At 33.7% G+C, this 60,948-nt stretch overlaps 2 protein-coding genes across 2 annotated transcripts in view; both read right to left on the bottom strand.

The window, feature by feature from the left end:
* Positions 1 to 7,033: 7,033 nt before the first annotated feature.
* Positions 7,034 to 38,114, bottom strand: LOC144443691 (neuronal acetylcholine receptor subunit alpha-10-like). The gene is made up of 6 exons (XM_078133229.1): positions 38,037 to 38,114; positions 13,470 to 13,615; positions 11,941 to 11,985; positions 10,996 to 11,105; positions 9,374 to 9,909; positions 7,034 to 8,979 (listed from the first exon to the last, which is right to left on the bottom strand). The coding sequence occupies exons 1-6, from the start codon at positions 38,095 to 38,097 to the stop codon at positions 8,438 to 8,440; spliced, it is 1,440 nt and encodes a 479-aa protein (XP_077989355.1). The 5' UTR covers positions 38,098 to 38,114; the 3' UTR covers positions 7,034 to 8,437.
* Positions 38,115 to 45,391: 7,277 nt separating this feature from the next.
* The window catches only part of LOC144443090 (neuronal acetylcholine receptor subunit alpha-10-like), a 15,783-nt gene continuing 226 nt past the window's right edge, over positions 45,392 to 60,948 (bottom strand). Inside the window, exons 2-6 of the mRNA XM_078132463.1 lie at positions 53,355 to 53,500; positions 51,693 to 51,737; positions 47,093 to 47,202; positions 46,168 to 46,703; positions 45,392 to 45,939 (exon numbers count right to left, since the gene is read on the bottom strand). Coding sequence (XP_077988589.1) covers positions 45,392 to 45,939; positions 46,168 to 46,703; positions 47,093 to 47,202; positions 51,693 to 51,737; positions 53,355 to 53,500 — 1,385 coding nt within the window. The remainder of the gene's footprint in view (positions 45,940 to 46,167; positions 46,704 to 47,092; positions 47,203 to 51,692; positions 51,738 to 53,354; positions 53,501 to 60,948) is intronic.

The raw sequence follows: 60,948 nt of genomic DNA, 5'->3' as shown, positions 1-60,948 counted from the left end.
ATTTCAGACGTTATCTGAAATTTGAATTAGTTCTTGATCAAATCGAATAACAAAACGATAATTGTAGACCTACATATGTTTCACGTTCAAGTGTGTATTCAATCTCCTTGCAGTTCTTTAACTTGTATCAATTTAGTAATCGAAGTTTCATAAGATCCCTAAATTCCAAACGATCTTGGTATTAAAAGAACCTACATAAAGACAATACTATGGCCTCTCAATAACAAGTACACCATACTGTAAGAAATGATATGCTTGTATGCGAGATTGAGTGTCGAGTTTGGAATTAGATTTATATGTAGTTGAACAAGATCAAACTCCTGCGTAATATATGTGCTTCGCTTTCATCACGTTTATTCACAATATGCCTTGCAGCAAGATTACTTCCACTTTTCTAACCAACTGGAAAGAGATTGGAGGTCTCGGTGAGATCAAATGAAAGTTTATGAAAGGATCGGAATTTGCGACGGTTTAAGCTGCACATGACAACATGAAGTGAAAACATAAAAGTGTTAAACAGGTGTTTTATTTGAACCACTTATTGTTCACCATAATTTAGTGATACTTCTGGGAGGCCATGCGATTCGCAAAGGTGAGAAGCGTAGTCAGTTTGCATTTGAAATATCTATGTTTTCACCTTAAACCTTTTAAACAGCATATACCACAATAACATTAAGTGATACATTGCCACAGCGTTGAATGCGTGGACACGATAAAACATAACGAATGGCGATGTGGGACCTACAAATAATAAAGTAATTTTATACAGTGCGAGTGATGACTTATATCAGCCGATTTATTTAGTTATCGATCGAACTAAAGATAATATGATCTGTTACCAGTGAATACCAAATTTTACATTTACGGCACCCGGCTTGCGATAAATATATTTGACTATTTGATGTTTCATTGGATCTAAATGAACACGAGGGCATGGATGATTTGCATATTACGAGTCTTCAAGGTCAGACTATGCTTGACAGTAAGCTCCACTTATATGACTTGGTTTAATCGGAACGCATATTTCAGCAATATTTTGACACGTGTTGAGGTTATATACATGTATGTCAAAGCGAAATTGTAATGGTCGGGTGCCAAATATATCGTCATGTTTGGTATTGTCAGAAATTATACCGTTTGATGACAAATAATCTACGTTTGTGCAGCTCCTAGAAACAATCATGTGCTTATGCTATTAATTCTTTGAGTAGGGGGACAATATTTCAATAATACATTACTACAAAGAGGGAATTGCTGTGTTTATATTCAAACCTCACAGTATGTCATATAACACATACACGTAAAGATTTGCCAAAAATGTTTAGTATGAAGCAACCGGTTATACTTTATACTATTTGTTCTGTTGAATGATGTCATTCGGTATTGAATTATTAACTGAAAAAATTAACATATCTAATCAACATGTGTGATAATATAATGAAATAATTGCTTTAGAAACAATTTATTATTCATTAAATATCACTTATCTATGTAAACAATGAAGTGTGTCTTTGCAATACTAATTTCATATTATTGTTTGCTATTATTGATTTTTTGTTTGAAGAACCGTATAAATCAAGGAAATTCTGGTTGATCTGTAGCCGTTTTTCATACAGGCGTTGCTTTCACTATATACAAATATTTTATCTCCTCGTCCATACTTTCACCGCACAGAAGAGGGTTTGTCGGCCCGAATAAAATTACTAACCCAAGAAAATGTTTACACATTTGACCTCCATTTCAAAATGAAAGAATGTGACCTAATTACCCTTTGTCTTCAAAAGTGTTCTCCGAGTATAATCCTATGTGTGTCATCGTTCACAGTCAAATTGTTGTCTGGTAAAATAAATAATTAATGAATATCGGTATGCAGTGTTTATGACCATTGGCAAAAAGTTCTCTTTTCAATACTTTGATAAATGGGTACATAATACAAATTGCAATATTTTGTTTTGAGTTTTGAGTAATTGATTACTGCAGAAACACATGGCAATCATAACACTCAGTTTAGAAATGTGGCACTTACTTCGTCAATATATGATGATTCGCGTCCAATGAACACTTTAATACGGATGTTTTGAAGCTATGCACTTTGATCTTAAACAATAACCTCTGTGACAGATATGCATTGTACAAGAATGTCACCAAATGTGTAAAAATTTATTATAGTTATTTGAAAATATCACAATAAAACTGCCAATATCTTTAGAGAACTGAATGTGGAAATCATGTCAAGCATATATTTACGACGAATTATATTAATAGATACATTTCATGTATGTAACTATATATTCAAATATTCAGTGCTCACAGCATTAAGGGATGATATTGTACCTGGTGGCACAATTCCTTTCTGGATGAAATAAAAAATATAATATAATAATTTTCTCACTCAGATATTACATTTAGTACTCCTCAAGGCAATTTTTCTAGTTTCATTAAACAGGAACAGTGATTTACGAATTAAAGCCACAGAGTTGTACTCAGTGAGGCTTTCAGTCGCAGGAAACACATCATCTACAATTGAAACATGTGACAACTATAATTTAGTTATTTTAATATCAATATTGATTGATTTGTCTATTACAGCCCAGTAGGGCTGTATGTGGCCATTTTCTTCTATGTACACTAAGCACTATAATATCTATTTTTGATAAGTCCACATAGGACATGACAGAGATGGGTGGGTACTTGGCTGGGTGGGTACAAGTGTATTCTGGCGGATTCAAATCACTAGAAATTTGAAAATTTGCAACTTGAAAACTACTTGTCCAAAATATGGGGTCAACGATCGTACATGGGGTCAAAGAGGGGGGGGGGGTCAAAACTCTACATTTAATGCTTAAAATTCCTGACTCAAAACTTGACTTATTAATAAGTCGAAAAAAGGGTCAAAACCACGGTACGTATGTAAATACTGGTCATTCATTTATGTATACGTTCTGAGTATTTCGTGGTCGTTCAACTTAAGCATATTTTCTTTACAGTCATAACCCGTATTTTTCAGCTTCGTGTGCAGTGTCATATTAAATATACTGTATTCATTGACTTATTGGCAAACCGCTGGTGTATAGGGCTTTACAGATACTCGTAAATTTTTAATAAATGAAAGTTTGCCATTAAAGCCAGTAAAATTGCAGTAAAATATGTTCCCTTGCACGCCATATATCATGTTGAATGGATTATCATTCTCGATATCATATTACTTTATAAACAGTTCCACATTAGGCACACAAGTACAAAGCACACGCCTTCTTAAAATGTGACAATTAACTTTGATAGATTCAATTCGCAAGCCATTCTCATTGTACTGTATTATACGTGGTAGTGTCATACTTTCTTTTTTATAGTGTGGAATGCTAATATATAAATTTTACTGGTACCAATTTACAGTTATGAAGTCTTCCTTGAAAAGGATATTGTCTTTTATTGTGGCTAAAGATCACGCACATACTATCGTGATCTGTTAAGGACACTTTCCATTGATATGTTCACCCAAAAATCATCTGTCTTTTATTGTGGCTAAAGATCACGCACATACTATCGCGATCTGTTAAGGACACTTTCCATTGATATTGTTCACCCAAAAATCATCTGTCTTTTATTGTGGCTAAAGATCACGCACATACTATCGCGATCTGTTATAAGGACACTTTCCATTGACATCGTTCACCAACAAATCAGCTGTCAATCATACCACAGTTTTAATTATAAAGATCAAGGTACAAGGTCGGGGAAAAATAAACTGGTACTGTGATCACCAATAACCAATTAGCTGACGAGTAACTTTACTGGTAGGCTTCCTGATATAGCATATAATGTTTAGTCAAATGTACAAGTGTAGTTATTAGCTCTAAATGAGCAATGCCCGGGGGATGTTTCCCATCTAGGCCCACCTGTATCTCAAACTTGTAAAGCCCCATTTCAATGAAACGTTTAACAAATGTCATATTGAGCATATGTCTATCACTTTGTTTCATGACCTTCCTGATACAGCTAAATGGCAGTCATTTTTGTCGAAAAGATTCGCGATTTGCATAACACCGGAAGCTTAATATATAGAGCTCGCATTTGGGTGTACATTTGAGCGTCTACACCCAGGTGATTCTTGTAATGGGACCTTGAGCTTTGACTTTGACCTCTATATTCAAGGTCAAATGACCCGTATTGTTCAAAGTATATCTCTAAAATGCATGGACTGGTTTCAACCAAACCAGGCACAAATGTCAGATACTGTAGTCCAATATTGCACATCTGGTTTCGTGACCTTCATGATAATGACCAAATGGCGGCCATATTTGTCGCAAAAATTACAGAATATTTATGAGGAAGTTGAAAAGTTGGGATTATGTCTTCGAGAAAGACTTATTTAGCTTGTCATGAATAATTGTTGCATGAAACGCTTTTGATATAACATCAGCCTTTGTAAGTGTCAAATTAGAAAGAACTTACACTGTCTCTTATTTATGTTACCTATATTCTTTAATTTTATTTATGAAACGGAGAGTTATTTCAATTTCAATAATTACTTTTTTTATTTCGCTCGTGGCTGTCTTCCCTATAATTAATCTAATTATATCTCTCTTGGCCATGTGACCTTTTGGTTCAACAATGCATTAAATCTGTAAATCCGAGACTTTCTTCTGGCTTCTCGTGTATTCGAAGTGACAAGTATTTTAGTACACACAATGTGAACTAACATGTAATCCCTTACATAAAAGTGTGCAAATAATGGTTATTACCTTCGATCAAAGTTGGTGAATTTTTACTATAAAGGCAAATATGCTTGTAATTCACTTAAATAAAAGTGTATACATTCTCGTAGGGACAAGCATTATGTACGAAAAATGAAAATATTTTGGTCAAAACAGTTTTCGACACCCCTCCCCACAATAGTTTTTTTTAAATTTAATTCTTATAAGTTTAATATAAGGCCCTGGTCCCCGGTAGGATATCTACTTTGTTTTGTTTTACCTTGCATGGTCCGTTTATATGTTATCAGGTTATCTAAGGGACGTTTGGTCCAACATTCACATTGCTTTACCCATATCTGTTTCCAAAGACAAGACTTGTAAAATGACGAAAATCATGTTATTGAGCATTTAGGATAGAAATATAGGATCAAGTTTGTAGAAAGATTGTTCAAGGTTAGCTTCGTCTAGTGTAAAGCTATCATTAGTTGGAATGTTAGGACCAATGACATAAATATGTACCCTGTGTCTGAAATACCGCATTTGTCAGAAACTTCTTTTAAGATATTATATTTGTTATATAATTCGAGCACGTACAATTCATGTTTCCCTATAAAGCCTCCGAGACACATAAGGATCAATGAAGGCGTTGCATGCATATGGAGTAAATAACACGAACGTTGAAAGTAGAATGTAATCATGCAACAGATGCTCGTGAAATGATATCATCTCTTCCCCTTATCCGTATTCCACATGAGCCTAATTCAGTAAAGCCTCTCGTATCTCGAATAATCTAGGACATGTCCAGATAACGGTCGTGGGAATACTTTCCATTTGGAAAGCGGACAAATACATCGAAAGGTTCTTTGAATGTTGTTTTGTATTAGTTTCCATTGTGGTTACACCATATCGACAGACAAAATTATCTGTCATTAGTTGATCATTTAAAAGTTGTGTCATATTACCTTCTATCATGGTATGTTGTGTTGTGCTATGTTATGTTGTGTTGTAACAAACCATAACACCACATTGCATCTAAGTCTTATCCTATCGTATGTCATTACATTGCTGTACTGTTCTGTTCTGTACTGTACTGCACTGCACTGCACTGCACTGTACTGTACTGTACTGTACTGTTCTGTTCTGTACTGTACTGTCACTACACTGCACTGTACTGTACTGTACTGTACTGTACTTCACTGTACTGTTCTGTATTGTACTGTACTGTACTGCACTGTACTGCACTGCACTGGACTGTATTGTAATGTACTGGACTGGACTGGACTTAGGATGGGTCAGCTACTTAAGCTAAAAGAAGGTGACACAATGCATCATTACAGTGTGGCAACTGTTGACGGATATGTAACTACGTCACAAACCACTTCGTCTCCAAATGTTGGATATTATGAAATGTTTTTTTTTATATATATGCATACATTTTCGGTATATGATTGAAGATGAATTTCTAAGATGAATTCTAATTTTATATTTATAGATAAAGAATAGATTAATTATCGTTGCAAACATGCAGTATAGTGTATATTCTAATTGGAATGTAGAATCATAGTAGTATTACGTGCAATTTCACTTCAATCTGAAATTCATCAAAGTGAACAGAAAATATACGCAATGATGTACGTGAGAGATCAACTTAGATTGAAATCATCCATTTATTCTGCTGCAGAACAGTTAATGATTAAAGCATGATACGAGATATCTGTAATAATTAAGACCCGCTTTGTCTCGACAGAAGTAGTTCCCCGGTAATATGTGAGAGGAAGTGTGATTCTCTTGTATTTATCAGACACAAATGATCGGAATTCAGTACTGTGTATGAGTATGAATGCATCAAAGGCGATACACTTATTTGTATTCATATCACTTCTTTACCTTTTTGTCAGAGTAGAATAACTGGTGCATGACTTAAGCTTTCCTGAGGTGATATCGTTTTACTGTTAAAATTGATGAGAATGTCTTGAATAGTTTCCTTCATAAAACATATCAGGGCGTAGGAAAATTACTGAATATATTATAAATACCATATGATCATGTAACATGAATACAAGCAGGCCCACAAGAACACTAGCCTAATTAACCGTTATTGAGTGGACCCCACCGTAGTATGTTGTTCAAACACTATTATCAATCAGCTAATACATGAATTGTGACATTAATGATAACAGTACTATGCATAGCCTGATTATTTCATCACTTATTTGTAGTTTTTTTTCTGATTCATACCGTGATGTTATAAGTGAGAAAGCCATAAACAACAACATCAACAACAACAACAACGACATTGCTTTTACAGTATATTTATTAACGCCTCGAGCAACCTTCTCTGAAAAGCTGTAGATGTATTCTCTTGTTGACATGAATATTCTTTTAATAAATACGCTGAGCACATTGAAGTCACACATTATTCAGATGTCATACAAATTGGTTTCAGTGTTAATAATAGCAGAGAGGATAATATCACTACAATCTATGCATTGGGTATGATACCCATGTCCCGGTCCCATGTCCTCTGGAGTTAACGATCCTTCATTTACAAAGCTATTTTTCGACATTTTGCAAAGTGCTGTTATCGACGGGTACAAACATCAACATCGGTAATACATACATGACATGATACATGTCATGGTTTTTCATTTTGTACTGGTAGTATTTTTCTATTACAAGCCATAGCAATGAATTAAAATAATACATATGTGTAACAAAATGCATATACATGCATGTGCAGAAGCAAATTTACAATACGTTAACATAACATAACGTCTTTGAATTCATATTCCTTTATTATGATGTGCCATTTGTCAGAGCAAGTGTTTTTGTTTGTGGTGAAGATTCTGCTATTGTTATCTCATGTACTCTGCAGACTCTTTATGACAGACAATTAACGGTTTCCAGTAGAGGACAGTATTACGATAATACAATCTTTCTTGTGTTCACAACTGGTGCTAATTCTTTTTTTTGACGTCAATATGAAACCTTATTGTGTTCATCAATGTCTTCTCGCTCTGTTAGATTCGATATATCTTGTATTGAGGTATTTAAGTCTTACACAGTAGTCACATATATACTATACGTGGAAAGTATCCAGCATAACATTTTCAAATCAACAGAAACGAATCCTAGAATGCTTAAAGTGGTAAAATAATAGCCAAATACTAGTATATCAAAACTATATTATCAAGACAGATTGTTGTGTAAGATGTAAACAAAGTTATAAATAAAAGGTTCGAAAATGAATAATGTGGGACGGATGGTAAATTGAATTAATCCTTATCGTTAAACTTTTTATGCATTTGAATATTTTCTTTTTATTGATAGCATATTTGACCTAGTACGTTAAACTTACACATATAAAACGTGGGTTAGCCATATACAAATACCAAGTATGCTGTATCGTGAGTCGGTTATACTAGTATATATTCGGAATAAATCCAACTAGATTGAACTAACAACTAGAAAAACACACTGTAAAATAGCGGTAACATCAATATTGTTGTGATTCGAAGATATACATTTCAAACAAACCAGCTTATACTAGGTACAGATCATACACTTGTGTGAAACATCTACTTCATTATATCAATATAAACCTAAATTCCCTAGCCTGTTATAGATGGAACTCTTGTTTTAGAAAGTGAGTTAGTTCGTAGCTAGCTACATGGTTTAAGATATCTTTGTTATAAAGATAACATGAATACGGGTATTACTTTTTTACTTATTTTGGGATCGAGTTAATGTTGGGCAGACATATGTGTGTCGTGGTCTTCCTCTTCATGTGAGTATTTACCTTTCATTGCGATAAATGTAAGGTAACTACCAATTAGAATAACTTGTAACAAGGTGTAGACAACAAAATATGACCTATCAAATATACGCGAAATTTCTCGCCATTCGCGCAGTCGTCGTTCTTGGGTTTCCGGGTCTTTGTCATAGAACTCTCCTTGTCTTCCTTCCATGTCGTTGGTACAAGCTCCCTTTTGGCCATCGTTATAATCGTTACTGAGCTGCCTCATTATCTGTGTACCATTACGATAAGGGCCCAGTGGTACTTCTTCACTTCGTGAATTTTCAACACGTTGCCTATGTATTCTTATTCTGTATTTGCGAATACGTACTCTTGTACATGCGAAACTTGCAAGATACCTGAATGCCAGTGCTTTCAAACACTTGGGTGCTTCGGGACAAACGGGTCCTTTGAAATGCATATTTAATGTACACGCTGTGACAAATGCAGACATTACAGCCAGACCAATTGTAATGAAGAAATATCGCTCTGAAAAAGAATAACATTTGTTTGATTGTTAAGCAAGCATGCGTTTGAATGTTTATGATATAATCAAGCAAACCAAGCAAACAATAAGACTTAGTGATTCGAGCAATGTCTGATATCAAAATGATTATAGCGTGGTTATTTCCATGAGTTTGAAGGGAACATGTAAAATGCAAACATGCCTGCCTGCATCTCCTTCGTGTGTAAAATGCAAGCAAGTAATATCTAAATATTTCAAAACATCTTTGATATTACATGGATTCTTGCGCATTGTGTAAAACGTATGACATAAGATCTAAGTTTATGATCTTAACCACAACAAATAAGCAGTATACTCAAATTGATTATAAGGATTACTAAACATATGAAGCACAACTTTGAAGTAGGTAGAACTTACGGATATAAGGAACAACCTCGGCTGTCGGTGGCATGTAATCCGATATAACGGTGAGAAAGACAAACTGAGAGAGGATGCTAATAACACATAGGCTCACTCGTTCACCGGAATCCGAAGGAAGGAAAAACCCAACTGATATCAATATACAAGCCAAGAACGAAGGTAGGATGATATTGACGACATAGAACATTGAGCGTCTCTGTAGATGAATGGTATAGGTTACGTCTGTAAATGTTTGACCTGGACAACAAACATACTCCTCCGAATTTGTTTCTATTGGCATCTCCAGAACTTTCCATTCGCCGTTTTCGGTGAATCGTTCGATGTTACTGTGGACACTTTGTGTATAGTTGATAAGCCCAGAATGGTAGGACCAAGATGCGAATTTGAAATCACACCTCTGCTCATCGAATGGAAATAGTGTAGCATCTATAGTACAGGTACACTTCAGCACCATTGGTTGTAATGCCTGTACTTTACCATCGGAATATATGATTGCATCTGTATCAAAATGCCGTTGAAAATTCACCTTAACACTGCAGAAAAACACAGATACAGAAAACTAAATTAGATACGGTAGAGGTAATTAAATGTCTGAACGTTTCATTTTATCGGTATATCTACTTGTGCGCTGATGACCAAGCACAATCAAATTGATTCAGAAGAAAATTTTACCGGTCGCATTTTACCGGTTGAGGTAAACGAAGTTAAATTATATTTTAAAGGTCCGTGCCAGATTAGGATCACAATCGGGTCAGGAATACAAACTTTAAGTTGGTCGTAAGGAAAAGAATGAACATATCCTTACTACTCCATTGATAAAATAGAAAGGAACCATAGGCCTATAAAGCACCCAGAAGAAGAAATGTGTATATCAGAAACTTATCGCCATATTTAAAGATTCAATCGATTAAAATGTTTCTGTGTATTTTAAAACAACTAGAACTTCTTATCCCTCGACGTATGTATGTGGTGATCTTTCTTAGCCAAGTTGCCGAGTAATAATTTGTAATCGATTACATACTGTTTACTTGTTTCCATAAATTCTTGTATGGTGGCTTTGATCATAAGCATTCCAATAATTGTGTTCATCATTGCGAAATTTATCAAAAGACTGATTAGAAGCTACCGCTAATAACACTAATGGTTAATACTTAGCGTTCTGGACTAACAATACACACCTGATAACTCAGAGCTAAATGTACCATGAAAACAATATTCATCTAGTAATGTCCATATTTACTCAAACAATGGCTTCAAGTTGAGTTTGAGTTTTATTTGGGTAAAAATTGTACAAGTACATATTACAATACAAAGTATAAAAAATCACCAAGGATAACACATTAAAGTATTTTTAAAACACTTATTTCCAATGTGATCCTCCTAGGGGTATTCAAAATGCCGTGGCAACAATGATACAAAAAAAATTAAAATTTGTTACAGAAAACATGACAAAGTAACAAAAGAGTTATAAAATTCACATTGACTACACCCACAAAAAGTTTACATTCAATTTGACAGAAGTTCACACGAGTGCTATCCAACACCGTTGTTGTGTATTTACATAATTAAACACAATACAGACGGGCTTTTGAAAAGAATGAAAACGTTGCAACACTTACCTTCCATACAGTACTGTATCTGGTTGCCAAACTTCTGAAATTGGAATCTGTATTGTTCTTATGCCGTCGAAAATAAAAGGGTCCCATTGTAAGTATTCGTCTCTCCATTCCTAGTTTGTATGAGAAGAAAACAGTACAGTTTTGTAGTTGTTACATATTTAAACAAAAGTTTTAATGCGTATCATTACTTGTCTAAAGAGGCAAGCATGCCTGGATTTCGATAATGTTTTCTGGTACTGTTTCTCATCAATCTGAATTAAAGGTATTGATATAAAAACATGGGTAATATTCGTCTACGTACATATGACACTACAATATACTTATATTTATGCACAGCAATGCCTTTCTTGTCACACGCTGGGTCATTAAGCAATACCAATGTCTTGCACTCATGTCATCTATCGGAAAGGTTAACGTAAGATTTTCCTTCATCTGATAAAAGTTTTTTGATAAAGTAGATCTCTTACACTTAGGTGACTTAAAATGTCTTCTGCGTTAAGTTTGCAAACATACGTGTTATATGTTACATGTAGTTAGTAGTCATGTTTAGGCACATCATCACCTCCATGTCATATTCTCGTTCATTACTCAACACCAATGTCTAGCATTCATGTACACTAATGGCAAAGTTAACACAAGATGTAACTTAATCTCACAAATTTGATCGACAATATCTCGTGCATTATATCAGGCGCGTTAAAATGTCTTTTGAGATAAATTTACAGACACTGAGTAACGCCGCGCCTCCCCGTCACATTCTAATTCGTTATTCAAGACCAATGTCTAGCACTCATACTCTAATGGAAAAGTTAGCATGTAATATAATTTCTCCTTGTAAAATGTCTTTGTCGATAGCTTTTGCAATATGTGTGTTGCGACTCAAATTGTGGGATTGAATTAATTTTGCATTCTATTGTGTGCTTGCTATGAAAGAATAGTCCGTACCTGACCAAGCCAACTTTTCAGAGTTATAACTTGATTTTTCTCATCCTGAAAATGACAATAATGAAGTTAAATTACTTTCAGATATATAGCAAAATTGAAAGAATTACAACATTTTATATTGTAGTAGTAGTAGTAGTAGTAGTAGTAGTAGTAGTAGTAGTAGTAGTAGTAGTAGTACTAGTAGTAGTAGTAGTAGTAGTAGTAGTAGTAGTAGTAGTAGTAGCAGTAGTAGTAGTAGTAGCAGTATTTTACTTAGGTGTTTATACATATGTATTACTGTACATGTTCTATGCATGATGCAGGTAAATATTATTCTGCTAAGTACACAATCCATGTAATTTGTTGATGTAATACAATGTTGAAGGACATTTAATAACTTTCGTCCACTTGCGAATTAAGTTTGAAAAAAGGGGGGAAAAGAAAATAGTTAACAGTTACGTCTCACTGTACTTTCATTTCCTAAAGATATCATCATCTGGTTATGATGCATTACCGTTGTCGTAATTGGATTCATATCTCGGGAGAGGTATATATAACACAATACGCTACACGAAGAAAAGTGTCACTTGATGACGTCTCACCCTGTATTAATTACTGTTCATCAGACATGCACGAAAGACATGCACATTCATGTATCCTCATCCTCTCTCCCTCCCTCCCCCCTCTCTCTCTCTCCCTCTCTCTCCCTCCCCCCTCCCCCCCTCTCTCTCTCTCTCTCTCTCTCTCTCTCTCTCTCTCTCTCTCTCTCTCTCTCTCTCTCTCTCTCTCTCTCTCTCTCTCTCTCTCTCTCTCTCTCTCTCTCTCTCTCTCTCTCTCTCTCTCTCTCTCTCTCACAAATGATGTCTACACATGGTATTAGAAAGTGCTGATAATTAACGCTGAAAATTCGATGTTCATGGATAGATATAGGTTGTTGCGATAAATGTCTTCACTTGAGATACATTAATATATTAAGATTTTTGAGAAGTTTAATACAACTGGTAAAAAATAAGATCATGGCTTTAATTACAACATAGTTCGATAACCCCAAGTGGCTCTAATTATTTTAAAACTGTTTCGTGTTATTTTAATAGAACAATCAAGGAAACATGTTAAATTATGAATGTTTTCATCATGCTCACTTTAGAGACGTCACTACCAAAACACCAAACACCATACCCAGTAACGTCATTAACGTTTTGTGAGAGAAGTTCTCCGAAACATTTTAACATAATCTGTTGAATTCGGGATTCTTAAACTTCTAGTTCATCCTTCTATTGTACACGTATACGTCCACTGCAATAGTTGTATTCGACATTTTGTGAAGTTCATTTGTATTTATATTGATTTCATTGATACCTCGAGAAAAGAGAGTTGACATCGAATGCAGCCAATAAGCTATTTGTGATAAATTTGTCGCATGGCATACTTTCGAAAACAGTACCTCTAACTATTTTGAAATTTACAAAAGCACGTGCAAGATAACAAAGCACGACCATAATAAAGGTATCATGGTTATATTGTATTAATAACATTTACTTTATTCCTACCATATCGATAAGTTGTATAGGTGTCATACGATGATTGACCACAACCGGTGTAGTTTCATTCTTCACTGGACGAACAGGATACTTTGGATAAGCATCTAAAAGTGACTCCACCAACATTACACCCGCTGTAGATGAATGGATGGGCCCTGTACACCAAAAGAAAGTATAGTTTTAGGTTAAAATCACCATTGAAAATGCAGTGGTTAATATGGATTGCTTGATAGGTCAAATGTTAACACATCGTTCAATTTCCTGTCATAAACACTGTTTTTGTTATTTTGAAATTTGGCAATTTCATGTTGTTGTTGTTGTTGTTGTTGTTGTTGTTGTTGGTGGTGGTGGTGGTGGTGGTGGTGGTGGTGGTGGTGGTGGTGTTGGTGTTGCTGCTGCTGTTGTTGTTGTTGTTGTTGTTGTTTAACTACATTGCTTTAAAAATCACGAACGTCTGCACTACACTAAACCTTAGCAAGGATAACGTGTAGAGTGATTATTCTTCACACGTAAAGTATTTTTAAACTGAAGCCTAAGGCTTTGAGTCATAACCTTAACTATGTGTGAAGGTTATCATTCCTACTTGAAAAGATAAGAAAGACACGCATCTTGACAAAGTAGAACTCTATCCTTACATTTACAACTATACCATTTCATTATTTACCTACTCGGAAATCATTTAAATGACCTTATTTCGATAAGGAAGAAAATCACATCTTCATCATTTCCGAAAAGGAAGGCCATTAATGTTAAGTTGTTTTTCTGTTATTGAAGTCTTCTTAAATAAATGACCAAGACACTAATAGACTACGGAAGAGTGAGCATACTGGTATCAGACGTAAATATATGTAGCTAGTAATTCAATTCGGGTATCTTAAATGTAAGAAGATGACAATGGATCCTGGGGTTTAAGAGATGATAGTCAGTTAATGAACTGCACGACCCTGTAAAAGTAAATACCAAGAGCTTTACTAAATTTACCTAATTAATATTCTCATTATCAACAGAGATACTGATAATGCTTGATTTGTATGTGTGGGGGAGGGGATCCAATGACACTCATGCTCTTAGTATATTATACATATTATTCATCCTACAGGGAAACATATTCGTGTTCCATCTAATTTCATCGCATAATCTTACTATGTAATGACCATAAAGTTATATTATAATTCTTTTAATAACAGATTAATCTACTATGAAATCGTCCCAGACCGTGCATAAACCTGAATTTACATGCCATAAAATTGAGCAATTTGTAAATCGTGATGGATAACCTCAAATGGAAGCTACGTGTGCTCTTTTACCGTCAAGATTTGTTGGGTATTTTAATAAGATTTACGATTGGCTTTTATAGAAGCCATAGACATGGGATGACATAGTTCAGGTATTGACACACACCTTGAAATATATCAAGTAAGATTTGTACCAATAACAGGTTTTCTCGAGTGGAAAGGGGAAGGTACATGTAATGGTATAGTGTGGTAATACATCTATGGTTTTAACACGAGGGAAGAATCGTAGTAAACATGACGTTCATTATCTTTAATGTACATTTCCAAATCGGCAATTAAATAATAATACAAAAATTATTCGCACCTTCGGATTATGGGGAACGATTTACAATAAATTGCACACCTTATGGTCTGGCTTGCGTGACAAAAAGACTGCACACTTCTCATTTACTCAACATTAATATTTTGTAACACACATCGAGGGATAGCTATATAGAACGCAGGATGTGAATGAAATATTCATTATGGTTTTAACGAATTGCTATGTCTCAGGAGATCACTCTGTATAGAATTTCTTAAATCAGTCTATATCGTAGGCAGAAATGTCAGTGGGAGATTATTTCCACTGGTGAGGCGCGGTGGTTCATTAATAATTCGTTCGTAGGTTTTCTCTTAGAAAAGATCACAATATTTCTGAAAGGCAGTAACCCCGAGAGAGTCTTAAACAACCTTGACAGAACATTGATGCATCGTCATAGTTGAAATTGTACAAATGACAGCCTTCGTGGGTCTATTGGCCAGACCATATTCACTTATAGAGGAGACAAAGCATAGATGTAAGGGGCTGACACACTGACATGTCCATCTTGACCCTTCTCTCTTGGCTATTAGCATTGAAACACATAACCCATGGATCAAACATTTAAATTTCCAACATAAGGATTCCTTCTAAATGAAATGCTGTACTCTGTCTGGTTGAATTAGGCTAGAAATCTGATTATTTGTTACTAACTGTGCAGCTAACTAATATAACCAAATGATTGTACAGTTATGCAAATATTTGAAAACTATTTAGCTATACACGCTGTTGATTCATAACACATAATCATATAAATTGCCATGATATTCATTGTCAGTTTGTCCTTGAATGTGAAATATTACAAACAATTCTATTACTTTTAAACATAATGAAATGATGAGTCATGGTACATAGGCATATGACCTTGCTTTGTAAATTTACATCGAAAGATGTATAGTACATAATTACGTTTAAAATGAGACTTTCACAAAGTGGAAATAAGATGACCGTGTGTATACAACAAACCAAAAAACTTATTTGTCAGTAATCTCGTGTACAATGACAACTATTTTCTCTATCACAACGCATGATGTGTACAATATCTCTTGAATGTCGATATAAGAGCTTACGCATTCAATTTCATTTACTAACTAAAACGGAATAAGGTAGAGCCTCCCATTGTAAATGTTATGGATGTATCTTTACTTGATCTTGAGAATGACTTTATGCATTCATTGTCCATATCAAGTCTATACATCATACAAATATGGCCAGCACAAGTGAGTGTAGAGATTGAATCTAAAGGAAGCACTTTATGATAACATTGCTATTAAGAGCGTCCTAACAGTTGACATATTTACAGCAAATTGTAATCTAATCTTGATGTATATGCAAACATTTATGATATTATAGATAGTCCCTATCAAACCATCATGAACTTTCCAATTTACATGAACATTGATTGATTTATGAGTCAATCACTTACTCGACACATTTACCGGAATTTTTCATTAACAACTATAAGCAGTTAATTTTATTGTAAATCTTGAAATCTCATGACAGTAAAACTATTGATCAGAGCTACATTTAGAAAGACTGTCTATTTGACAATATAGGTCGGATTCGATGAACTGGTCAAGTATTTTAGTACATATATTCAATTATATATATGTTACATCCAGTCCGTGAAACTGCCCAATTCATGAAATGTGCAATGTAACTTTGCCCAGTTCATGAAATGGTATATACATTGTACCTTATGCAATTGAGAGTATAGATTACGATCTAAAAGGGCGAAATTAAATTTTTGGGGCAAGAGCTTTGAACTGGGGTGTTGATTATCGAACTGTATTAAAACACAAGCTACACTGAATTATAATAAAATAAGAATTGTGAAGTGATGAGTTTGTAAATACATTATAATAAAGTTGTTCGATTTTTATTCTATTTTGTGTGTGTCATATAAAAGATGCTCATTTCATGTACTGGGCATATCTTACCATACCCACTTCATAACCTGGGCAACACGATTGACTATTTCATGAACTGGGCAAAGTTATCTACCCATTTCATGAATTGGGCAATTTCACAGATAGGGTGTAACGTATGTATATATATATATATATATATATATATATATATATATATATATATATATATATATATATATATATATATATATATATATATATATATATATATATATATATAGTTTTGGTAGTACTGGAACTCTTTCTTGGGTGTAACTCGGAGTTTCACGCATATTGCGATCATCATCTGATGATCGCAATATGCTTGAAACTCCGAGTTACACCCAAGAAAGAGTTCCAGTACTACCAAAACTATTACGCTCTGCCACTGCGGTATAGAGCACTGTCTTAGCAGATTGATACTCACCGAGTTATATATATATATATATATATATATATATATATATATATATATATATATATATATATATATATATATATATATATACATATATATATATATACATAATAGCTATCATACATACATTATGTATGATAGCTCTCCAAGGTGATCGAGCACTCTACTTGGCGAAAGAAGAATGAAATTATATGTATTATATATATATATATATATATATATATATATATATATATATATATATATATATATATATATATATATATATATATATATATATGATATTACAATGTTATCTTCACTCCTATTTCATTTTTCATTTTTAAACAGGTTCTCTTAATTTTGATTTATATCAGTTATCTATTGGTTTTAATGGAATAATCACACTGTGCTAAGACGTAGTTAAATATTTAGGTAATAGTCAAATCATTAGAAATAAGGATGTATTCTTTATATGTCAACACACACTTTCGGTATAATAGTGAATCGTTAGCCAAGCACATCAAATTGAAGAAAACACACTCATGCATTAAGTCGGTCAAATCAAAAACATTTATTACGAATCGATACATTTTACATGATTACTGGAGGAAAGTAAAGTGTGTACATTGCAATATTTCTATTACATTAATTAGTTAGTGTGATGTTAGATGTTTCACATTGATTGTATTTTAGATGCGGAACAAAATTGATAGGAAAGTGAATGTCATTCCTCTTTGTCATGAATAATAGATGCTCAAAGTTGATTGTGATGACCTCTTGAAGTTAACATTTACGTTACTCCTGAGACCTGCTTTTGAATGTTTCTATAATGAATTAAGACTCTTTTGATTACTACATAAAATCGACCCACTGTAGGTTGTATGACAGTATGTTGTAATGTCACAGTGAAGATCACCTCTCACATTCACGATTTACAATCTTTATCAGATGTGCAATACATTTATCAGAGAGTTTTCTACCCATTGCTAGATGTGCAATACATTTATCAGAGAGTTTTCTACCCATTGCCAACACACTGCACTCATCAATATCATAGGTCAACATTTCTAACAAGACTATTAAAAGATCAGGTCAGAAGGTATCCAATTAACAGTATTGTTTTTATGTTTATATCCTTCCAAAATGTTCCCTTCTATATAATGATCAATGCCTACTAGAGATAGAGATATAACACTGCAATTAGACATTGTCATTATCTTATGCAATGGGCCGAACGTGAAATGGAGCTTGTGACGCATATTTCGAATATTGGGTAATGATGGTTTGACATGGGAAGTTACAGCTATTAACGTTTCGATAATCTCTGTGATGTTTAGTTTTGATAGCAACCAAACTGCATCGATGGAATTATATATGTCATAGCACAGTGTGGCACAGTTCTAAGTGAAGTATTCTTAGGAACAGGTATATTTACAAACTTTAACTGCTCTCAAAATAGTACGTACGTATAGCGCTGTGGGGTACATGTTTCTCAAGGGATAGAGTATATTGTATCTGAAAATGGGCTATTAAAGTTTACTGTATGGCTGACCCACTTCTAGTGATAGTATCCATTGTCATGGATGTATATATTGTCAAGAGGACGGTTCAGCAAACCTGGGTGATCACATCATTCGCATTTACGCATTGTTCATTTTGAAATAGACATCAAGTTATATATAAATGTTGGCCTGGGCTTCAGGTGAATTCATGACACAGAGACACATGTTTCAGTATGTCAGTATGTAAATAATTAAGAAGCTCGTAAAAGAAACCAAAAATAAACCATAATTTGAAATGTTACTGGTTGTTTTTGCATGACCTAATGTATTGTTTCATACCTCAGGTCAACCTGCATTTTTTGTACACAGCATATTATGTATCCTATCACGCATTAGATTTCGTTTAAATCGAGTATATGAATTATTAATAAAATACTGATTATTAATAATGTCCTGAAAATCAAGTCGAGAGTACATCTATTAATGTATACATCATGCCATAATACACACCTTTAAGTGGGACAAGCTGGTTTTATAAGCACTTTACGCAAGTAAGACTAGTAGCATAGTGATATGTCGAAGCATGACATCTATGGCTTCAGCGTTGTCAGAACAGTTGATTTTATAGTAGGGAGTTTAGTATAAATATGATAAATTACGACATCGAATCATTTATAAGTTATCGGTCAATTGCAAGTGATTGTTAAGTATACTTCAGTAATTTGAAGACTACGAGTACCTTTTAATAATGCAGCAAAAAATGTACGTAGGTACGAACGTACATACGTACGTACATACATACATACATACATACATACATACATACATACATACATACATACATACATACATACACACATACACACATACATAATACATACATACATACATACATACATACATACATACATACATACATACATACATACATACATACGTACGTACGTACGTACGTACGTACGTACATACATACATACATACATACATACATACGTACGTACGTACATACGTACGTACGTACGTACATATACATACATACATATTTATTTATTCATACATACATACATACAGACAGACAGACACACACACACACACACACACACACACACACACAATGCTAAGATTTCGAATTGACGCTGATGCTAGGAGAATATTGGGTAGCCCGAATGACGAATTTGTCGAGTATTAATTCACGCCATTACAGATATAATATATTACTATAATCACAATTTCACCATATTTCATATAATTGCCACGAGTAATGTTCCAATACATTTGGATACGTGCCAGAAAGAGGCACAGTGTACATTAATTAACAAATAATATAAATGTATATGTGATGGAACTCTCGTAACTGACAATTAATGAAAAGATAACGCAGGTGCAATTTAACAAATCTTGGTCAATTAGACCATAAAACAAACAAGTATATAACTAAATTAGAAATTGACTTATCGAAAGGTGACATAAATTGCTTTTCAACATCGCATAATATAGTAATTAAAATAAACATATAATTATATCAAAATGAATTAAAACAAGTCAAACACAGATCATGTAAAATGTTTCTGTTTTGTGCCAAGTTTAACATTTACACATGTAAATACACGAACCCGTCACTACTATACAGTGTTTACTCAAGGTTGTCTTAGGATATATACCTTAATTTGTGAATACGACATGTCTCTCTGTATTTTCTTTAATTTTAGAAGATTTCGAAGTACGGAGAAATCGTTGGTAATCTAAACGAAAAACCTTCAAATTCACAAATTAGCTATAAATTGCAAATTTACGTACGTACGTACGTTACTAAAATAAAGTTATGAGCAACGCAAAATAATTACACTTTAGGGCATGAAAGGAAATTTCCAAAATGCAGTATTACCCAATTTCCTCATAACACGGAAAACATGAAAATTCAGAAGATAAGAAACCACCCAATTAAGATGTCAACATTTATTTGTTGGTATTACTTACTAATGAGTACACGTCCCGTATCCATCCATCTGATGCCGTGAGTTATCACATTCAGACACTCTTTAATTTCAAAGACCAATTAATGGTTTTCCAGCTATATCAGAGAAATTGATCTGTTATCCCAAGGCAATTTCATTCATTAACATTCTCCTTGCATGCAATGGGCTTTGTTTCATAACATACAAAAATGTATTACGGCCTAGATTTCAATATGTGCAAGTGTTTCTGTAGCATGATATCAGAGTAAAGTTTTCAGTATTTTGCTTGTAGTACAGGTCTCATAATAGATCATATACAAATACAAAACAATCGACAACTAATTTGATTGTGAGAATTCTTGATATAATTTTTTTCATGATATAGCTGGCACATTGTTCATTTTGATCATGTCTAGCCAATTACAAGACTTGATTTCTCCTGGTGCTTCTCAGATTCTCGTAAAGACTCGCGGGATTTCAGTCTAGTGATTAAATCAATAGGAAATCGGCCATTTTTAGATATTACTGATCATATCAATTAGATAACCTAAGTGACAATATTTGTAAAATGTTGATAATTTGTATTCTATTATTCTGTTACCAATTTTACAGTGTGTGAAATATTAATAATACTTCTTTAGATAGTAATAGAGATGGACGCATCCATTGATTATAATTGTTATGTGGTGTCGGGTCTTAACTATACACTTCAAAACTGCAATGTTTGGCACGATGTCGTCAAAGTGATTGATCATTGCGAGTGTTTGCATTATTTAATGTATCCTTCGATTGTACGCACAGCAGACATCCTCCTGTGGTACTACCTCTCATGCTTATCAAACACAACGTAAAACTATGTACATGTCAGAGATGTGAAGAAATGAGTGTGTGTGTGTGTGTGTGTGTGTGTGTGTGTGTGTGTGTGTGTTTGGGGGGGGGGTATCTTAAGTTAATTAAAATAAATTAAGATATTGTCCCAAAAACTTGATGCACAAATGTTTAAAACCTTTTGTTAATATGTCATCTGTTGCTACTAACACAAATGATAAACATGCAAGAGTAAATAACCATAAACTTTACATCTGAAAACAGGCTTAAATCATACATAATGTAGGGTGAATAGATGACGGCTGGCTTGACCTACCGTTAAGTCATATGACTTTACCTTGATTGTACAGTGTGGACATGACCCTGTCTACCAGTTAACTACTGTGCATGCTTTCTATGTTCTGATAGATAATTTAGCACCACTTTGGGAATGGTTCAAAAGCGAAAACGTGAATATCAACACTAAGGTATTCTATCTACATAGGTCATAGACAATGAACCTTAATTTTGAAATGCCATTAGAATTGCCCAGATACTGAGTGTCGCTCATCAGAAGGCAACAATAAAATAAAAATGTTTGTGTCCTAGTAATTACGTCTGTTTTATTTTGAGAAATTGCTTCAACTCTATGACAAGAATCTTCGACATGCGATAGTTTGGTGAGGTGTGAAACAAATCAAGGAGACGACTATATGTGAAGTAGACTAATAGTACAATATGAAGCTTGTACTTTATTAATTCAACTTCCACTCTGTATCTCCGGAATGAGATTTTAAAAAAGGAATTCTTGACCAAGGGTACTATAGCATAACAATGTACACAGAAATGGAAGTATTAAACTTTTCACTTGTTTTCGGATGTAAAAATGTTTAGGATGGTTATCGGAAACTCACAATTGTTTTTCATTTGGCCTAGTTGACATGTTCAGTGCTTAACATAATCCCTAGATAAATTCAAACGCCCTCAAAGTATTACCGAACGAACACTTACCTCCCAAATAGTGGAAAAGTTTAATATCAATCTCGATACATTTACAGATACGCATATATGTTACGCACTTTTCTGTACACCTTTAACTGTTTAATATATGTTTGTTTATAAGCATAAATATTCTCTAACGAAAATCTAAACGTTGTTGTGAAAATCTTGTTATATATTATCATGTCACTACTATGCTGTCCAAGAGATGATATAATAACATCTGTTCTTCTACTTCTGGCAATTAACAGTATTCATTTGTCAAGATAAAACGCGTTGCACGACTTTGAAAAATTCTCAAGTTCACTTCGTTCGAGAATGCATCGATTCATATTCGAAATGCTTAAGTACTTATCCACTCTGCAGAGAAGTCATCGCTTGATTTTCCACATGATGAAATTTAGCTCACTGTTTGTGTGAGGAGAATAATTATTAAAGTCGTATTAGCTCCATTTATTGATTAGTCTATTGAGACTTGAGACAAAAATGCTTTCAAATAAATAAAACCTGAATTTGATCAGAAAACTCATTATTTTTCATAATTAAGATATGCATTTCTCGCTTTCCATCTTTGGACATGATGAAATGGTTCACGTAATTTACGGGCATATATATGGTACTAAATAAGGCACTAATTACATACGTGAGCTGTCAAAGTATAATTAGGAAAGTATCAAGGGAAAAACTTTCAGTCTTTGAAAATTAATGTAAAACTTTATGTATCAATTAAGTGAAATATTTATTGTTTGTTATATATATAATTATATTACTTAAGCAACAATGCACGCAACAGTCAAGTATACACATAATGTGTGTCAAAGTAATCGTCAAATTTTAGTCTAAGTTCACCGAACGACACAGACGTGGTTGACTATAGAAGTTCTTTTTGCGTGACTGAACTTTGCTGGCTTACACGCCCTAGATAGCGGTCTGGTTGTGTATACGCTGTCAAAACATGTTCGTTCCCGTCCGTTTAGAGCTTTAGTCCTATTATCATTGCTGACATACTGGCATGACATGGTATGGCATGGTATGGTATGATACGATACGATACGATACGATACGATACGATATGATATATACCTGTGTGTTGTATATCTATGTGACCGTTACATCTATGCCACAGCTGTATTCCTCTATTTTAGAAATTTGATAGCATTTGAAGATTCTTGGTTGTGGATTTTGACCTCTATCCCAACATATATTTTAGTGATATGCCTGTATTATTATAGCGAAAATTCTTTCATTTCTGACATTGTTTAGAACATTTTTATTTAGGGGTTCAAAGCAGAGTGAATTAAAAGTAAAATCGTTTTTGTCGGATGAGAACTGAAATAGTTCAAACCCCACCCGTAAACTAAAAGCATTACGTTCATTTTCCTACGTTTAACTATTTATCTCGCCCCTAACTTATCTATTTCCCTGCACAAGCATGGTAGGCGAATCTAATTGTATTTAGGTGAATCTAAAGACTGAAATAATACACCCTTGGAATCAACTGTCGTTTACACACTGTATAGCTCACCATTTCTGTAAAGTAATAAGAAAATACTAATTTGTAATTTTGTCAGCGCCAACTGATCATTGCTGTCACACCAAATGTTGAATCCCGTCCCTTAACATTGATCAATTGATTATTATACCTGTAAAAAGCTGAGATCATATTTCCGACTGAATGGCAAAACTATATTTTTGCCCATTTTTCCTGGTACCTATTTCCGTGGAACGGTTACCTTTGCATTCCAAAAACATGTATTCATCAACGATAGCTACTAAAAACGGAAGTGTTAATTCCATATCGATCATTAATCATGTATAGATAAAAGAGCTGAAATGTGATAAATAGTTACATTGTATCGAAGGTCCAAATGAAAAACACGTCTAACGACTGATCAAACGGATATGAGCATATAAAATAATTGAGAAATCACACCTTTGAAACATTGTTCGACTTCATCATTAGTTTGCCCTCTCAAGGTCAATTATTGTACTTTTGGAATTATGCTAACAGAAAACAATTCCCTGTGCAGAAGAATATATATGAAATAGTACATTAACATTCCTAATACAAGTTTAACATTGTATGTAGAATGTAATGTCGGAATCAAAACGAACGGAACAATAGTACATTTAATGTGTCGTAATGTAAACACAAGCTGATGAACGTACTTTGTACTTAATACTGTGTAAACGTAAAGTTAATTAACATCACATCTATTCACTCTGTGATGATTTATTTATGTAATTACTTATTTAGACAGTCTGGCAGTCGGGTTAAGAGTACAAGACGTTTTCCCAAGTGATGGAACATTGTAATTAAAATATCCTAATACTGAATATGATCCTCCATCATTAATTTTCCATAATTAAGGCTATCTAGAATGTCGTCCCTGGCCAAATATGAGCTATAAATCCTTATATGTTAGAAGTTGAAGTTCGCGGTTTGCATACAAGAAACAAAACAGTTACATTTGGGCCTAAGAGAATGTAAAGATAGCTTGCTAAAACATGTATCAACTTCTGAAAAAAATGACAATTCCTTTCGTATTTCATTATGTCTACCCCTAAAATGATGAAATAAATTCACTTCGTAAAAGTAGTGAGCCAAGCCCACAAAGATCTTGACATGATAATAATACGTAGGGATCAATTGGTTTACAATACTGAAATAATGAAAACACTCATTAACATAAATCGAATATATTCATTATTATACGATCAAAAGATGTACGCTATGACCTCGATAGCTCAAGTAATATTTCTCGTCTTTAATGAGTCAGACATTGATTCAGGAGTGCAGAGATAGTCGGGAGTACGCATGTTAACATCAGAGATGAAAGTAAACAGACACAGTGGCACACACACGCCGTTTTCTCGTTATGGTAATACAGTATTATTCCCCAATATTATTTTTCGTTCAACCATGAGAAATACGAGTGACCTAAGGGGCCTTGCCACTGCAAGTCGAAGACAGCTAGTGGCAGAATCATTTTCCAGCCGCATAAAGAAAATTATTTGGGAATAATAATAATGTGGTCAAACTGTGTCAGCTTTATGTTTAAAGTGCATTTTACATTTTAATCCTAGAGTAATGTGAAATATAATTTTACCATAATTCATATGGTAAAATACATATGCAAAATACATATGCAAACTGAAAAAGTACGCCAAAAGGTAGCGCGACGTAGAATATCAATTTCTATCCTTTTCGTACCCTGGCTAATCTCAATCAACAGACGGGGAATGTACTTATACACTGATCAATCATTCCCATATTCACTGGTTTTTTTTCTTCCATTCTGTACCATAACAATACTGACAGCGTTTGTCCAGGTAAGCATGTTCCAGGCTATTTATACACTCACTCTAGCACATATGTATCATCGAAGTCTAAGTAATCTGCATGTCAATTGCTTCTTATGAAGAGAGGTTTATTATCTTACATAAGACAATATCATGGAAATCCTTGGACTTTGATAAATATAACACAGACAACAACATAGGTCAATACGATGACTATAATAACCCTGTGTTTGTACATATCACATTTAAATACTAGTACTCTATATTTTCACAAATCTATCTCATACTTTACCGGCTCATTCAATGGGTAATCCTTTCCATAAGCTTCTCGTCGATTTTGTCCCGAGTAAATTGTGATAATTGACACCTATAGGTGAATATGTAATGCCAATGCCGGGGTATAAGTATAACTATATTTGCATGAATTTAGTCTAAAACAGTGTTGGATTCGACCCTATACCAGGTATTTCAAGCCCTTATCTAAATATCTGGATATTGAGAAGGAAAGCGTACATATTCTATCGCTTTCAATAAAAACACTTAAAAACATCAGATGATATTATTCCTGAATACCAACCATCTTCCATTTTCAGTGAAGTACAACACTCGGGTTACAACTATGAAAAGATGCATGTAAATGTTCGATAAACCAACAGTCCGAACAACATAAATACTTGAGCTACTATTCACACCTGTTAATACATTAATCTTGTTTCAACACGAACGTTTGTTTCTCTCCCAAGCTTTGTATGACTCACACCTTCAGAAAGTTGGACCCACAATTATCGCATTAAATATTTATCAAACAGTAAATGCACATTTAAAAAGATATTACCTTGTAATGAAAATCATTAGTAATGAAAATGATCTTGAAAGCCATATCTGAATATGCTATTATTTAAACAATAATGTACGCCCTCCCAGCCCATAATGGACTCAAGCAAACTTTGAACGACATAATGGGCGAGGCGACAGCCGAGCCCATTATGGAGTGCAAAGTTTGCTTGAGTCCATTATGGACTGGGAGGGCATACATTATTGTTATTATTTTATAGTTTTGCCAATTCCAGTGAATTTGTAGACCGAGAAACGCAAAACAATGTATAATATACACAGCGCTGAACATCGTCTGCCATGTTCGGCCCGGAAGCTGAATACTAATCATAGCGACACACGTACGTAACACGTACGTACACACACATATACACTTCAATGAACTGCTGTGAACACAAATTTGTTTCATGAATGCGTTGTATTTTTAAACAGTGGAAATGACAATCATAAGTAACAACATACATTTCGAAAAGATACCTAGTCGTATGACGAAACAGAACAAATAAGCTTGTATTGTTATGCTCGTTCCGGGGCCGCGATGCCCAATAACGGAGTACATTATCAGTAATAATGTACAGCGATGACGTCACAAAATTCACTGGAATTGGTAATGCTATAATATAATGTGGAACAATGGATTCAGAACAAAGGACTAAAGTCAAGGGCAATAAAACTGTTTCACTGGCGTTAGATCTATCCTTACCACACAACTATGCATTTAAAATGTTTGTCACGATTCTGCCATTAAACTCATATTAATGCTACTGAGGTTAATTGATGAAACCATATTTTGAGTTTTTTGCGGAGAGAAGTATAGTCCATCTGCCTCCACTCTCTTGGATATTATTCAGATAACACGCAAATATCATATTGGTAAAAAGATATAGAGACAAATTTTCTAGTGTTTACTACAAAATGTTAGCTCTAAGAACTATCTGTCCCCTAAGTCTCTTTATCATGGTTTTATTTTTCAAAACTTTCAGGATTTGTACATGAAATGACTTTATTGATTATACAGATGTTGTCCTCACCACACCCTAGATAACATATGTTCAATACAATACCTTAAAATACCGTATGAAATACATTATAATGAACACATTCTATTTACGGCCTTTCCACAACTGTACAGCTGACCAGACACATTTATAGACTAAATAAAGTAACAATCCATGGTGATCTTTACTTATCCTTCCATAAATTTTGACATATTTTTTTTATAATTGCTTGCAATGCATCTACATCGTGTAGTTTCCTTGACTGGCAAATCTAGACAGCTAATCCTGAACAATAATCTTTTTCTCCAATCACTTCATTCCCAGTCCCATATTAAATGTTTTGGGTTGACAAATTAAGATCAATAAAGGTTTGGTGCCACTGACTTCGGTTTTCAAATCATTACATGCTCTAGTGAACAATAGGGCCACTTTAATATTCCAATTTGCAACACCTGTAGTGAATCTGCTAAAGATATATTGGGCCTGTTACTTTCGTGGCTATAATTAGCATGTTAAGCAGGCTGGATGACCGAGCTAGCAAGCATTCTCTCCACGCAGTCTGCGAACACTGTAATACACACAATTTAGTATATTTCATGGTTGTCCATGCACATATGCTCTTTGGTTGAATACGTCACATATGTTGATCATGTAAAGTGAAACGGTTGCGAACGAGTTGACTGAGTGTGGAAACATGACATTTGTATAAACAAACTCGAACGTCAACAGGTGATTTACTATTTTAGGGTTATCTTTCCTCAAGGTTACAGGTAATGAGGCATGGCGACAAGTACTGAATTTGACATACGGCGTTCGCATGCTGAGAGAATACAATGCTTGCCAGGGCGACCATCTACTACGAAGATTAGGTGTTATCAGACTTTTACTAAGTTTGCGATTACCAGAACATTTGACAAGTCGTCAATGATTATACGTCCTATGAAGCCAATGGTCTGAGAAACTAATTATTGGAGACATTTTGTTTTCTTTGTTGTTGTTGTTGTTGTGGGTTGTTGTAGCTTGTATGGTATACACAACATATTGTTCGATTTTGGTATTGCAGCGGGCAGATCACCATTATACATGAAAATTTGTTATTCATGTAGGCAATTTTAATATGTTATAAATAATATATGTATGAAAGCATTTGACATTCACATGTAGTAGATTAAGGCAACCACCATAGTGTACATATTTCAATTTTGTCAATTTTTGATCTTATAACAACAGTCCTGTTCGAAAATAATGGTAAATAATATGTATTTACTTAATAATTTATTTATATATTTACTTTACTTACTTACCAATTTCATTTATATATTTACTAGAGTCACACTTCCTCATTCTATTTTTCACTTTTCTACTGCGCACTCACTTGCAAAATCTTCAGGATGTTGAAGATAGCTAGTCATAGAAGAAGACATCAAGTCTGCATGTATTATTATTCTAAGTTTTTGTATATACATATTTCATTTTTGTAATGATATGGTAACGTTGTGTTCTTCTAAAAGATCTTACTTGTGTAGAATTGGATAACATAATAACCTTGATATTAAAATGGAAAGGAATGCAATATCAATTATCATTTAGCCAATGATGAGCTTTATTACCAAGCTATTTTTGTTATTGTAATGAAAATCTATAAATTTATTCTTGAATAAAATACACTCACTCGTATTTAATTCACTGTTACAAAATGAGCGTTTAAAATCTTTTTTAAGCGTGCAGTCAGTCACGATAGAACCTCGCCACCACTATGGTATTGCCTATTTGTCATTCACATTATTTGTCTTTAAATATCAACTGTTACATGAATATAGAGGGACATGTACATTTGATGGTCTTTTATATTCATGTTTTGTTGTGTAGATCTTGATAAATACAAAATTGATTTTAAGAATAATCATTTTACATTCAAAATATATGGAATCTGTGCATTTCAAAATTTAAATGACTTGGAAGGCTGTCGAAAAAAACTATTGACGTATATTCTATGATAAAGCAAAGAAAGGCCCCCTCCCCGCCCCGTCTCTTTTATTAAAGCGACACAAGCTGTGCTTATAAGCTGGTCACTAAAATGACCCCGATTGCACTATTCTAGTATAATGATAATGTTGATGTATGTTTTCTATTATAATTTTCATTATAGTGTTGTTAGAACGGTTGATTGCACAGTAGGGATTTCCTTGATATTTGATACGTATAATAAATTACGTCATCGGTTTATTTATAACTTGTATCTCAATATCAGGATTGAGTTCAGTCTGTGTAGTCACTTGCAAATGATGATAAAGCATGCTTCAGTAAATAGTACAATGTGAATACCTTTTAAATATACAACTATAATTACGATCCAAAACATATAAACTCAGTTTGTGCCCTTTTGATATATTCGTATCAAGGCATTGCATCTCATTGATTGATTAATTGAAAACAGTGTCACTGATCAATCAAGTAATTTTGAACGTATTGTGAGATTAGATGATAAACAGCTGTGATAGGGCATATTAATAGTTACCTTGGATATACAGTGAATATAAAATTACACAATTTTATAGAAGGCGTAGTATATAAAGAAAATCAAACACAAAGTGAAAAAAGACTCAAATGAATAATATTAATACAATACAGTATGAAAATAAAGTAATTGCATTATTTTGTAATTTCAGTTTGCCTATTTTAAATGTTACTATGGTAAAAGATTCCTTCCCCCATTGGGTATCACAGTCTCAGAATGCTAGAAATAAAAGAAATGAATGGAAAATAGGACAGGTGTTTTGAGGTTTTAAACATTGCATCCGATAATGTGTTTGCAGTTCCATTTGAGAGACAACTATTTGGGAATGTGTTTGTTTCGTTTCCATTAATACTTCATTTATAGCAATAAAAAGTCATGAAAAATACAATTAAGCTGTGGAAAGGCCTGAGAGAACATAATAAAGTTAAGAAAAGAATTAAAATATTTATTACCTATACCATTTCTTTGCATGGTTGAACAAACAAAAGTGATATAGTTGTGAGAGTTTCTTGCTCACGGCAATATTTTTTAAATTTGTAATATATGGCACTGTACACAACTCGATAATTCATATCATGCTTCTAAAAATGACGTTAAATCAATTCAGAAGTTTACATTGAATCACTTTTATATATTGCATGATAAACTTATGAATATCCACCCATCATTGGGATTTACTGTATCTAACTTTTAGCACTTTGACGCTCAGTAGTAAATAATTGCAGTATGCAGTGCTTAAACAAATAACATGTTTGTTTGACTAACCCTGTGATTGGTATTGATGACGCGCTTTTGCCTGTAAATAAATGGCAATTATTATCATAATACATCGAGACAAAAATGTCGTAATTTAGTTTATGGTACAGTTTGTGTTTCAAACAACGAACTTAAAGAAATTCGTATTTCAAAATATCCTCCACAATTTTTAACTAGACTTTACACACGTATAGACATTTATATTGTATTGTATTGTATTCTATTGTTTTGTATTGTATTGTATAATTGTATTGTATTGTATTGTATTGTATTGTATTGAAAACCTTTTGAATGTAAAACTAATTTAGAACATCTATGTTCAACTGTTACAAGTTTGTTGTGACCAATGTGTATAAATCTTTGATAGAAATGGTCTTCCTTTTCAACACATAATACATAATATATCAGGCCATTCATTAAGAGTAATACTGTAGTGATTGCTGTACACACGAAAAGAAGTCAATCGTGTTTCATACAGGGGGTGATCCGTCAAATTAATAATGCTGATAATTATCTCCTTGTCGATTTCATCATATATACTCGTCTTCGTAATGTTTCACTGACCTCATTCGAGATAACAGGCACAACTTTCAAAAATGATTTAATGTGGATTGGATTTTGATTACGAGATAACATTTTCAATCATCGTTGCGTGTAGTATATCTAAAAACATTATCAGCGGGAGATTAAACAAACTATGCATCATTTACTCCTCTTCCAGCTGTATCCAGCTATATCTATACTCCCATCATTTACTCCTATTCATAAGGGTATCATTATTGCACTGTGCAGAAACCTTCATGTCAATAGTTCGTGCTTAACATATAACTAACATTCTAATTGTTAAATAAAGGTACAAATGATTGTATTTTTGTATCTTTTCACATGAAATTCATGCTGAATTTGTTTCAACTTTTGATATATTAGTCACATTGTAATATGAAAGTGATACCCCTTCGTTCCTTTATTCAGGAGTATTCAAATGTGCTCTGAACCTTTTTTTTTTAAAGAACAACTTTTATGATGCCAAGTTGCATAAAAATATTATACAAATAAATGGTAATATTCAACAAAATCCCTTGCATGTTACATGTTAAGTAAAGGAAATGCAGAACGTCTAGATCTAAATGCATGCCCTACTGTCCTTTAATATTGTTTTAACACCAGCTGGATAACTTTTGCAAGCCGTTCATCTATGTAAAGTGAAAACAAAACAAAAAAGGAACAGTCATTCCTAAATATAGGATTGAAATAAAACATAGTGTTTCGGAAACTAAGCTATCAACAAATATTTCCCATACTTGAAAAATTCCCAAAGGGAGTTCTCTAAATGCAATGTTTTCCGTTTTCCCTTTAACTCTACACGGCTTTATATTGTTGGGTTTCAATTTCTAACATGGCGTGAATTGCTATTTTCATTTCATATTTATATCGTTTGGTGTAATTATTAGCAGGTGCAAAGTGCACGGCAGTGAAAACGGTATCTGCTCTGCACTATTTATGGATATTTATCTGGACTATGTTAGAAAAGAACAAGTTTTAATATTTTATAGGGTTTTAATGGTATTAATACTACAGCAATTGATAAAGATGGTCGTATAATAGTAGGATACTTTATAATGTTTACATTCCATCCCTACATTTTATGTATAACCGCAAATTGTTATATTGCTACCATTTCGTATACTGCCATTCTTTATTTTTAATTTACTACCATTTGTAGTATGTGATGGAATGACCAGTTACATCTGAGAGCTTGGGGTACTAATGTTGATAAGAAAAGACATGAAACGGGTTAGGATAACTTAATAATAGCAAATTATAACAAAGATACTTTACCAGTCAAGGATCAAGTCATGTCGCCATGATGTCATGATATATGAATACATGTAACCATAAAATTATGTATCTTTCATGCAATTACACCATATTTTTGCCCTCTTAACCCTTTTCATCAGTCAATTGCAACTAGTAGATAAATGGGGCAGTCACTGTAATATGCCACAGCGGGATTCAAACAAAGAATGTGCCATTTTCACATATGAGAACATCATAAATTGTGCATAACTACATTTTAACTGCTATATGATATGTATTGCTGTCCTTTCTCAGTTGAAATTGTCATTTTTATCACTCAGTTGTGACAAAAATCTTCTACCAAATGGCCATGTAAATGTAATCTATCATTTCCTCCAAAGTATTCGAATAGTTATCCATTGTACCTTGTGGGTGTCCATGTAGCATGTTGTAACTAATATCAGCAGGCAAACATTTTGTAACATTGTCAGTTGTGTTATTTTGATAATGTTATTATTTTAGCATGAAAAAAATAAATGTTTTTAACATATTGTCAGTAACGTGTAATTATCTTGCAATTTTAAAATTTGGCAAAATATAAACTAAGTAAGTGTCAGAACATAGAATATACTGTCGATACTTAAACAACATACTTTAATTAACATTATAATGATCAAAGAGATTTTAATGATATTCGAGATTGTGTAATTGCATCAAATTTTGTGACGTAATGAAATAAGTTAGGCGCACGAATAGTTATGATGGTTGTCTATTCTTCAATTCATTTGTCTGTACAAAAAAACACCATATTAAATAATTATCGATGTTTTTTCTTGTTGAAAATTGCCTTGGTTGTAAACAAAATGGGCAATGCTTTGCACGTCCAGACATGCAATCACATAACGAGTTGTGGCGTCGTTGTGTTTCATATTCTGGGACACTCATTAAGTATGCATAAGAGTGTAATTGAATTCTTGTTAAAACAAACGAGCCAGGTGTATGATTAGAGTAAATGGTGATGATATTGCAGCCTTAGATTTGAATATTTAACCCGTAAACACCTCGAGGTCCTTAATGTGGGTGCCAGACTTAGGTCGGAGATCACACTCTGGAAATAAAGTCAAGGATTGCCACGTCAACGATATCATATCAGTACTTCTATCAAGCCATGGTGCCTATTTAATCCTCATTTCTTCATACCAATACTAATATATATATACATACATATATATATATATATATATATATATATATATATATATATATATATATATATATACTTAATTCAAAAGAACAAGGATGTAATTAGTCGATACATAGAATATGTTCTTTATAAGTGTATGTGTATCGACCTTGACAATCCCAATTTAGTCGTCTGAAGATCACTCGAAGAGTGAATCTCTGAGTAACAGCTTATTACATCCTTCTTCTTTTGAATTAAGTCTATACTGCTCTGCTACTAATATTTGCATCGAGCACTGTTCTCTCCAGCGAGATACTTGCATTCATGTGTGTGTATATATATATATATATATATATATATATATATATATATATATATATATATATATATATATATATATATATATATATATATATATATTGTGTGTGTACTCATATAAGTGTCTTACTAGAGAGAACAGTGCTCGAGGCAATAATAGCAGCAGAGCATTATAGACTTAATACAAAAGATGAGGATGTTATGAGTCCTTACTCGGAGTGTCACTCTTCCTCAGCGATCATCAGGCCTAAGGCAAAGTGAATTTCGTACAACTGAAAACTGCATACTTTATCAATTTCTTTCTTCTTGTCAAATTTGATAATGATTTGCTTTGTTTTTATCACGGACTTTTTCTCAAAATAACTTTTTCCTGTACGTTTTATGAATATAATTGGAATTTTATTTCTCATTTAGAGATCAAAATAACTTTGCTTTTGTGTGTTCTTTATGAAAATATGCACTTCGTGGTAAACATCGCAAAGTCCTTCAAAACAAATTATATATCGTAATACCCGGTCATTACACTTTCAGCTGTCACATATAGAAGAATTCAAGTACAGTATAATAGATAAGCATAAAAATAAATTACAAGGTTGTTTGCCGTTGCTAGTTGTCGACAAGACCATTACACGGACAGACTTAATAAAATTAATATAAGATATTAACCGATTTTTTTATGAATTTAACAAGTTTTCATGAATTTAACATTATCATAATAAATGTTTATTGTCGTTATTTATTAAAAACAACTCACTATTCAATATATTTGCATATTTAGTCACAACAAGTATTTTGATTGTGAGTTAAAGACACAACTGCCCTATATAAAGAGGATTATGGCTAATCTATGCAACTGCGGGAAATTCAAACTGCTGTACAGAGCACTAGCTTCTGGGTCTTGTTTTCACCATTTTTTATGTGCTCCGAGAAACACACAGGTCATGCATCATGTACAAATTGTTTGTGAATGTCGTAGGATGGTAACTTGATACACAGATTAGTTGAAAATCAGTCTGTTTGTTTCATAGAATGAAAAGAACCTTCCAAATGAGTCAAATTCCCCTGCAAACAGCAGCTTAGATTGTGTGTCATTCAGGATTATTCAAACATGCGGCATTTGCATGTGAAAAACCCAGATACAGGGAACGTTTATATTTTGGTGATTACTTGCCAGTGAGTCATCACAAGTTCTCCACCTCCAAACATACAGTCAGTCATATGCAAAATAGGGTCCCAGGCGCATGTTTAAGAGCAATCAAAATATTGATCAATGATAAAAATTGTGAAAGGAATTATATGACTAACTTATATACTTGTAAATCACCGAAGCAAGATGAGTATTACCTAACGATGAAGAAGTTAGTAATACGACCATTCCTGAAATATCCCAGACAATTACTAGCATATACATTGCCACGTGTCATATCTCGCTTGAATAATTATATTGCCCACCCCACCCAGTCATGTAAGACACTTAAACCAATCTGTCAAAGAGAGCTATCTTGACCAAAGATGACCTTAGAAATGACAATTTGCTGATATTGCAAGGATATGATTAAATGTAATTCCATTACATTTCATATATGTTGTGTGCCTTCTAAATATCAATGCAAGCAGACAGACACTTTCAGGGAAATCATAAATATTGATTTCAGAAAGGTTAAGAATGACCTAAATAATTCTTTATAACAATGATCATACACCCATGACAATATCGTCCCTGGTGACATTCATAGTAAAAATTAATCTTAGTGATATGGGACTGGAACGCAACGATGTTCACATTAATCATCATGGAAAGAAGTGCCAATGTGATTATGATAAAAAGGAATAGTCTTTAATAAATGGTCACTGCCGTCTACAAGCGATGGTGTGATAGGTAGCTTCGAGTGGGTTGCTATCACATGTATGGAAGAATATTATTAACACCATAACGACGACGATGTGTATTTACAATAGTATTTTGATACCGTTCATGATTTCGGAATCAGATTTTATTGGACATTTAACATGTGCAAAAGAGGGGTACAAATAACGTAGGTAAAGCAGACCTGTAGGGTGCGAAGTTCACTTTTAATAGAGTCCTAGCAGCATCTTCTCACTATATGCCTACGTGTCCGAGACGTTCGAATGTGTACCTTCTTAGAACTCCAGTGAACAATTGTATATATGTCAGTTTTAATATAACCATCTCTCTGGAAACGTACATATAGAGTTATCAGTCTATCTGCTTATCATATATTATGAACAGAATTGCCTTCGAATCTGACAAGGAGGTTGAGTTTGAAACAGAATGACCTTTGTGAGCGTCACCAAACGAAAATGGCGAGGAACACAAGGTTCTCAGCTGCATCACTATTTAACAATGTGACAGATCGATATGTAGATAGATATTCCTCATTATAAGAATTGTAACCGTGCCAGTTTTCTTCACGTATTTTCTTTGCATTTCTAGCCATGATAAATCGTTTGTTACACACATTTATTTATTAGGTTCACCTGAGGGAAAATTTTCCAAGCATCCTATATGAGAGCAATCATGCATACTGTTGGATAAAGTCCCTATAGCCTAACACTCATTTTATCTACATAGCAATTTTCTTCTGATCAGTTTGTTCTGATCAGATAAGGGTGTAAAATGGATGTATTGGACCCAAAACTCTCAAGTCTTACCAAATATAGGTACAAAAGCCTTTAAAGACCAGTTTAAACCAAATTCAGCAAAGCAATTTGAAAGGTAGATAGGTATATCTTCTATGTACAAGTTATATGTACAATATTCCATACTTGAAACGCTTAAAGAAACTAAAACGCCACCTTTTGAAATCCCTCGTAGGATTTTCATTCTTTTAACAGCGCTAGTCATTATGCTTTTACCATCTTTGGCGAATTAATTCTGTTCCATTTGCTCTCTATTTCCGTTTATGTTGTATTTGTTTTAATCAAATAGTGTATGAAATGGTTATATAACGGTCTATCAAATTCGGGTTTTCAATGATATGAACCAAAAATTCACATTGCATTATTGTCCTGATTATAAATTAACATAATAATATGTATATTAGTACAATTACACAAACAGGTGCGGTAATCCTTGAAAATGGTAATAAGTTCTTTTAGCTTTCATTAAAATTAACATTTAACTCTGGAAAAGTGACATTGGATCCCTTTTAACATTCTAGAAACTACCAACAGTCGCTTGGTCATCACCACCCGATCACTAAAGATAGAGACTCGGAGATGAGATTTTGTGTACTTGATGGTATCAATTGAAAGTCAAATCTATATTGAAATAAAGATGAATATCTGTCTCTTTGACTTTGCTATGTAGATAAAATGAAGGCTGGTTAACGCGTTAACGAAGGTATTCAGATGGCAATGCTGTTAAAACTGGGGTAGTAATCCTAAATTCATCGTTGTAAATAACATTCAAATATTCAGTAGTGCTTGTAGTTATTGTGATTGTGTATAAAATGAATATGTTGCTTCAACCTGCTTTGGGTCAAATATTCTACAACAATGTGGTATAATGTCCGTGTTACAGTAGCATCGCACGATATCTCCACTTCTGAATAACAATACAATTGTGGATACATCCAATCCCGAGACTTTAGAGTAAGTAGTAATATATACGTACATTGACGATCATATTAACAGATATTATGTCTAGTTGATAAATATCAATTGATCATTCACTACTTACTTATTTGCTGCAGAAATACGCCGGCGAGTAACAGCGCTGTCCTGAACGGTGCGACTCCCATGATGTATAACGGTTCACTGAGGAGACTGCAAATGATCTTCAATTTCGTCAACCTGGGGAGTGCATACGTTCGGTCTGTATACGGGGGTGCCTCTTCTATTAATAGCCACTGCAATATTCGTGGCTTTACTGATCTGTATGAGTCGGGAGATCATTCTATTCATCATGTAAACGCAGTTTGTACCCGCTCTGCCTATTCCCACAAATGATGCATATTTAGTTTATAACAACGTATTGTTTATGATGAAGGGTAGCATTTGCAGTCGAGATATAAAGTAGATAATACATCTGTGTCCAATATTGAATGAGAATTTACGATGACATAAATGTACAATGCTATTAGACTAGTGCAAAGTCTTGCTATCCAAAAATATTCTATTTTGTTGTTATAAATAAAAGGTGGGACCAGTATAATTCATTGGTGATCTTAACTGTATTGTGTGTAGATAAAACAGTGTTCCAGATTGTGTTTTCAAGGACACAAAGGTATCATTTCCATGAAGATTCAGGCAGTGTGTAATAATATATAAATTTTGGTACGATGTGTATTACTGACGATATATTGCTTAATAAGAAAAACGTTGTCATGACGTTACAATGAGATGCAGTTCTGATTAGGCCTAGTCACCCAAAAGTGAATCCATACACGAAATTAGAACAGTTCGTTGACAAAGATTGCAAGTCGCTGGTGTGTCTGACGCTTACGTCAAATTCTTCGACATCTTTTAAGAAACTATGGCGCTCATGTCACAGGTTGCCTTTACTTCATTAGGATTGTGACAGTCGCGTCGTTCCGTGATCATTTCATTGTACATTATGCATGATTTATTTATAGACATGTGAAATGAATTAACATCTGTGTAGTCACGATTTCCAAAATAAAAAACTTTCAAAATTACATTTAATTAACACACATGGTAACAATATCTGTCTAATATGAAATCCAAAGATGTGATGACATATACAAGGGTTGTGTAATGAATGCATGGCCATTTCTCCACATCCATTGTATTTCTATGTTGTACACTGTTTTTGTTACACATTCAGGTCGGTGGTCAGTCAATTTGATAGTTGATCATTTGTGAGAGGGAAGCCAGAGATAAAATAGTTTGGTTATTAAATTATAAATAACTGCAAATGAAATCGGAGGCTGCGTAATAAGTTTTTTTTTTGTACCACAACAAGATTTGCTGAATATTATTAATGCATCCAACAACTGCAATTTTGAAACACCATGGCTAGGAAATTATGATTTAGTTTTGCATGTATCGTTTGCAATTGCTTCAATCTTTATCGATGAATTTAATTGGATAAAATATGAAATGTATAACTTCTTTTTTAAGGTCATAAAACCCATGGCTTTGCCTAAATCCGTCAGTTAATCTGGCCAAGTGTTTCAATCCGGGTTCAGAAGAGCATTGCATATTTGTGCTCATAAACCTCTCTGTTACAAAACAGTAGGTGAAAGGATATCATCTTGAGTAATCATCCCGTTCTACACGTCCTTACTTCACAGTCTGGAATTAGTGTCTAAAAGTATATATATCATTTGTTGTCTTATCCTCAGAGTCTCATATACGTACTGTTTATTTCAGATGGGACCATTTTTTGGATGGAATAGCTGTTATTTTATATTCATTGCAATTCCTTTCTGTACCTTGGCGTATTTTGATCTTTCATCAGTACATGTCACAAATGTTTCCAGCAGCATACAGTCAGAAACAGAAATTTGACAATACAGACAGTATACGAGTAAAAGATGTCCTTTTATGTCATCTTATTCTCATATTATGTTAATAAAGTTATACATGCATGAGGGTTTTCAATAATGATTAGGGGTATTTTCAATTTTAATATTGTCAATGTTTTATAACATAGTGTCGACAATATGTCATTAATCATTAAGCTTATTATTTTCATAATATCGCAAATTCATTGAGTTATCAGTCATGACGAATATAATATAAAGATATATTGCGGTATGGATGGGATGGTTGGTATGTTTATGTACATGTGTGATACAGTGTTCTTTTAAATATCTCTGATTTCTCCCTAACTACCCCCCCCCCCATATTTTCCCAGTAAGATCTGTCGGACAATCAATCAGCAGATCGGGTACTTTTAACTTTTAATGTGGATATACATACAAAACCTATCCATGCATTATTGAAATATTACGAAAAATAAGTGTTAAAAGAGGCATCTTGCATATACGTAGACATCTATTTTCCTGCCCTGTCACCATTTACAATTATGTATATCTTACAGGTCGGAATAAATATGAAGGGACATATGAAAGCCATAATTCATTACAGTGTTATTGTGTTTAACTGAGTGGAAGCCGACCACCACAAACACACACGCGATTAGGAGATATGAAAACGCAAGATTAGCGAAGCCCTTTTTAGGTGATAGATCAGTTTCAAATTCTCCGACTACAGATTTCTTCTATTCAAAGAAAGGTTGGGGTTCATAGTCAGTTTAGACAAGAAAAAAGAAAACACTAATATTCAAAATATTTACCATGTGTATATCTTGTCTAGTGTCGACCCGATCACAACATAACCGTCTGACATAATATATCAATTCTTTGATAGGTAGTCATGAATACTAATTCGATATTTTGATACTGAATCCTTAACACTATGTCGGAAGTTGAGGTTTATAGTATGCAAAGGCGCAAAGTGTCTAGATTGGCGTATTCTACTGCGCATTACACACACTTCGATATTTTGTCCGTTTAATTCATACGTTTAGGTTGTCAAGTTACTCACCTATGAAAGCTTTAAACACATTTGAAGGAAATTCCCATCCACTCTAATAGACGAGATTACCTTGTACTGCCGATATCATCTTTTTCTTTAGGTGTCCGATATAAGCTTTTAAGGGAAAATGAATTTCAATTCAAGAACAAAAGCGTACTGAAAACATTCCAGTTTCTATAGTGGGTGTTTGTCATCAGTCAAGCTGTCAGTACTTAACTTTGTTAAGTTGTTAAGTTTTCAGCCTAAGTATTATCCCTTTAGGGGTACCATATTATCTTTTTATGTCAACAATTTTGCTATTTTACTTCCTTTTATTATTACCTTTGTGTATTACATTTAATCGGAAAAGGTATGAGGGCTCTGGTTCTATAAACCTTGGTTTCAGACCTGTATTAAAATAAAACCATATTGTTATTTGGTTTGATGTATGCTTAAACATGTGCACAGTTTACTTTGGTTTCTATGTTTAAACGATTTAAGTAAGCGGTCGTTTAGGACGGATGATTAGGTGTACTATACGAAGATCAAACCAAGAAACCCTGTCAAAATAACGAACTTTTTCGCTATTCGAAAGCAAAGTTCGTTGAATACCTTCAGAAAGGTAACGTATGAGATTCAATTTTACGTGACATCCACAGTATCTTCTTCCTAGGAATAGTACACTCTGCTTATATCACAAGGACAAATCTCAACATCAGACCTTTGTTCAAATCCCAGACCCATATAGCCTATATGACTGTGCATTTAACGCCAAAGTGTGGCATGCTTCCTTTTTAATACGATAGCTTACATACGCACAAGGGACCCGTCTTCAGTTTTGAATGCTTCTAAAACATTTGTTGGCTGTGTTTTCTACAAATACTTGTTTGAAATGTATTAAGTCTTAATGTTAGTACGAGGTAATGCTTAAGATTGGTCACTTGAAAGGACGTCTCCAAAGACCTTATTTCGAAAAGTTCAAATGGTACATTAAATCGTTATGTTAAAAAATGTCATGTCTCCATATCCGTCGTTACATTAGAGAAAGCTATGTTTCTCATGATTGAACTCGTGCTTACAAATGTTCATTACTGCCGATATGAGAGACACGTGTAAATATAAATCATCGCGAGTGGCCATGATTTGTAATTGGGGTGACGTTTAATGTCAGACGAAGCTTATAAGATTTGTTCACTGTTACGAAATCCTATGAGGTGTCTCCGTACCAAACCTTTGAGGTCCGATTAGATCAAAGTACGTATTAAGGGAATTTGAAATCACAAATTTGATAGTATATTTGTGAGTTGAACCTATGTCTAGTCCATGCCCTCTTACGTGATTTATCCATACGAATTCCATACCGCGTTCAACACTCTACCGTCTTACAGTGTACGAGGAATGTAATATGTAGTAGCATAAATATTTGTTCAATTGGACAATATCAACCACATTTCATTTCTTGTAAGGCCAAATGTTAGCACCATTCCATGTCCATCCGAGAGCAAGGGACGGAATGCACCCTGTGATACCTAACAACATTGATGTGTAAAATATCAAAGTCTGAAAATGCATGCAATATGTAATATTAGTCGACAAACTTGTTTTTCAAAGAATTCGACTGTATTCCATACTATAGTCGTATACGATTGTGTGATCTATGATTCCTTTATTTTCAACACAACACAAAAGTACATTTTTATAGTTCTATATCTAGAGTATACCGAACTTTCTCAACATAACTAATTTATATGAGGTATGGTCCAAAATAGTCTTACTAAAATATCTGCCATCTTCAAACATCGTTGTCATATAAAAAGCACAATTATAGGTACAAATGTATGTGTTAGACGTCGTATACCTAAAGGTTGAAGAGTAAACAGCAGCGTCATGTTACAAAACGAACCTCGATATCATCAGTAGCTCCACGATTGAGATGTATTTCATGGGAAACCATGTTTCCTGAGGCACTAAGAATGCATTCCTCACATTATACAAAATGTATCCTGAGGCTTTTAAGAATGCATTCCCGACATTATACAAAGGGTATCCTCTAAGAGTGCATTCCTAACATTATACAAAATATATCCTCTAAGAATGCTTTCCCCCGTCTTATACGAAATGTATCCTCTAAGAATGCATTCCCACATTACACGAAATGTATAGTCTAAGAATGCGTTCGGGCATTATACGAAACGTATCCTCCAAGAGTATCACATTCCCCACATTATGTTCAAAGCACTTTACAATTGTTACATTGCCGGACCTTTAACATCACAATGAATTCTTTGAATTCCTAACTCCATAGGAAATACTATAACTGCTACTTCGGCAAAGACTGAACCCCTCACATGGCAAACTCTGTCCTACAAGGTCCAAATCACACAGCTAGACTTGGTGTGACACTGACATTGATTCAAATCTTGAAGAACTTCAGCCATTCAGAAACAAATAGCAGTCCAGTTAACCATTTGACCATCATCGTAATAAGACAAAAATGCGTCTATCAGAAATTTCAAGACGTTTACCTAGCTTTAAACGGGAACATTCTTTCCAAGTGTGTGAAAGACCTTTTTGCACTGATTTATAAAGTGTTTTAAAGAACATCAGGCTAGCACTGTTTTCACATTATTCGAGACAATTACATTTTTTGAGAGAGTGATACCAAATCAGCAGTTTCCAAAATTTCGACCAGATTTCAATCATCCTACGGCCTGAAAAATAATTGTTTGGTTCCGACCCCACCTAGTTTTTCACTGCCGACCCTAAACTTTTTTTTACGTATTCAAGAAAAAAATAACAAAATTGCAAAAACTGTGTGAAGTCTCATAGTGGAAGCAGAAACTGACATCAATTTAAAAAGACAATATAAAACTGTTCTTCCAATCTATAATGGCTGTACATCTGATAGGAAGAAATAAATAACACAGAGACCATATGGAAAACAATGGAAAACTTGAACTAGACACTCACATATGAAACAAAATATATCATATTATGAAGTAAAATTTAAAACTCTACCTAACCGTAATCGGAACCAAACATTTTTTAATAGGCCTAATATCCATGCATACAGGTACAAAAATAGAAAAAACTTATGGTTTCGTACACAATTGGTAGTACGTCATGCTGGAACGAATCAGTCAAATAAAGAACCATCAACATATCACTTTGATTTAAAAACATCTTGCGTTTATTTCACCTGTATGCGTTATTCACCAATTCATAGTTAACGGTACATTGATATATTTAATGCTTTGTAAAGTTTATATTGTCGCACATTAGTAATTTTATAGCGTTTTGCATCACTGATTACAAATCCTGCCTGCACTATCTGAACTATCCACTATTCAAAAATGTACTCTGTTATTTTCACTATTCAGCTGCTGTGGGTATGAGGTCCTACTCTCACAAATAAATCATCATATATTTCTCTGCACAATATGCTTCAACCATTGCATTCGATATGGTGATCAATTAATACTGAAAAGCAACAAAATTCTGACTTCAGGATATTTTTCTTATAAGCGTACATGTAAATTAGTAGATAGTGTATATTTACAAAACATGTATAAATGATATGTTAGGCAGTGAATATTTTAAGTTCTACAAGGTGACTTTTTTGTTGGGAACATAGAAAAATGTCGAAATATCAAACATGCGGTTTATTTCGATATCGTTATGGCATATCTAATCATTCGTCGATAAAGAGAAATACGTTAATAACAAAAATAATCAGTTTATTTCTTATCGAAGTATTTGTTATATTTAGTCTGTCACATTTGATGTGTCGAACAAGGCTATGACATTGCCGGTTCACTGACATTAACACAGTTTGACTGCTACAATTATTGGATGACTGATAAAGAAATACTCATTATGATGTGTCAATTAATTCCCGATAAAAGAAAAAACCATTTCAGTAATTAAGTTCAAGGTCTTTCAATTTATTTCCCCATTTGGTATTCAAATTGCAATGCTATTTTCCAGAATAAATGTAACATACAAAGTTTCAGAACATGCGTTTGTGACGTTGTCCGTAGTACTACATATACGAGTTACTTTCAACTTTATTCACAATGTACTTGCGTTCAGATTACGAACACGCACAGACCTTTCCAAATTCTACTTTTATTTTAAAACTTTGACATATATCTTGGAATTGTTGTTAAATTTTTTCGAGATTATTGGTTAAAATGACAAGAAGAAAATCACGAGGTTTTTATTCTCCAGTATGGCTTTTCTCCAATTAAATATCTCAGTCAATGATTAATGTTTGGTTATGTGTAGGTTACAACTTTGACTCTTACGAGAAACGTGTGGTTTGCTTAGTAAATCGCCATCTTGGACCGTATGCGCACCAACAGCATATCTGGATGCGTGGTCATAACTTAAACTGTCGTTATTTTTTCCATTGCGAGTGTGATTTTTTGAAGTAAAAATAATGTCCATGTTTTCATAAATATTATATTCTTAAAGCAATTATATTTAGACCTCACACTTGTATTTGCCATAGTTTTCTCAGTGTCAAGTTTGATGCTACAATATAGGTAACTATCTAACACTTGCTAAACCATCATTATGCCAATGACCCTCTGAACTATGTGCGACCTGGTGGTTTTTCTTCGCAAGTTTAGCAATGACAGCAACATAAAGAAAAGTTATTGCCACAAGACTAACGGTATACAAAATTAAATATACTCTATCAAGAACCCTTGAAACTTCTTTCCATTCTCGCATACGCCTTTCTTGTTCCTCTGGAGTCGCATCATTCACTCGACGAACTACGGTGGTTCTTTTCACTTTGTCTGTATCACTCTTTTTGTCTCTTTTAATGCTGCCGTTATTTTTTATGTTCACAGAGGTGAAGAGTATCCCGTCTTGCTTGTTCACATATGTTGTCTTTGCATTAGTCTTTTTAATTTTCTTCATAGGAATTCTTATCCTGGTGAACAGTAGCCTTGCGAGGAATTTCAATGTCAGTTTTCTCAACCAAGGTGGCACTTCTCGGCAATCAGGTTCGCTGAAATGGATACTAAGTGTGACTGCTGTCATAAATGTTGAAAAAACGCCAAGTCCGATGGATGTGAAGAAGAAGCGCTCTAGTGAAAAAACATACCATTAGTTTTTTTTATGTTTTTCACAGTCATGTAAAGGGTTAGTAATTGTATCTAGTATCTCAAATAAGAAGAGTGGTGAATTATGCATGCTTATTATTCAGAATTATGTTTTCTAGAAAATGATAGGAATAAAAGGTATTAGCAATAACAGTAAGTACGGTGGTATGAACCATATGTTGTCGAAATAATCTGTACCAATTGAATACTTACGTAAATGTGGAATTTTGTCCGAGGTAGGAGGCATATGATTAGAGACAACAGTCATGAATACGAACTGGGACAGTACACTGGTTACACACAAGGTTACCCTTTCTCCTGATTCAGACGGCAGGAAAAATCCAACTGATATCAAAATACTGGCAAGAAATGATGGCAAAATGATGTTCATAAAGTAGAAAGTAGATCGGCGTTTCAAATGTAAGGTATAGACAACATCTGGAAACGGGTTTCCTGGGCAGCATACGTAGTACCCGACTGATCTAGCATATTGCATTTCCAACATCTCCCATTCACCATTATTTACGAAGCTATCAATGTTGCTGTTAGGATCTGGCTGTACATCAATATAGCCACCATGATAACTCCAGGATGCAAACTTCATTCTGCATTTTTGTTCGTCAAATGGAAAGAACGTTGCGTCGATAGCACATGTACATTCTGCTATGAAGTACTGGAGACCTTTGACCGTACCATTGTAGTTGACTATTGCTTCCATATTTAAGTGCCTCTCGAAATTTGTACTTACACTGTAAAAGGAAAAGGGGTATAATGTGATTAGATGGAGCAAAGTTATCCCTGAAGTAATGAAAAGAGAGCGCAAAATGAATCAATTCACTGCCCATCCTTATGTCTATTCCTATAACTTTATAATTTAGTCGTGGTTCAGTCTCTGAGACGAATTTACTTGAAGCATATATCATTAATGAAATTGCAGTGATCTTGAAGTTTAATTATTTATTGAAACGGCGAGCGAGAAATTACAAATTAAGCGGAAGTGTTAGGGCCACTGGGTATTGATATGTTCTAAGGCTAGATACCAAGTCATTGATACTTCGGCTTACGTGTTATTGTTACAGAATATGTTGAATGTTTGTTTCGACTTATAGTCATATTAGTCTGAGAATATTTACCACACCTGCTAAATAAGACAATGTCAGGCTGCCAAAGATTGGTGAGTTTCATTTGGATTTCTACAATGCCGCCAAATTTGTCAGGCTCCCATCGTAAATATTGGTCTACCCATGTCTATTAAAAAGGATATAAAACAGCGAAATATTAAAGGATTGTCAAGATAGTGGCTAATCAAAGAATACAATGCATCATTACCATCGTTTGTCTTGCTGATACAGCCACGAAATGGAAATAAATATCATTGTAATTAACCAAAGTTATTTTCGTGCATATATAACATCAACAATTAAAAAGGTCGAAGACAGACGACGGATATACTCTCAATAACAACAGATGAAAACATATTTAACGTGTCGTTGATATTTCCTATTTAGGCATTGTCAATATACATACAATCATGTAGATCACTGTTCTACGTTCGCATCAGCCTACTGTATGTGTTCGATTTAGGGGACTCGGATCATTTATTCAACTGACTAACTTAGCTGCTTAATTTTTACCACGTTCACTGCGAAATCCCTCTGAATTTCTTTAGTAGATTTAAGAACTTGCGTCGTCATGTACACTTTATGTGAAATAAAAGATACTAGGCAAGTTGAAGCTATGACAAGAATCACAAATGATATATGATTGTCCTGTAAATTTTGAAACATTGATTATTTGTCAGTTTCTCCACGCCAGAAAATTGCAATCAACAAAGATGTGAATTTATTTGGTTGATTTGATTAAGGATAACACCTACAACAAATTCATCACCTTGCAATATATGAAACATTTGACGTGTTATTACTTGTATTAGACATTTGAATAGTGATATCAGACTGACGCCATAAACTACAATGTTGTTATTCAATATGGTGACATATAATCAATAAATGTTTTATACGTAGCACAGGATATATCGATATCGATTAGTTTGCTTGGTGTTTAGGTTTTCAATGTTTGGAATAAATCACGGCAATTCATTTTAATTATCCGGACCCCTTAGCAAAAACAGGAAAGATTTACTAGACAACAAATGCAGCAACACTCATTCTCACAAATTGAACGTAAATTAACAATGGTATACCTCGATATATTTTGCTACATAATATTTCTTCATTGACCTACCCATATATCATCGACAACGCTCCATATTGAACTCTTATGATTCACTACATTAATTGACTACAAAATGTTTAAAATATCACATGGATGAAAAGCGAGTATTTTGTTCTAATTGTGAATGAATGAACAACTTTTACATTTGTTTTGCTACTTGAAACGTGGTATACTTTTTTGTTTTTAAATCAATGAATTGCAAAAACTTTAAATGTTTAAACAAAGTTTATTGTTGTGCATAAAGACAGTGATTTTGAAACAAACTAGATAAACATAGGTGATCACCTGTGATCAAAAGTAGACAAAAGTTTTATGCACGGTGATGGGGAAGTGATTGATACATGCACAGATTGGGCGTCGTGTTATGATTACTCATGTGCACCCACTTCATTTACAAATCACTTTCTGTACTTCGCAATAAAACAAAAGTTTTCCAAACTTGTTGTTTTCTTGCTATTAGTGAGCTACAAACAAGGACGACTTGGACTTGGACCCTACAGCCCCAGGACTTTGGAAATGTTTTGTTGATAGTAAGCTACAAAAAATAGGTGGTAACATAGTGTTTAGATGTAATTTTGATACAAAATATTTACCTGTTAAATTTACTGACTTCATGACAGATTGCTTTGATACATGGAGTAAATTTACGAAAGAGCAGCAAGACAGTAGAGATCAGTTAATTTGGAATAATAAGCATATTCTGATTGGAGGACATTCATTTTATTATGAGGATTTTAGTAAAATTGGTATAAACAGTGTATCTGATTTGTTTTTGGATGATAAACCAATTCCATGGGAGAGAGTTTCTAATGATAGGTTATCACTGATACAAAAGCTCAGATGGTTTGGTATCATTTCATCTATCCCAGCATTTCTAAAAGAAAGTAAAACTAGACACTTAGACAATGTATACCTCACCATTGAAGACTCACTTCAGACTCTGGACAATGTATCCAAGGAAAAAATTAAATTTGAGCTCCTACGAAGGAAATTTATACCTCCTAGTAGCCAGATGAAATTGGAAACTCAACTTGGTATTGGAAATCTTCCTTGGGACAGACTCTATGGTTTGATTACAAGTATGACAATAGAGTGTACAAGTAGGTAATTTCAGTTTAAGCTGTTGCATAACATCTTGTATACAAATGGTCAACTTCATAAGTTTAATCCAGAAAAATATCCATCCCCTTTGTATACTTTTTGTAAAACTGCTATAGAAACTCATGAACATCTCTTTTTCCAGTGTAGTTACTCAGAAGCCCTCTGGAATGATGTCTTAGTTTTTTTGAAAAAAACACTGAAATTACAGCACGATCCAAGTAAACTGTGTAAAATATTATCAGATCCAGAAGAATCTATTATAGTGAATTGTATATGTCTCATTGTTAGAAGACATATTTACTATTGTAAATTCCTGGAAAAAATACCACGTTTTGAAAGTTTTCTTCCGTATTTGAAGAGTATATACCATTGTGAGTATTGGATAGCTGTACAAAAAAAAGAAATTAACCACACATTTGAAAAAGTGGTCTGGTTTGTGCGATCTATTCAAGACCTTGTAACATGCCTTTTTGTTTTTTTAGTAATGTACTGCTCTGTGGGACCCAGATCAAAATGGAAATAAAGAAAAAGATTCTTATATACAAAAAAAAAACAAGGACGACTTGAGATGTTTGCTTCACCTCGTTTTCTATTCAAGGAAACAAACGTGCACTGTGTACACCAGTATTCGTCTGATAGTCTTATAGAATCAGACATGTACAGTTAATTGTGTATCAGAGTTTAGTTTAAATATCAAAATTCGATTGCGTAATATACTTCCTGCTATGGGCACATGTCCAACATTAACATCAATACTTGGCGGCAGGCTTGGGCTACAAAACAGTCACTTTGATTGAGGCTTCAAATATTCAAAATAGTGACTATTGATTACCGGGGAAAATTTCCAATATTTGATAGCTTTGAAGAGGACGTCCAATCGTTTTGAAAAATATAATATTTTGTTTTTCCATTAAAAGACCAGAATATATTGTATAAACATCAATTAAATGTATACATTGAGCTATTGAGAAAGGCCACGTATGGTGACATTTAGCTGTTGGTAAGAGAATTTTTTCGGATGTATTGATGAATTTAGAGAATGTTAATATTATTTTTCCATCGTAATTCTGGGTTGAAGCAATTTACTTTCAAGGTAAGCCAGTATTTTTATGATACATGAGTGATAGTAGTAAAACACATCGACCCATCACCATCAAGTTAATATCAATACGTTGTTTTATTTGAATAGTTACGATCTACAGCAATTAAGAGATGCTATTACTAATAAAAGATCTAACATAAATGATGAAATGACGAAACTGTATTTATAAACATGAGATAACTATATTTAAAAACAAGAGTCTTTAGAATTTGAATTCCATTGACTCGATCAGGAAAGGATTAACAAGATTGTTAGTAGTCTGTAATTTCTGTGTGTGGCCTCCCATGAAATACGATGCACTCACTAATACAGTTTTATTACATATTATGTCACTATAACGTCATTGACTGTCATGGGATTAGTAAAACTACTTAAATGTTTCATTGAGACACTAAGAATAAACACGCGAGAGACGGTTAGATTTTCTTATGAGGTTGTTGACGTTGTAAACATAGTTTTTAAAAGTTGAAAACAGACTACTATCAATCAATCTAAGTTTGGAAGACTTTTCGTGTCGAAAAATGGTAAACACAACACACAGACACAGATATGATAATGCAAATGGTAACCGCTTAACGAGAGTGGTTTCTTTGCTTCTAACGACTCTACACAACAGTTAACTCTGCATATTTGTTCATATGTCCAACATGTCATCTAATTGAGAGAGGTCATTAATTGACCGACGTCTCATTAATCTTAGTCCATGACATGTCTTTAACAATAACCCATTAATGAAGTGTTGGCATTTGAGAAATCGTGGTTATTCCGTACATATATTCCACCTCCTGGGATCAGAAGCACTTCAGATATTGGAATATTATCATTTTAGATATTCAGGCAATTCGAAAATGAGCTATCCTATATTTTTTTAAGACAGCTACGAATGTGTTATATCACTACCAATCCACATTATGTCTTCCTTTCTAAAATATCCAGTGTCTTTTAAAGCATATCAAGTCTGAAATAGATACACGAGAGACAAATCTACATACACACATATATGCAGGCAGGCAGGCAGACAGACAGACAGACAGACAGACAGACAGACAGACAGACAGACAGACAGACAGACAGACAGACAGACTGGCTGGCCGGCAGATGGATAACTATGGAGAAGAACAGGTGGGTTGGCGGACAGACAGACAGCGAGAGAGACATGAAGATCGATCGATGCATAGATATATATGTATGTACTAAAATAAATCAAACAGCAGACAACCACTAAAATAATGTTTGGTATTGTGAGCTGCAAATCTGCATATGAGTGATGCATTAAGTGACATTTTCCAACAATAATTACCTGACCAAGCCAACTTTTTAAGATCAATATCTGGTTCGCCTCATCCTGTTCAAATATAAAACATGGATAGGAACATTTAAATCAATATATTCGTCAATATTTCTGTCACCAAGGTACACTATAACGATTATTTTATTTTATATTTTTATGACAAATTTAGACATATCATATCTAAAACGTATGCAGGTCAATATAGATGAACGTGAAATAAGGCATTTTTGTAAATCAAAACGAAACAGAAACAAAACGATTACGATAGACTGAAGCGGTACGTTTCTTTCGAAAGTTTTTCCTGTTTTTATCTTTGAGGGCAGACTTTGTGCTAGCAAGAGAACAAGTTGTAGAACAATTTTAGGAGTAATTTTAGAAGTAAGGGGGTAATGGTAGTACTAGTAATGAGTAGTTGTTGCAGCAGTAATAGTGGTGGTGGTGGTGGTGGTGGTGGTGGTGATGGTGACAGTGTTTGTAGCTTTCTTTGTTACAGTAGTAAATGATATACGACTATTTGACAATTGTAAAAATGCTAGCATCACGAGATTCAAGACCATAAACTTACACAAGATAATTTGGAAATAATCTTGGGCAATCTGTAGAGTGCAGTCGAAAATATTAGGTAACAATTTTCAAGTTTGTGTTTGGATCAAATGCCATCTTTAACATCATTGTATCATAAACATTAATTTCAAAGATTTTTAGATTTAAAACTTTCATCATGGTATGAAAGTGGCCAAATGGAAGAAAAAATGGAGTTTTCACTTATGTTCTTAATTAATAAAACAGCTTGACGACGTGTTTTGCTATTTTAAGGACAAATGGGAAAATCATAGACCAAATTCACGGTTGTAACTTTGTCAATTGCAAAACATTAAGATGTATATGAAATTACAGTGGTGGGATAAAGACGGGAGTCAAATTTTGAAAGACCAGAAATTATACCCTAAAAACCAGTTTCTCTGAATCACCGTGTGAGGGCACAACTTTCCAAAATGATATTTAGAAGAAGAATATAGTAATTTAAAAGTAAAGCTCTTTATTGGATAAAAATCCACAAATAAATATATATTTTTCAATATCACATTTTTAATAAATATGGTATAATAATTATGATGAAAGCTACAACCACGTAATCATCCGCATGTATTGAATTCTAATATTCTGAATAATAAATACAAATGTTGTGATCATAAAGTTGCTCGCCAACCTCTACTACCATTTGCTTAACTTCCCGTGTTCAAAAATATTAGCTTTAGGAAGTATACGCACGATTAACTGCTATCCACTTTGTCTATCTCGTCTTCTGTATATTCGACCGACGCATCAATTTTTAGTATTTTATAACTGTGAAACAGTATGGTTTGGCATTGGCTGACAAAGGAATATTGTATATACAGACTATGCCTATTTTATTATCAGAGTCCATAAACATTTTTTATGTCCTAACATTCAGTTCTGTCGAAAGCACTTTCATTCGCACCGCACTGCACTGAACTGTAATGCAAAGTACTGGACTTTATTAAATTTACATTAATTGTATTCCTTCATGTTTTAAGCATTAATTTTACAAAATATGAATCGTACAGTACAATCACCAGAGATACCATGAGGAAGGATTCACAATGTGAATATTCTTCAATTATAAAGTTCAGGAATATGTTCACCTACCAGGTCGATGATTTGTATTGGTGTCAGTCTATGGTACACAACGATGGGCGTGGTTTCATTTAACACTGGACGTACGGGATATTTTGGATAGTTGTCCAAAAGAAACCTAGTCAGAGCAATGCTGTATTTAGACGCATCAGCAACGTCTGCAAGGAACAAATATGATACTTAAACCCTATGATATTTACATGTGTAACAATATGTTTCAGTGGATCTTAAGCAATCTCTTTTAACTTTAGAATCTTTATTTCAACTATTTATTATTTATATTTAACACACAATGTCATTTATTACTTGTATCGGCGTTTTGTAAGACTAAAACATGTCAATATACATAAATTGTTATTAACCTGACAATTGGACTAATTGTTACGGGGCTACTCAGTGTAAAACAGCTTGTTCTAATTTACATTGATTGAACAAATCTTAGCACAGATTCAATGATGTCCACGACTAGAAACAGTGTATATTCACACTGTGGTCAATTAATCATTTATTTTTCCTTGGTACTCATCAATATAGTCAAAATGTATTCTTGCCGTTAGTATTTGGAAATGTTGATGTGTATTCAACAAGTGTTACAGGTACAGAGATTGTTCAACTTCATAGATTGATTGTAATACACCGAATGTAAAGTTTCTTGAAATTTGTTTTACAAGGAAATCAATAGGTACTTAACCTCAAGAATTGGTTTAATAAGTCACTGCGTTTGGGAGCACTTGTTTAAAAGTATACATGAGTGTCAACTCAACCATAACAATTAATGATTTTAATTTAGGACATTTGGCATCAGGCAAGATGAAGATGTTTTTTTCAAAATACATTGCTCGTCTGTTTTGGAGGTTGATGTATTACAAACCATGGGCAGCATTAATTTATTCTAATTGCATATGGGTTTGTCATGTTATAGCATTGACTGCGACCATTCTTGTATGACTGTTACAGTTCAACGAATAATTGAACTATTATACATATCGCTATGGAAAGATGAGCGGGGGTGATAAGACAGAAAACAAAGGAGGAATGGGAAGTAGAAGAAATGCAGAAAAAATCGTGATAGGACAAATAGGCGAGAAGACAACCAGCAGTGACAGCAGTTTGACATAAAAGTTGGGGCATTCATCTATCAACTCACAGTATTGAGGACAATGATTTAACCTGCCCACTGTCCATGTATTTTTAACTGTGTGATAATATGGGGGTAAAATAATAGTTTTTTTTAAAACATAGGGTTGAAATAAGGACATGGCATAGTTATCATAGTTTAAATGGGAACGCCACTCCATAAAATAAAAGTATTTTCATAAACCTTGGGTTTTGGAGAGTCATTTTATGATTTACCATCACATAAATTGTACATGATTGCCAAGAAACACCAAATTGAAACTCTATTTCACCTCGATCATTCTCACTCTTGTCTACCAGCATTTGTTCATGGACTTAGCAGACTTATTAGATTCACACTGAATATTCATGACTCCTAAGTTCTTATTATCTTTAGATAAATAGTCATGAATATTCAGTATGCATATAATAAACATGAATGTTTGCTAAGTCCCATGAGTCAACGATTGGGTAGTGTGAGAACAGTAGGGGTGAAATAAAGTTTCAATATGGTGTTTCCTTGCAATGGTGCATATTTATGTGGTGTTAAATGAAATAATCATCCATTACCCAAAGCGCATGATATACATGTATATCGGATTCCTAGAATGACGTTCCCCTCAACAAAAGTAACTCCTGACATTGTGCAGTTTTACAAAAGAATGCCAAAGGGAACTTGCAAACCCGCCATGTTGAATGTTGCATTATGGGAATGTGATAATAAATACTAATGAATTGGTATTGTAAACAATACTGTTACATTTTTTGCAACCACGAATGATCAATTCATAGTCACCCTGACAATTGTTGGAGGTTTTTTATTAGTAGCTCCAGATTAGGTATTACGATAACCACAGATAATCCCATAGTCCTTTGCGTCTGAGCATGCTCAGTCTGGATTGCAAGTTCCCTTTTATTGCAGGTAAACGATTTACATTCGAAGAAACTGATTGGTTTGATGCATTGAATATTCGTGCACGTATACACAAAATTAAAATTAATAAAAATATACAATTATATATAATATTAATATATATATTAAATATACAATATTGCAAGTTATCATGGTTTTTAAGCGTAAACGATTACCTTTTGAAATAAGTAGAGGGAGACATTTGAAAGAAGAAAGTTTTTTTGTGATTTAGATTCTACAAAACAATCCATACCCTAAACAGGAAACATTAATTAATTCTATTTGTCAAGGCGCAACCTGATTTGTAATTTTGAACTGATATTCATAGTCTTGGTACTAACTAACTTTAGCGTTTCCTAGGATCACAATTTGATCGCATTAAATCCGATAACGACAAATAAAGCACATTAGCGTGTACCAGAATAGATGCCATCTCCCTCAGGGATCAACAACTCAAATGATCGATAGACGGACAGCAGTGACCTGTCTAATTTCTTAGTATACTAAGTTAGTTTGGTAATGAGATTAATGCATAGGGATACCAAATGCCATCGCTGTTTGAGAAATGACCAACATTAAAGTGTTGAGAACAAAAAATTAACAAGTTACTGTGAAAATGACAAGTACACAAAGTAAAGTATATATGAGCTGGGAGGACAATGAGGTCATGAAATCATATCAACCAAAGTAATAGCTTTAGTCTATAGCACTCTAAATACTCTTAAATCATTGTCATCAACTCATCTCATGAATACTTAATTAACAGTAAACTGAACAATTAATTAACCTGCCATGACCGGCAAGTAATTTCTTTGACCGAATTAACTCATTATAAAACTGTCGTACGTTTTACATTGAAGATTATTGAGGTAATACATGCTAATATAGTTTTCATCACTTAGTCTACAGTGCTTCTTTCAATGTCGTTTCAGATCCAAGGTAATATTTAGTGTAGCATATGATTCCCATGGTCTGGTGATTTAATTTATGTAATGGTCTACAGTAAGTGTCTTATAGGTTGGCCTGAGTTAATAACAATTATATTATACCAGTATATTGATGGTGCAAATCGTGAGATCTGATTGGTCTAGACATCGAACAAGCGCGTCTAAAATGAGCGATAATGCACAGTTGGCACGCGTCCAAATTTTGATGTTCACTGTTCGTCTAGAATCCGTTCAGGGATGGAGGCGCAAATGAAACCAGAAAATGTTGCGTCTTATCTTGTTTCTGACATTTTCAATATAAGTTTAGCATAAATTGGAGCCTGAATTACGTAATATCCCATTTTAAGAGTTACCTGTTAATGCGATGGATACAGTTACATATGTGTACAAACGTCTGCCAAGGGAGACTTCATATATTAGCAAAATTACGATGAATGAATGTTTTTTTTAGAACTTTCTTATCTTATCCTCTAAACAGAAATTTATCAGTACTCACAATCAAAACAAAACAACGTCTTCGAACCTGTGGATTGTGATTACTAAACCTATATATATATTCCCTTGTGTAACAACTTTAATGGACATCAATTCATTGACGCATTGTTTTGTTTATATCAATGATAATGGAAATACGACTCGGAGACTTTTACGTTTTAATATCAGTCATTCGTCCCTCATCAATATTGAATTGTTACCATCATAAATTTAATGCATTTCGTACTTTTATGTTCAAAACAATCTCGTAAACCTTAAAAATAAAGATAAATTAGATTGTTTTTGCTTTTCCATGTAAATGTTGAAAACTAAACTGTTGATGCACACTTTGAAGGCATATACATCACATAGTTGTTTTTGATGTTCGTATGGATTGCTGTGGATTTTGATTAATGAGCTGGAACGTTCTATATATGGTACAGATTATAGCGATAGTTTAGCAACGTATTGATAATGTATGTTGTAATATACTACTGCCACTGCAGTTTAATTTCATTAGACTACTGCTGACGCCAAGAGTCCATCTAGGATTAGAGTATAAGGCATATTACGTCCACGAATTTATCCTTTCCTTGGTGTATGATATTACAATACTGTTATTAGTATGTGTCGTTGCTCAGTTTAAGAAACGCAGTGGAAATCAGTTCACACACTGCTGTTTGAATATATGTTTGATACAACCAGTTACTTAAAACCAAAGCTCAGACCAGGTTTTAACTGTACTTTTTAACTGTGTCCACATGTGCTTGATTCCATTTGATAGCTATAGTTCTCAATCATTTTGAACATCATTTTTTCGACATAGATGATTTCTACATCTAAGCAAGGAAATCGATGTATTTCAAGAATTTGCTTAGAAGGAGTTACTTTCGTAAGCATCGCGCTGTATGTATAGGCGTCCCTTGGAAGTTGTGTTTTCACCTTCAGCTTCTGTCCTAGCCAATCAAGGTATATCTACTTTCGAGACTGGAAGTGCTATATTTGGTAAAATGGTGATTATACATTCATTAAACACAAATCTTTGTATTTTAATCACGTACAAAGATTCAAGGCCGTGCGTTGACATGTTATGTATGCACTTTTCTTTCTTTCACAAATAAGCTCAGCTGTCAAAATGACCCATCACAGTTAATGAGACACCGAGTGAGACAAGCGAATGATTAATTACTTGGTGCTTTTTTAAATGTAAAAGCAAGCCGATACCATGCATGTTGAATAGATACACTATTTTAGCTATCTCGACGTTTAAGGAATGCCAAAAACGATGCAGGTAACCGGACCTGAAATGTATTCTAAAAGCAAAATGTATTTTAATGTTATTATTTACAATGTTATCAAATATTTTATTGCTTAAGTACTGTACAACTTTTAATGAAATATTAAGCATCATTACATGTATTATCCAGTTTTAGAATGATAGATAGATTAACGCAATGAAAAAGATATTATACAGTGGCATCTGATAGAATGATATTCATAAAATTAATTTATTATATATCATATTTTTATTAGCCTATATAACCTAATTATGCTTTCTCAATCAACATAGCGTATATAGTTATTAATTGTGATATCATTTGATATAAATCATGATATAATTATTCATAAACATTTCAGGTAAGATGTAAGATGCAAGTATCGTTTAGTTGTTTTTCATTCTTCTTCTTCTTACCCGGAATATATTATGCATAGCAATCAAACTCTAACATAACCGTGTGATCAATAGTGGTATTAAGATTAGGTGGGTATAAGTTTTGTCTCGGAATATTGATCATGTATTAATTGTAATCCAAACACAACTGCGACATTGTCAGTGCAAAACACAAGACAAGATGGAATTCGATGGTGGTTGGTAGTTAGTATCTCTGTTACTGTGATCTTTCTCTAACCTGATTTAACATAAACCTTACGCATTTTACTTTGTTTGTTACTCGCCCCTCTCCCATCATAAATCGTTACGAGAGTGGCCAAAGCGCATGCGTACATGTCGTTGTTGTTACCAAAAAGTTATTACATTTATATCTTTCTCGAGGTAAAATTTGACCAAATTTATAATTCAGTAGCCGTGCACTCGATAAGAAATAGATACACTGGTCTCATGTTAGATTCGAAAGTCGCGTTCTCACAGTATCTGTCATTTCTCTTGATTTTCAAGCGGAAACACGTATATATTCACATGAAATAAAATGTATATATAGTTTGGCTGCTACTTTAACAACTAAACAGGTTCATGTAGGTGTTACTGTTCAGCGGCTGTTGCTTAACCACACCCAACCAAGTCAAGTAATATATATGATGCATTGCTCTTTTGGTCTATCTGTACATTGCATCTATCAGGTTCAACTGCTGCTGCCAATTGATATATATGTTTGGTATTCCTTATTCTTTTTCTATTTAGAAGATTTAATATTCCATTACAAGCTGGTCAAAGAATTCAGCAATTTTACCATTGGCAATCCTTTATGTTTAACAATATCCATCTGCCAAATTACAACGTAATAAAGAACATACATATATTTATTTCATTGTCACATGAAACAGTCTTTGAATGTGTTTTTTCGTATCTGTTTGAAAAGTCACAGTATCAAAAGTTATCTTTTAATCATCGTCACCGTTTGAATTTAATATCATCCAACTTTATGTGATTCTAAATTAGTTACAAATATATGAAAATCGATATTCATTATGACGCTAGAGGCAAACTAATATCAAATGGACATCACTCGTAAACACGACCTATAAATTTTCAAGAGATACTGTTCTGTAGACTTCAAAGTTACACATGTCGATTAATCATATCCGAACTCGGACAACTGGAGGGGTCTAAATTAAAAAGTGGTCTTAACTACTGTAGTTGGTCTTGAAACCTTAAAATCAAAACAGTAGAACTCTAGTTTTAAGAAACATTAGTTCTTCAAATTTCTTGAAAACGACCACTGAGATGCTAAACTAGTCGAAGATTTAAACCGTCTGTTTGCATTCATTTACTACACAGACATTAATGAACTGATAGCTTTACCAAGAAACTTTAACCATAGTAAAATCGATGAAAATGTTTATAACACTTACAATGCGTCAACAATCCGACACACTATCATTAAGAAATAAGAAAGGATGAATAATGTAAATATATGTAGAAAATCATCACATTATTGAATGTCAATGACAAAATAGGACGATTATAAAATGTACATCACGTCTCAGATAACATTCATTATATTCAATGGGTATGCATGCGATAATATCAACTGAATTTACATATTGAGTATGTGAAAGCCTTTCTTACTTTAGACTTCAGAATGCAAAATTAAGAATTTGAAATTGAGACCCTAAAATTTGATAAATATTCCGACATTCATCAAAACAAATAAACCCATGAAATGTGATAAAAATAACATAATTTTGACCGTATGTTAATGATCAATGATGTGTTTCTAGTTAGAATCACTCAACACCTTCCCTATCATCTTTTATGACAAAACAAGGGTTAAGCTTATTATCTCTTGCTCAAGAGACCAGATGATGTACAACATTCTTGTGCAAAAAGATGAACATTAATGACAACTACGGATGGTTTCTTGAAATAAGATTGTCGATATTTTTGTAAATTTGCATTTACAAGTCAAAGAGGCCTTTACCTGAAAGCAGATTGAACACGTGTTCACATAAAATCAAAATTGTTCTTTTAGGGGTTTACATCTTTGTATTCATTTATTTGTTTCTTACCATGAACAACTACAGTATACACCCAATTATTTTCATCCAGCATTCACTGCTCATAGCGTTCAAAGACATACCATATTACGATTTCTATCCTCCCAAGTCCCCCAATTGTACAGCTTTGTTGACAGGGACACACTTGTGGTTCAAATCGTGCTCAATGAATGTTTGACAGTGGCGTGGCTCGAATAAACAGCTTACGTATTCCCTACCTATTTGAATGACGATTTATCATTTTCACTATATTGGGACTAATTTAGTAACGTGTGGTTAACAGAGGTGTGTACACATTCTGCATCTGAAAAAGCTATACTAGTTACATAATTAGTTCTACTTTTGTTACTACTGTTACCTGTATAACATATGTTATACATTCTATTGCCATCTAGACTGATAAATTTCCCCCCCCCCCACA

Source organism: Glandiceps talaboti, chromosome 12 (assembly GCF_964340395.1).
Source record: "Glandiceps talaboti chromosome 12, keGlaTala1.1, whole genome shotgun sequence".
NCBI lineage: Eukaryota > Metazoa > Hemichordata > Enteropneusta > Spengelidae > Glandiceps > Glandiceps talaboti.
The sequence above is the reverse complement of the archived record's forward strand: the minus strand, read 5'-3'. Positions and strand labels throughout refer to the sequence as shown.

Coding starts and splice junctions, on each gene's coding strand:
- LOC144443691 (XM_078133229.1), bottom strand. CDS start 38,097: ATGGGAGTCGCACCGTTCAGGACAGCGCTGTTACTCGCCGGCGTATTT. Junction 11,106..11,940: donor TGAAAAGTTGGCTTGGTCAG/GTACGGACTATT, acceptor CATACAAACTAG/GAATGGAGAGACGAATACTT. Junction 9,910..10,995: donor GATACAGTACTGTATGGAAG/GTAAGTGTTGCA, acceptor GTTTTTCTGCAG/TGTTAAGGTGAATTTTCAAC.